The sequence below is a fragment of the Scyliorhinus canicula genome, chromosome 18 (genome assembly GCF_902713615.1).
Source record: "Scyliorhinus canicula chromosome 18, sScyCan1.1, whole genome shotgun sequence".
Lineage (NCBI taxonomy): Eukaryota > Metazoa > Chordata > Chondrichthyes > Carcharhiniformes > Scyliorhinidae > Scyliorhinus > Scyliorhinus canicula.
This window is the reverse complement of record NC_052163.1, coordinates 35443989-35516077: the sequence shown is the minus strand read 5'-3', so window position 1 is coordinate 35516077 and position 72089 is coordinate 35443989. Positions and strand designations below refer to the sequence as shown.

General features: G+C 42.4%; 1 protein-coding gene across 3 annotated transcripts; it reads right to left on the bottom strand.

The window, feature by feature from the left end:
* Positions 1 to 16420: 16420 nt before the first annotated feature.
* On the bottom strand, positions 16421 to 69846 carry si:dkey-237i9.1 (SEC14-like protein 1). Of its 3 annotated transcripts, none has more exons than XM_038778166.1 (16): positions 69739 to 69846; positions 69172 to 69260; positions 39994 to 40143; positions 37638 to 37769; positions 35954 to 36082; positions 32480 to 32723; positions 32007 to 32116; positions 31120 to 31309; positions 28343 to 28431; positions 24189 to 24259; positions 23877 to 24048; positions 23642 to 23776; positions 20650 to 20784; positions 20245 to 20496; positions 19890 to 20068; positions 16421 to 17382 (listed from the first exon to the last, which is right to left on the bottom strand). In XM_038778166.1, the coding sequence occupies exons 2-16, from the start codon at positions 69232 to 69234 to the stop codon at positions 17277 to 17279; spliced, it is 2157 nt and encodes a 718-aa protein (XP_038634094.1). In that variant the 5' UTR covers positions 69235 to 69260; positions 69739 to 69846; the 3' UTR covers positions 16421 to 17276. The 3 variants fall into 3 exon arrangements, with proteins under 3 accessions (XP_038634094.1, XP_038634093.1, XP_038634095.1); XM_038778165.1 differs by lacking the exon at positions 69739 to 69846 and adding an exon at positions 69474 to 69675; XM_038778167.1 differs by lacking the exons at positions 37638 to 37769; positions 69739 to 69846 and adding an exon at positions 69474 to 69679.
* Between the last annotated feature and the right edge of the window lie 2243 nt (positions 69847 to 72089).

The window sequence follows — 72089 nt, the reverse complement described above, 5'->3', positions numbered from 1 at the left end:
GGGGGGTCTGTAGCAGGTGGCATGTGTGGGCACTGCAACTGGACATGAAGGGGTTGTGCTGGTGGGCGCCAGTGGGTTCTGAAGAACACGCGTGAAGATCGGATGTGGGGAGGGTGCGTGGCATCAGCCAGTGATTTGTGGGGGGTGGGTGAGTTAGAAATTTGAAGGGTAGCAGGCAGAACTGATGCCAGGAGAAAGGCAGTAACTTACTCTTGCAGCTCGGTGATGGTCGTTGGTCTTCTTCCGACATTGGATGGCAATCCTTCTGGTCATGTTGCCCGCACTGACAGCCGTTGCCACTGCCTCCCAGGCGGCATTGCCCACCCTGCTGCTGGTCCTCCAACCCCTTCAGGGGAACAGAGTGCGCCCCCTTCTCATCCACAGCATTGAGAAGCCTGGCCGGGCTATGAGAGTCGATGAAGACATTTGGCATGTCTGCATCGACCCTCACAAATCGCGACAGATGTGTGATAGAGAGCATCCTATCCGGCTGCATCACGGCTTGGACGGCAACTGCTCAGCCCAAGATCGCAAGAAACTGCAGGGTGTGGTGAACTCAGCCAAGAGCATCACACAAACTTGCCATTCTCGCATTGATTCTGTCTACACCTCCCGCTGCCTCAGGAAGCAGACAGCATTATCAGAGACTCCTCCCACCCAGGCATTGCCTTCTTCCAGACCCTTCCATCAGGCAGAAGGTACAGAAGATATGCACATCCAGATGTAGGAATAGCTTCTTCCCCACAGCTACAAGACTCCTCAATGACTCCCCCTCGGACTGCTCTGTTCCCTGTAAGAACATTATTCATGACGCCTAATGCTCTTGCTCATGTGTTTGCTTTGTTTGGCCCCCTGATCCACAATGTAAACAATCACTGTTTGTCAATGCACCATTTGTCAATGTGCACTGTTAATTATTCTTTTTGTCTACTGTGCACGTACTGTGTACGTACGTTTCCTCAGCCGCAGAAAAATGCTTTTCACTGTACTTCGGTACCTGTGACAATAAATCAATCAAATCAAATCAGGTTGGCAATGCCAAAGCAAGGAGTAGGTCTACACGATGCCATGCTGTGTGTTGACTGGACATGAGTGGTGAGGGGGTATTTACAAGCAGCTCCCTCTTGTTAGCGACAAGAAGCGGCGGTGTGAGTCAGGTGAATCAGATGGCGAAGGAGCCAGTAGTGTCGACAATTACTTTGGCTGGAAGGATCCAATCGATGAAAATGAATATCATACCAAGGTTTCTGTTTTTGTTTCAGTGTCTTGCAGTTTTCATTTCAAAGTCTTGTTTTACAGGAGTCAATAAGATGATCTTGTTCTTTATTTGTGTGGGTAGGAGCCCATGGATCCATAGGGGGTTTACAAAGGAATAGACAATTGGGGGTCTTGCGATACCCAACCTGTTATATTATTACTGGATGCAGAATGTGGAAAAGGTGCGGGGATGGCATAGAGGGACGGAGTCCATGTGGGGGCGGATGGCGAAGAATGACTGTGAAGGTACCAGCTGGAGGGCATTGGATACGGCTCCCCTCCCATTTTCCCCAATAACTCACAACACCCTTGCATTGTGGCTAACTCAGGTTAGTTTAGGCACATTAAAACCCGCACTGGGAGAGTATTTGCAGCCTCACGTGAACACACAAAAATACAGTAAGAGGCGATGGGAAAGAGGATACATCTATGGATAACAAGAATAAACAAATCACACAAATGCATATTAGTTCATGTGATTCCCGGAGTCCACCTATTCCATGTTCAGAGTGTGTTTTCTTTGTGATGTTCGGTCGAGATGAGTTGCTGGATGGAGACAGCAACACAAAATCCTTGAAATGAATGGTGCTGCAGCATGATGGGTTTTCCTGAGCTTCGACTGCTTGGCAGGTTATAATCAGAGACCTTTAAAATTAAAACAGGTGTTGAGGAGTTAAGCAATGGTGGCCTGCTGCCTGGTTTACTGGGAGATCTGATGGAGTTAGTTTGGCGTTGAAACAGCAAACTGAGCTGTGAGGCTGTAAATGTAATATTAAAATGATCCAAAAGGCTACAAGCATGTGGTCCTGTGATGTAGCCTAATCATGAGTTAAATGCAGACTTGCAAGCAATTTCTGTGTTTTTGGCCAAAATCAATTGTTTCCCTCAGGAGCAAAATGGTGACAGTTAATACTTCTTCAGGCGGAAGGAGTTTCGAAGTCTCTGTTATTGTCCCAGCAGGGGTATTCTGTCTATCATGAGTCATTTAGTTTTGTAATTATACTGTGGCTTTACAATGGGCTGTGAGATTCCACAAGGTTAAGAGTGGAAATTTCTATTTTTCAAATATTTAGAGGAAACTTCTAGGTCAGATGACCAAACTTGTGAATCATGAGACCTGCAGCAGCCATCTTGTGTTTCAGCAGAGGTCCATATTTAATTAGCAAATAAAAAATAAAGTTTTTATCCACAGTTTTGATTTATTTCCACATCATATTGTCATGTGAGAGTACCTTTAAGAAATGGGTGTTTATAAATGGGTGTGTATATAAATATCTGTAGTGAGACTACCTTTAAGAAATAGGTGTTTACTACTGCAGTGATGTCAGAGAGTGGGTGGAGCTGGGCTGTCTGTCAGCTTTTTACTTTCGTTTTTGTGCAGGCTGCAGGGTGTGTTTTAGTTTCATTTTCAGTGTTGGAGCTGAAGCCAGCCCAAGCAAGTGTACTGCTGTTCTCGCTGCCATCAAAAGACTATCTCTTGATCATTTGGTGAATTCAGAATTACAAATATCCTCAGTAGTGAATGTAAACCTAATGTGCTTCTGGTAAAAGGTATTTTAAGTCATATGGATGTTAAAAGGAAAGCTTAAAGGATTACTTAGTATAGTATTCTTTGTACAATAAATGAAACCCAAACATGAAACTCCTGAGCTGGAGTCCCCAGGTATCAGAGTCACCCAACCTGGGACTCAGCTCTGCACTGCTAACAAGGGGGGAGCTGCATTTAAAAGGTCCCTCAGAACTCACTCCCAGTCAAGCCTGGAAGATGGCAATGCAGAGATCTGCTCCTTGGTTCCTGGAGGGAGTCCTATACATGCTACTGGATGCTGTGGAGGGCAGGTGGGTAGGAGACCCCAAAGCAATGTGACTATTCCCGCCTGGGATGCGCTGGTAGTTTCAGTCAGTGCCTGCAGCCTGACAAGGAGGACTGCTATCCAATGCCAAAAGAAAATGAATTACCTCCTTCGAGCAGCAAGGATGAGTTCTCAGACTCCTCCTGACATCAATCCCATCTGTCAACCCTGAAATGTCACCATTAATCCACTTGCTGCCATCTCACAGCTTCCCAATGCCCAACATCCCAGCATCTTCCTCAGAACCTCCCAGCACGCCCCTTTGTCAAATCCCCTTCCGATATAGAACATAGAACTTACAGGGCAGAAGGAGACCATTTGGCCCATTGAGTCTGCATCGACTCACATTAAGCCCTCACTTCCACCCTATCCCCGTAGCCCAATACCCCTACTAACTTTTTTGGACACTAAGGGCAACGTAGCATGGCCAATCCACCTAGCCTGCACGTCTTTGTACTGTGGGAGGAAACCGGAGCACCCGGAGGAAACCCACGCAGACACGGGGAGAACGTGCAGACTCCGCACAGAGTGACCCAGCAGGGAATCAAACCTGGAACCCTGGCGCTGTGAAGCCACAGTGCTATCCACTTGTGCTACCGTGCTGCCCTGTATAGGCGTTGGACCCACATACGTTACTTGCTATAGACCTCTGACACATCAGGCATCTGGCTCACAATGTCCTCTTTTTTTCCTCGCAGGAGAAGATATCCCGTAGTAAAAGGGAGAGGGAGAAAACCAGGGGGGGGGTAGGAGATGTTGTGACTCCTCACCCACTTTGTGGAAAGGGCAAAGGAGAGCGCAGAGGAGGACCAGAAGGGACTGACTGTGAAGTTGGCCTGCACCAGTAAAGTCAGGATCCACTGCACCTTCATCCAATGAGTTGTCAATTACCCTGACCCTTGCCCTTCCCATTTACTGAACCCATTTCCCTTGTCTTGCAGGATCACTATCTGATGAGGTTGGGCCATCTGGTGTCATAGTTTCCACTGACACCCAAGAGAGGACCTCGGAGGAAAGCTTGGAGGAATCCAACAAAGAAGCGTCACATCCATCACCCGCACCATTCATCGGCGCAGAGACACACACCTCGGTAGGTGGTCATAGCAGACAGGCTTCAGGATAACTATCTAGTGAGCACCACAGTGGCTGATGCACATCTGGTGGATGCAGGGGTCAGGCAGTCAGAGGTTTGCTGGATCCCAGGACTCAGCTGGCTCCCAGCCAGGTGCCGTACCTTTGGAAAGGTTTCTCTCTGAGTTGTTGGAGATGCAAAGGCAGAACCAGGAAATCCAAAAGAGGTTGTCAGCGACGTTCCTGCAACTGCATGGTGACTGGAGGTATTGCCAGCATTGCGTGATACCCAAGCCAACAAGGGTCGAGACTGTAGTGGAACACCTGGGGCAGGCCGTCCGAAACATGAGAGGTGGAGTCCAGGGCATGGCTCAGTCTTTGAAAACAATGGCTGAGGGCCTCAAGCGCATGGCGTAGTTACAGAGGGCCATTGCTGAGGGGCTCCAGAGCTTGGTCCAGCCACAGAAGACCGTTGCTGAGGCCTTCAACATATGGTGCAGACAAAAGTGGGCCTTCTGGACTGCCAGCCCCAGGTAACTCAAAGGCTTCTGGAGCTCACTCCAGCTGGCCCTCAATCCCACGGAGTATTCCAGGGCTCTCGAGCACGAGGGAAGAGAAAGCACTGGAGCCCATCCTGGTGCCTTCCACCAAGAATACCCTGGCAGCCTGCAGCCCTCTGAATTCCCCCTTCCTGACACCGATAGATCTCAGGGGGAGTGAGCAGAATAGGGTGACATAGCAACACCATTGACACACAAAATCTACCCTGGTCCCTCCAGGTCCAGGCCCTCCAGAGGATGACCGCCAAGGGCATCCAAGGCTTCAGGCTGCAGAAGGCAGCAGGCTGCCTCCAACCTATCTGCATCCTAGGGTCACACCTAGACATAACAGTAGATCTCCTAAGAGTAAATAGTTTTAGGAGCACAGAGTGGGCATGGGTGAAGTCAGACACCATTTGTAAGAGAGTAGATAATATGCTCTAATGATTCACAATATTAAAAGAATTTTGCATCTCAAACCGCAACGCCTCTGTGTTTGACACCCCACCTAACCTTTTGATCATTAAGGGCAATTTAGCATGGCCAATCCACTTAACCTGCACATCTTTGGACTATGGGAGGAAACCGAAGCACCCGGAAGAAACCCACGCAGACACGGGGAGAACATGGAGACTCCGCACAGATAGTGACCTAAGCCGGGAATCGAAATTGGGACACCGGAACTGTGAAGCAACAGTGCTAACGACTGTGCTACCGTGCCGCTGAAGGTCATCAGACAAGAACCCTTGCACTCTAACGCCTGACTTCAGCCAGCTCCCTGGATGGAGAAAAAGAAGCATGAATTCAGCTAGGCCCCAGGAAGCCCTTGAGAGTTAATGGGGCATGAAATGCAGTGGCAACACACAATTGCAATAGGTTCTATGAAGCAGACAGCAGCTGGTTAAACTGCAGAGGCTCGTAAGAGTTAATGGGGCGTGGCATGCAGTATAAAGAAATAAGTACAAAGGCATAAACAGGTATACTGCAACAGTGAAACCACAGTGCCCATTGAAACTTCAAAGTGAAATGCTTCTCCAAGAGACCACCTGTAGAATGGTTCTGCCGTGAGAGGATTTTGAGACAAGCGGCAGTTGTGCTGTGCATTGTGAAGTGGTGTTGAACATGAAGGAAATTGGGCTTCAGAGACCCACCACAACCCTCATCCCAGGGGAGACAGCATCTAATATAGGAATACTCCAGGTTGATATCACATGCCCTTTTATAACTTAACTCCAGGAAAACCACAGAATATTTCAATTTTGGTTCAGTGTGATATTGCTTTGAGAATTCACATTATTCTAATCCAAATAGCTACGGCCATTTCAGATATTTTGGAGATCTTAATGTGCATTTTGAATATAATGTTGAGAGTAGACACATTACCATTTCAATGGCAGTTTAGAAATAAATGAAATTCAGTCTATCGAGATATAATTAGAAATTTAACGATTCAACAGATTAATTTGACGCTGATGAACTGTGATTTTAGCAATTAAATTAAGGAGGCCCAAACGGATGATGTGCTTTAACTACAATGAGATGTAAATTTATTGTGCCCAGGTAAATGTGACCAAATTGGAAGGTCATAATGATCTGTGTCTGAATGAAAATTTGCCACACGACATTGCTCAGATATATGACACTTCAAGACTTATTATTGTACCACAATCGATTAGGTTGCAAAGATAATTAAATACAACACAAACTAAATTAAATTTTCCACTTTTCCCCATCTGTTTTTAGATCATTCAGTATGTCGACCTTGTCTCACCAATCTATATTATATTTCTTACAACACAGTATAACCCTCTAATACCCACACTGCTTTGAACCAACTCAAGGTTGATCTCCGAGATCTTGGATAGCTACTGTGTGATGGTAAACTAAAAATAGGGTCACAGTCACTCAGATTCATTATTTTTAAAATTAATCTTTTCTGTATTTTGTGGTGATCATAAGCTGGACAAATTGTTCTTTTTTAGTTATTGTAAGGATCCTTTCTGTTTATTCCCCTATTTCCCCTTTCTTTTACACTTAGAATCCTTACAGTTAGAAGGAGGCTATTCGGCCCATTGTGTCTGCACCAACCCTATAAAGAGCACTCTATACATGTACACTCCCTGTCCATCCCGCCTTATCCCAATAAACTAACCTGCACATCCCTGGACACGAAGGGGCAATTTATCATGGTCAATCCACCTAATCCAGACGTCTTTCGACTGTGGGAGAAATCTAAAGCAACCAGAGGAAACCCGCGCAGGCACGGGGAGAATGTGCAAATTCCACGCAATGATCCAAGGCCAGAACTGGGTCACTGTCTGTGCGGAGTCTGCACGTTCTCTCCATGTCTGCGTGGGTTGCCTCCGGGTGCTCCGGTTTCCTCCCACAGTCCAAATATGTGCAGATTAGGTGAATTGGCCGTGCTAAATTGCCCTTAATGTTCAATTGTTGATGATGTGAGGCAGAAATGCTAACCATTGTACCATTTTTGATGCATGGGTGATTCATGGACATGTATCTTTAAGTCAAGAAGCAGAGAGAATGAGGAAATCAGACTTTGCGGGAGAGAACACTCTGCTAGTTTGAACAGGAGCATCAGACGTTTTGGCACAGAGAGAAAGATAAGGTCAGACTCGGTTTGATTGATTGGCTGGTGGCCAAAGAATTGGCCAAACGGCTGTGCTCTGCCCAGTAACAGGTGGTGATTAGAATCTATCCTAGTGGGATGGTTCTCAGAGACCTGAGGAAGCAGTTGAGCCCTAGACACAGGAAGATACGGACCTGCTTTCTCTCCCTCTCCAGAAGGGCTGTAGTCCTGAATCTGCAGAGAACCTGAATAAATCTACAGCGAGTCACAGCCCAGTTTCTATCACTAAGCCAGTCCCACGTGCCCACATTTGGCCCATATACCTCTATATCCACCCTGCCCATGTTACTGTCTAACTGTTATTTTAAAAAACATTTGTACCCATCCCTGCCACTGCCTTTGGCAGCCCGTTCCAGATGCTCACCATCCTCTGTGTGAAAAAAATTCCCTCTGGTCTCTTTTGTATCTCTCCCCTCTCACCTTAAACCTATGCCCTCTAGTTCTAGACTCCTCTACCTTTGGGGAAAGATGTTGACTATTTACCTTATCGATGCTTCTCATTATTTTATAATGTGGTGATGCGGTCGGCATTGGACTGGGGTGAGCACAGTAAGAAGTCTTACAGCACCAGGTTAAAGTCCAACAGGTTTGTTTCAAATCATTAGCTTTCGGAGCACTGCTCCTTCCTTTATTCTATTATTCCTCCTTCCTGTTATTTTATAGACCTCTATAAAATCACCGCTAAGCCTCCAACGCTCCAGGAAAAAAAGTCCCTTCCTAGCCAGCCATTCCTTATAACTCAAACCATCAAGTCCTGATAGCATCCTTGTAAATCTCTTCTGCATCCTTTCTAGTTTATCAATATCCTTCCTATAATAGGGCGCACAGTAAAACCTAAAACTGAAAGTAAAGTTTGAAGAGGAGTATTGTGCTGAAAACCATCTGAAACAAGTACACATTTTCCTTTTACTTATGATTTTCAACCCCTTCCTTCCCCTCTGTGTTTGTTTGTCTTTTGTGTGTAGAGGATGGAGGGCAAATTAAAGTGTGGGATTAGGAATTAGATAATGGGGAGGCAGTAGCATAGTAATCCAGAGACCCAGGGTAATAATTCTCTTGGCACCTGAGCTCAAATCCCACCATGACAGATGGTAAAATTTGAATTCAATTAATATCCGGAATTAAAAGCCTGACCATGAAATCATTGCCGATTGTCACAAAAAACTCACTAATGTTCTTTATGTCATCCTTACCTGGTCTGGCCTACATGTGACTCCAGATCCATAGCTGACCTAAAGGATAGGCAATAAATATTTTTCTAAAAATTATTGGTTAATTCAATTGCGACTCTGGGCTGGAATTGACCGCTCATTAGCCCAAGGTGTTGTAACAGTATTGACAGACCTGCTGTCAATATACTGCCATCTTCTTTCAAATTACTGATCTATGCGAACAAATAAATCTCACTTTAATGACACGCAGAAAATATTAAGTCTTTACATGAGGTTCAGTTTGCCTTGGCCATCGCAAGTGTGGTATTCAGAATTATACATAATGTTCCTTGTGTAACATTACCTAAATGGTTTATTTAAGCGTTGGCATTACTCAGCACAGGAATTGCAATGATTCCCCCACAATCGAATTTCTGTCCTTCTGACTTCCAAGCACAAATGAAAGTAGCGCTTCAGTTATATCTGCTCAGCCACCACTTTGCTGTAGAATGTATCTGTTAACTGAAACACAAGTTAGACCATGGTACTGAAAGTAGCATGTCATCGACACAATGCTATCAAACAGCAGTTACACAGCAATAACCTGCTCACGCTGCTTAGTTGGGTTCTGCCAGGTCCACTCAACTGCAGTCCACATTACAGCTTTGTGCAAACATGGACAAAGGAGCTGAATTTAAGAGGCGAGCTGAAAGTGACAGCCTCTAACATTAAGGCAGCAGCTGAACCAGTGTGGCATTAAAAGAACCGTGTGACAGTTAACACATATAACGAAAGCCGAGGGAATATTAAATAAATTATCAGGGTTTCACATGCTGGCTCAAACATCACGAGCAAAAACAGTGATTGTCATAATATACATCCATGTATATGATGGCGTGCAGACAGGCAGTGATTGACACACAGGATGACCAGTGAGCACACAGAACACAGCAGCCAATCACCAGACACGACACGACCACTATAAAGCCAGAGGGCATCAGTTTTCCTGCTCTCTTGGGATCCAGCCTCTGAGACAGTCAGGGCTCGTGAGCAGCAGCTAGTACAAACACCATGTGGTTGTCAGTTAGTCTCGTCAGGCTAGCCTCAGGTCTCCAGTCAAGTCAGCATAGTGTCAACCCACAGTTAAGCATGTATTATAGTTAGATGCTAAATAAAATCATGTTGCATCTCATCAAGTGTTGGAAGCTTGTCTCTACACTGCATCAAACGCAGTCCACATAGACCCAGCTTACCCTACACATCAATGGTATTCAAATTGTTACATGCAAACTGGCTGTTGCATCTACACAATGGTAATAATATTCTCTGTGCTATATCCTGAAAACCTTAAAGTTGCTATAAAGACAGTGTTGTTAATTGAAGGAACAGTAAAAGAACAGTACTTCCTGAATGTATATTAACATATTCTACTATCTTACCTTAATGCCACTATCGGCATTTTCTTAAGATCTTAATTCCACCACCAACTCCCACTTTGTCTTGTGTCCATGATCTTTGTCTTAGCTCTGACCTAACCCTGACTTTCTATTCTGCTCCACCCACCTTTCCAATTATGTAATCCCACAGTTCTGCCCCTCTTCAGCTCTGAAGAAGTCATACAGACTTGAAACTTTAACTCTGTCTTTCTCTCAGATATTGCCAGACCTGCCAAGCTTATCCATATCCAGCAGCATTTTGTTCTTGTTGCAGCGCTTCCTGAAATTGGACAATGGGAAGGAAAAATAGCCTGGGCACCTGCATTTCAGGCATTCTTTCGCACCACACTGGAGGCATATCAAGATGCCACCCACTTAGCAGACCTCTTTCACTTGCTGTTCTACAAACTCCATGCAACATGGTTGGGAGTATGGTAATTGAGATGTAGACCCATAGCTCATCCTTGTTTGAGTATTTGTCCAGCCAAACCTGTGTGCTGAAACATCCAGGGAATGCCAGCCTGAAGCTGTAAACCCGTGATATTTGTCTCACTTTCTGCGCTTTACCAAGATGAGCTTAAAACAACTCTTTCACAAGTGGAGATCTGAATAAAACCTGGGGTTCACCTCAGCCCACTGTGCTCCTCCTGTACAATAGACAGCCCCCGTTAACATATATGCAGCCACAAATCTGACAACTGACATTTTTTCGTTTTCCAAGATAATTTGGCAGTTCCAACAACAGAATCGGAACTTGCAAATCGAATTTTAGCTTTCTTGGTTGATAATCCCATTTTTCCACGACATATTTAAGGTACATCTGCTATGTGAAGAAATATGCCACCATCTGCTGGTCATTCATGAACATCACAAAGAAATCTAACCTTAATTTGGTCAAATTCAACTTGCAGCACCACATTGATGTTCAAAGATTTCTGACAGAATATTCAACAATCTCACTTCAAATTTATTTTTCACAATCATATTGGCAGCTGGTAACCATATTACGCAGCAGCAGACTGTGTACAGCTGGCTTGTAATGCAAAACAAATCCAGCAGGGCAGGTTCAATTGCCGCACTGGCCTCCCCGAACAGGCACCAGAATGTGGCGATTAGGGGCTTTTCACAGTAACTTCATTGAAGCCTACCTGTGACAATAAGCGATTATTATTATTAATGTACCATAAGATTTTTCCAATGCAATTTCATTTAAAAGTCAAACTTGGGCAATGGTCAATTTTCAACAGAACTATGAAAACGAGCAGTAAATATTGTTACCACATACTCCACTATTTGGCGAGCACTCTTATGAATATTAGAAGACAAACCCCCTGCTGCTTTTGCATTTAAGAACATAAGAACATAAGAACTAGGAGCAGGAATAGGCCATCTGGCCCCTCGAGCCTGCTCCGCCATTCAATTAGATCATGGCTGATCTTTTGTGGACTCAGCTCCACTTTCCGGCCCGAACACCATAACCCTTAATCCCTTTATTCTTCAAAAAACTATCTATCTTTACCTTAAAAACATGTAATGAAGGAGCCTCAACTGCTTCACTGGGCAAGGAATTCCATAGATTCACAACCCTTTGGGTGAAGAAGTTCCTCCTAAACTCAGTTCTAAATCTACTTCCCCTTATTTTGAGGCTATGCCCCCTAGTTCTGCTGTCACCCGCCAGTGGAAACAACCTGCCCGCATCTATCCTATCTATTCCCTTCATAATTTTAAATGTTTCTATAAGATCCCCCCTCTTCCTTCTAAATTCCAACGAGTACAGTCCCAGTCTACTCAACCTCTCCTCATAATCCAACCCCTTCAGCTCTGGGATTAACCTAGTGAATCTCCTCTGCACACCCTCCAGCGCCAGTACGTCCTTTCTCAAGTAAGGAGACCAAAACTGAACACAATACTCCAGGTGTGGCCGCACTAACACCTTATACAATTGCAACATAACCTCCCTAGTCTTAAACTCCATCCCTCTAGCAATGAAGGACAAAATTCCATTTGCCTTCTTAATCACCTGTTGCACTTGTAAACCAACCTTCTGTGACTCATGCACTAGCACACCCAAGTCTCTCTGAACAGCGGCATGCTTTAATATTTTATCGTTTAAATAATAATCCCGTTTGCTGTTATTTCTACCAAAATGGATAACCTCACATTTGTCAACATTGTATTCCATCTGCCAGACCCGAGCCCATTCACTTAACCTATCCAAATCCCTCTGCAGACTTCCAGTATCCTCTGCACTTTTCGCTTTACCACTCATCTTAGTGTCATCTGCAAACTTGGACACATTGCCCTTGGTCCCCAACTCCAAATCATCAATATAAATTGTGAACAATTGTGGGCCCAACACGGATCCCTGAGGGACACCACTAGCTACTGATTGCCAACCAGAGAAACACCCATTTATCCCAACTCTTTGCTTTCTATTAATTAACCAATCCTCTATCCATGCTACTACTTTACCCTTAATGCCATGCATCTTTATCTTATGCAGCAACCTTTTGTGTGGCACCTTGTCAAAGGCTTTCTGGAAATCCAGATATACCACATCCATCGGCTCCCCGTTATCTACTGCACTGGTAATGTCCTCAAAAAATTCCACTAAATTAGTTAGGCACGACCTGCCTTTTACGAACCCATGCTGCGTCTGCCCAATGGGACAATTTCTATCCAGATGCCTCGCAATTTCTTCCTTGATGATAGATTCCAGCATCTTCCCTATTACCGAAGTTAAACTCACTGGCCTATAATTTCCTGCTTTCTGCCTACCTCCTTTTTTAAACAGTGGCGTCACGTTTGCTAATTTCCAATCCACCGGGACCACCCCAGAGTCTAGTGAATTTCGGTAAATTATCACTAGTGCATCTGCAATTTCCCTAGCCATCTCTTTTAGCACTCTGGGATGCATTCCATCAGGGCCAGGAGACTTGTCTACCTTTAGCCCCATTAGCTTGCCCATCACTCCCTCCTTAGTGATAACAATCCTCTCAAGGTCCTCACCTGTCATAGCCTCATTTCTATCAGTCGCTGGCATGTTATTTGTGTCTTCCACTGTGAAGACCGACCCAAAAAACCTGTTCAGTTCCTCAGCCATTTCCTCATTTCCCATTATTAAAACTCCCTTCTCATCCTCTAAAGGACCAATATTTACTTTAGCCACTCTTTTTTGTCTTATATATTTGTAAAAACTTTTACTGTCTGTTTTTATATTCTGAGCAAGTTTACTCTCATACTCTATCTTACTCTTCTTTATAGCTTTTTTAGTAGCTTTCTGTTGCCCCCTAAAGATTTCCCAGTCCTCTAATCTCCCAGCAATCTTTGCCACTTTATATGCTTTTTCCTTCAATTTGATACTCTCCCTTATTTCCTTAGATATCCACGGTCGATTTTCCCTCTTTCTTCCGTCCTTCCTTTTTGTTGGTATAAACCTTTGCTGAGCACTGTGAAAAATCGCTTGGAAGGTTCTCCACTGTTCCTCAACTGTTCCACGATAAAGTCTTAGCTCCCAGTCTACCTTAGCTAGTTCTTCTCTCATCCCCTTGTAATCCCCTTTGTTTAAACACAAAACACTAGTATTTGATTTTACCTTCTCACCCTCCATCTGTATTTTAAATTCCACCATATTGTGATCGCTCCTTCCGAGAGGATCCCTAACTATGAGATCATGAATCAATCCTGTCTCATTACACAGGACAAGATCTAGGACCGCTTGTTCCCTCGTAGGTTCCATTACATACTGTTCTAGGAAACTATCGCGGATACATTCTATAAACTCCTCCTCACGGTTGCCTTGACCGACCTGGTTAAACCAATCGACATGTAGATTAAAATCCCCCATGATAACTGCTGTACCATTTCTACATGCATCAGTTATTTCTTTGTTTATTGCCTGCCCCACCATCTCGTTACTACTTGGTGGCCGATAGACTACTCCTATCAGTGACTTTTTTGCCTTACTATTCCTGATTTCCACCCAAATGGATTCAACCTTATCCTCCATAGCACCGATGTCATCCCTTACTATTGCCCGGATGTCATCCTTAAATAACAGAGCAACACCACCTCCCTTACCATCCACTCTGTCCTTCCGAATAGTTTGATACCCTCGGATATTTAACTCCCAGTCGTGACCATCCTTTAACCATGTTTCGGTAATGGCCACTAAATCATCGTCATTTACGATGATTTGCGCCACCAACTCATTTACTTTATTCCGAATACTACGAGCATTCAGGTAAAGTACACTTATGTTGGTTTTTTTACCTCTGTTTTGAATCTTAACATCTCCAGTTTTATTCCTTTTGTTATTACTGGGCCTATTCACTGTGCTCCCCTCAGTCACTGTACCTTGTACTGTCGCCCTTATGGATTTCTGACTATTTGATGGCATCCTCCAATAACCTGAGCTCTCCTTGGGTCCATTCACGTGTGCACCTTGGCTGCTGCTCCAGGCCTGACCCACAATCTAGTTCCATGGTTAGTCTTTCTGTTCAACTTCTTTCCTGTTTACCTTTCCTAGACTCTCTTCTGTTGTCATATTTACTTTCACTTCTCCGCTCTCCTCCAAATTCCCCACCCTAACCTTTCAGTACTCTTTGGTCTCTTTCTTGCTGCCATCCCAAGCTTACACATCATTCTATGGCCTCTTCCCTCTTAATCTCTGTACCATCAGCCCTACAACTCTCTGGGATATCTGCATTCTTCTAATTCTGGCCTCTTGTGCACTGATAGATTATTGATAGTTTTAGGTGCTAATTGAATGCATAGCTAGTCAAATTATTAAAAATGTCTTGACTGAGAATATTCATTGTTTTAGATAATGTATAAACTACCCTTGTTTCATGGCTGTAGAAAGTCAAAACAATGTTTCATGAAAAGTTGCACAAAAGCCCATTGCAATACTTAAAATGTATCAACAGCAAGGTTAATACGAGCACCTGGGGCGGGATTTTCAGTTTCTGAGACTAAGTGTTAATGTCAACGCAGAATCTGTGGACTTTTACGATAGGAAAACGGGCGCCGCACCTGGACTGATTCCGCTACCATTGAGAGGCGAGCACCAGTGCCGCGTGGAACGCAATTGATTCTAATGAAAAACAGTGCATGATTCGCCGGGTCCACGATCGACACGCCGCACATTCACATTACATTCCCCACACTCTCATCCCAGCCAACATGATGGCACTGGTTGCGTTGGAGCATGCCCATACAGTTGAAGGATTGGCTGGGGCCAGAGGGCAGCCAGGTGGGTGCACTGGGAGACACCGATATGACCCATGGCACCAGGTTCAAAGTAGGCGGTTAGCAGACAGTGCAGCTGCATGGCTGCCTTGCCTGCGGCGGCAATGGTATTCCCTGCCCATCCCACAGTACACCCCCCCCCCCCCCCCCCATCATCAAACTACGGCGGCGTTGGCACCTTCTGTAAGCCGTCTCCCTCAGCAGCCTCCAAGCTGGTTTCACGATTTTTAAAAGCATAAGTGAATCACGCCGTCGGGAATCTGGCCCATCAGAGGTAGAGGCCCTCCCAAGAATAGCGGGGCGGGCCCACTAATATGCAAACTGTATCTACAGGACGTGCATTCAAGAACACGCTGCCACTGTTGTCAAGGTGCTGAAACATTGCAATTTGGTGTGAAATCGGCAGTACTGCGGTTTCAGCTTCGGAACTAATCTTTCCTCCAATCGTCTCTCCCGATTTTGAGAATCCCACCCGAGCCTTGTAGGAACAGCATAGGTGGCTGGTGCACGTAGACATTTAATTAATTTGATGGGAGATTAGTGAATTTTAAGAAACGACCAGTACTTGGATTTGAATAAATCAGAAAGCCTCAGCTGAGAATTAGAACTAATGACAGTAAGGGGTTAGGCCATAGATATGGATTCCCTTAAAAGAAAGACCTTGTGACAAGGTTTCATTCTTGAATTCCTGAGTTCTTGAATCATCTGTTTGTGTTTAAAGTGATTTTGTTTTGCTTTTATGTTTAACACTTTTCACTATGTTCTGACCAGTTTATGTATTATTTAATCTAAGTTTTTTTGCAAGTGTATTTAAGTGAATATTTAGTAAAATAAGTGTTTAACATTTATTAGTAATAACCTCCATCAACCGGACTGAGCACCTTATTTTTGGCAGAAAAATAAGAGATCCTACATGCACTTAATTTTAATTGTTTCACCATGTCAGTTCGTAAGCCCCAAGCTGTGAAGTGCCCATCCTATCTCTCACCCTGGTTTATCTCCTTGAAGCCATTCCCTAAAATCCCCTTACCTCTGACCAAATATCCCCTGTCAGTAGCTTGGTGTCATAAGCATGCTTCATAATGCTCCCAAACACCTTGGGATATTTCATTAAATTAGAGGGCTTTTATAAATACAGGTTGTTAATGAAAATCTGAGTTTGTACAAAATTCCAAACCAATACAAATCGCAACAGGAAATAAGACAAACAGTAGAATTTCAGTCTAGAAGTTTATTATTTAAAAAGAGGCTGTTCAAAGGATATTTGAATTATTTATTTACCAACCCAGTGGTAACATGTATTGCTCCATAAACAAAGATTGATATGCAATGGATAAGTACAGGTAGACACAATAGGAATATTAACACAATGATTTTGTTTCATGAGAACATTATTGGCTTCAGGACATTAAACACTGTAACTAAATTGTGGAAAGTCTTCTGTCTCATACAGTTGAACAGCAACAAACAAATATGAAATGTTATAACTACATTCAAGTAGGTTGTGACCAATGGTTTCAAATCTAAAGTGTGCGACCTCATGCTTCCAAGCAATTATTTATCTGGTTCAAGTGCAAAAGACACACTTTCTATGTCTAGTATGTGCTTGTATTAACTTTCTTTTCATTTAAGTGTCAAATTCAGAATATTTGTTTCTTTGACCATGTGCTTTTTTTTCAATGCATTGTAACAACAATCTCAAGAATTCAGGAAAGAGTTGGTGAGATTTCCAGAACAGGTAGGATTCAAAGTACAGTACTATCTTTAAAACGTATTACAGTCTGTTAGAAAATGCAGTCCTGTAAACATTTACACCTTCATGACATTTGACTAAAATATGAATTAGTACATTATTTTAAAAATCTTGATCGCAAACTATGGGTGCAGGGTGCACTCAGATACATAGTGAAGGAGAAATCGAAAGACACAAAGAAACTGAACTGATTGTACTGGTTGCATCAGTAAAGTCAAATATGCATTTTTTGTTGCTGCGCCATCATTCCAACCAGCTGCCACCAAAAATTGTCCTGTTTTGCACTTGTTTTTTTAAAAACTGCAGGCATTCTGAACCACTACCTGGAGATCATAGAACTGGAGTGTGACTGGCTGGATGATGTTGTAATGGCACTGAGCTGTGAAAAGCCACTGTGACTAGATTCGAGACTAGTCATGGAACCCCTGAAATAAAAACAGCATGTGTTCTTAGGGTTTCAATGCATAACAAGTATTCATTTACATTACATTTCAAGATTAATTTGAAAGCTGTTTATTGGAAATCTTTTCATCAGTATCCAAACTATTTTCACTTTTGCAATAATTTGGCGCCATCTAACCAAATTGTGACAGAGTTATATGACAGGCGCATTTAGCCGGGTGTTTCCCAGTGTTCGCAACACCAAGAAACATGTTATTTTTCGGTACTTTGTTGCAATCCGCGGCCTCAGCGGGGAATTCCCCACTGAGGCCGTACTTGTCTTGTTTCCTGCACTGAGGAACTCTGCTTGCCGGAACTCCTCAGTGCAGGAAGAGTTGCATCCCGATCTCTCGACCCCCCCCCAGACCTGAACCCCAAGCTTGACTCACCTACAAGGAGATCCCCACACCCCAACTCATATGGGCAGGGCACCCAGGACTGATCCCCAAGTGTAGGAAAAATGCCAGCCTGGCACCTTGGCAGGCAGCACCACAGTGCCACCCTGCCTAGAGGACAATTACCTGGGATCCCTGATTCCCTGGGGACCACCCCCAAGTGCTGTTCCATCTGGTCTCAGTTTGTGGAGACCAGCGCTGAATGTCGCTCACCTGAGATCTTGGAGGAAAAGGGGTGAGATCCCAGTGCCTCAGTAGATCAGGAGAGATGCATATTAGAATGAGACAAGCTGTCTCACTCTGATCTGCAGATTTGCCAAATACTGATACACAATGAGGCAGGAGTCAGTTTGCGATAGCTCGTGAGATCGCGTTAGGTCTTGCGAGACATTGCGAGCCAGGGCGATCCCAACGAGGGATCTCCCGGCATCTGCTGGCTGCGCCGCACCATTGTTTGGCCACAACGTGACCGGTAGATCGCCCCCATAGAATTTTATCCAAGGATCACATACTGCCCTATTTCACTATCCTTCACCCTTACTCAAAGTAGAGCTTCTTACAACTTGTTTTTAAACAAAAAAACTTCCCGACTTTGTTCTTTTGGTGGCAATCTTCAGTTTATACTTTCTAATTACTGACTCAACAGTGCAAGTAATTGTTCCTCCCATTAATTTTTGACAATTTGCAATTTTGAACTACTGCATCAGGTCTGACCTCCTAACGAAGGGAGTCAGAAACCCTCTTAATTATCGGTCCATCTTTGTCTAAAAACTGCTGATTAAAAAAAGCAGAATTAAAATGGCACCTGGTTGGTGTAATTATCTTGGTTTTTAACCTCATCTCTCATCTTTTTCTGAATGCAAAATTAATAACCATATTCCTTAGAGTAGCTCAAACCTTTTAGTAACAGAAACTTGTTTGTAAAATATTCCCATCATTTGGACTGGTTTCATAGGAACGCAACATATAAACATTGTAATAAAAAATAAATCATGGTCTAAATTAAGGTTATTTCAGAACTGATCAAAACACCTGGCAAATTTTATCCATGTTTTAGCAAATGCCTCAGCAATTGTATCATTGCTGTTCCGATTGAACACAAAAACATCAAGACAAGTGGAGTCAGTTTTTTGCTTGAGTCTTGCCGGGGAGCACTGCCCAGTGGGAGGGGGCCTCAGATATTCAGGTGTGCACGATGCATGATTTCCCAACCAGTTAATGGGCAATCACTTCAAAAATGCGATGGCAGATGATAATCATATTAAACAAGATATGTTTAAGAAACCACTTATTTTTTGGAATAGCAGGCCACACAAAGAATTTAAGATTACAGGAGGCTTGCCAAAACCTCGACTTAATACCATTACTTCCGGAAATTATGACAATTATTCCCAATACAACTTACAAAATTGAACTCCCCTTTGTTAAATAAACCAAGAACAAAATTTGAATTGTGACCACGGAAATTTATAGCCTTGTTAAGCACAGTAAACTGAATTACCACCTGATTTAAACGTAATACATTCCAACAGGGGCTGGTTTAGCACAGGGCTAAATCGCTGGCTTTGAAAGTAGACCAAGGCAGACCAGCAGCACGGTTCAATTCCCGTACCAGCCTCCCCGAACAGGCGCCGGAATGTGGCTTTTCACAGTAACTTCATTTGAAGCCTACTTGTGACAATAAGTGATTTTCATTTTTCATTTCATTTTCAACTGCTTAAGTTAATGACCAAGTGTCTCTCTGAACTGACTCAATGGAATTGCAAGGCATGGATTCCTGCTGCATTTCCACACGGTTAAATTTCAAACCTTATTGAGACAAAGGTGCGGTGGGGGTTGGTTAGGAGATGCTGAGCAGAAGTGTATTTGTGCACCTCCTGCCAGTTTTAAATAAATCTGGAAAGAAATCACTTCTTCAAATGCATGTCAGGGACTAGCAAATGGTGTGGAAAATGCAGTTGCAGATTCATCAATGTTGAACTGAAGAATGAATAGATTCAACCATATTCAGTGAAATCTAACTGCATCTTGTACTCATCTGAGCACTGGTGAGATATGATACTGAATTCTCAATACAGTAGCTTTATATGCTGTACCTGAAATCGTCTGATCCTATGACTTCAGTGTAATACATAATTTTACACTTATGGGAAGAAACCTGTAATGTTGCCAGCACATCATCTACGCGAGGCAGGTTAGTTGTAGCACAGGAAGGCATATTGTGAAATTTCCACTGCAGGATATAAAAACCAGGCCATCTTGTGACATGTGAACCCTGTGAGCAACACAGAAGATAAAAACAAAATTGATTTAAAATCTGTGCAAACACCATTTATTACAACAAGGATGAACATTTCGAATGTTTATCTGATTACTTTGACCAGGCACTACAATTAAAAATTAGACCATGTAACACTAGCTGTGTTGGTTTGGGATCAATTTGAAACTGACCTGCACACTTTCTCCTTCTTTGCAGATGAGTGGTGGCTCCACCATACTATAGTCCTTTCCTAGCTGCCATGATTTATCTATAAGCTGCACATTATTTCCTCCAGGGCATGTGATCCCATGGGCTCCAAGGGTGTCCTTTTTGGGAAGCTGAGGTGCTCGCTTTGAATGGTAGATGTTGAAGGCAATATCACCCTTCACCACATCAAAATCCCAGGTTATCACAGAAGATGCTTCTACCATTTCAATTAGTATCTGAATGCACATAAAAGCAAAATATAATACAATGAGTATACTAACGAAATGCTCTTAGCCATCAGGACACATAACTTGAAGGCAAATAGCATGTTTACAAACATGGTAACAAATTGAAGTTTTAAGAACAGCCAGAGGCAACACAAATTTTACCTCATGAGGTGACCCTTTGAAAACACTTGCTGACTGATAAATAGTTTCAGTCAATAACCTGATGTCGTCATTGTCGAGTTCTTCTGCTGTTCTATACATCGATTTGGGGATTAGACCTCCCTCCGGAACCTCACACTAAAAAGGTGAAAACAAAAATATCAAATTAGACTATTAAATGATGCATGATTCTCAAAAGATACTTCATAATAAACGGCCAGCAAGTAGATAACTGGGCTCATTAAGTTTCAAAGTAACTGCTCGACACAAGTGCTTCCCATTTAAAAATATAAATGCCACCGTAACACACTTTGACAGAACAGTAGATTATGGGTATGACAATTATTACCCACATGTCGAGTTCCCAATCTTAGCTGCATGGTTGACAAAGCTACCTTCCCTCCATGTAGAACTTTTTTAACTGGGTGTGACATGGGATTACACAACGTTGGAAATTCAAGAGGAAAAGGGAGGGCAAACATAAGATGCCTCCGATACAAATGACAGTATCAAACTAGTGTTAACATTGGATTGTCATATAATACAGTACTATAGAATACTCCATGCAAAGGACCATGGGAATTATGGCCAGCCCAGGACTCAGACAGATACATAGCCTATGCGTATCTAAACACAGGTAACCAGACCTGATTGAAACCCCCGCTCATTTTCATTTTAATGGCCCATTTCCCAGGACAATAGAACTCAAATCAAGCAACTGGTACAGCCACAGAATGATCGGCGCCAATCCCCTTATTCAGAGGGCACAACTGCAAAAGGTCAATGATCGCTAAGGACCCATCCAGCCACCAAGGAACTCACCCCTTTATTGGCTGAAATGGAAGACAGTGATCAGAGCCCTGTCGAACTATTGGGTCCAAGGTTAAGGACTGCCCCAAAGAGCGCAAAATCCCAGAGGGATAAAAGAGAGCACAGCCATGTGTTCTGTCTCTTTTGGATCCAGCCTGTGCCAGCCCAGGAACAGCCAGCTAAGTTCAAGACCAACGATCGCTACCTGATGGATGAGCCCAGCAGAGACAGAGCCACTTTCTTCGAACCAGCCAAGTGAAATCCACATAAAGGCCTTATCCATTTGCACAGTGCCGGTTGCCCCAAAGTTAAGTATAGGTTATTGTAGCTGATAGATGTAGTTTAACTCGTAGTATATACTGTGTTTGCATGTTGAGATAACTCTCGTGTATGTAAATAAACCATCTTTTGAACGAACTAACTGGTTGTGTGGTGATTTGATCGATATAAGGGAAGGCGTGTGGTTCACTAAGATAAATAGAAATACCCACAGTATTGGCGACGCTGTTGGGACCGAAACAGAGCAACAATAAGGTTTTGATAGATGATAAAGCTTGTTACATATTTGGCCCAATTGATTTGTACAAGCTATTTTTTTTTTACAAGAAATACTGGACACAGAAAATAATATCTGAAAAATATATTTTATTTGGCCATGCATCTGTCAGTTATAATCGAACATACAAAAATGGAAACCTAATTTCACTCCCCCTTTGGGCCTGTCTTGTATACACCACTTGTATAGAAGCAAAAAACTGCAGAAGCTGGAAATCTGAAAGAAAAACTGAAAATGCTGGAAGACTCATGTCTGGTAGGATCCGTAGGGAGAAACAGAGCTCTGAAGCAGTGTCATACAGACTAGAAACATTAACTCAGTTTCTCTCTCCACAGATGCTGCCAGACCTGCTAGAATTTCCAGCATTTTCTCTTTTTATTATTGTATAAACCCCTACCCCAAACATCTCTCCATGCTTTGGGTCAAAACATCTCAGGAGAAAACATTAGACAGGCTGGGAGAGTAGCCCCTCAAAGAAATAATTCTTGGCTGGATAGCTGGTTCGCGATGCAGAGCGAGGCCAGCAGCAGGAGTTCAATTCCTGTATCGGCTGAGGTTATTCATCCTTCTCAACCTGACCCCTCTCCCGAGGTGTGGAGGTCCTACGGTTAAATCACCACCAGTCAGCTCTCCCCCTCAATGGGGTAAGCAGCTTGTGGCTATCTGGGACTATGGCGGCTTTACCTCATCTTTACTGCCTTGTAATTACCAATAGTAATCATAGAATTATCATAGAATTTACAGTGCAGGAGGCCATTCGGCCCATCAAGTCTGCACCGGCTCCTGGCAAGAGCACCCTACCCAAGGTCAACACGTCCACCCTATTCCCATAACCCAGTAACCCCACCCAACACTAAGGGCAATTTTGGACACTAAGGGCAATTTATCATGGCCAATCCACCTAACCTGCACATCTTTGGACTGTGGGAGGAAACCAGAGCACCCGGAGGAAACCCACGCACACACGGGGAGAATGTGCAGACTCCGCACAGACAGTGACCCAAGCCGGAATCGAACCTGGGACCCTGGAGCTGTGAAGAAATTGTGCTATCCACAATGCTACCGTGCTGCCCTTATTACTAATATTAGTAATAAGCATTTTAATTGGGTTACTTGATATTATACATCCGCCTGCAAGAGCAGTGAGGGGTAAGAACTGCTCAATCCTCTGCAGACCATACATTAATGATTTAACATGCATTCACTGATGTAGCTACTATTTATAAAGAGTGAAGCAAGAACTTCAAACAAAGAAAGCTGCATTTTCCTTTTGAAACACAATATATAAACAGAATGTGACTGGCTACAGGACAAAATTACGCTGCAGCTTATAACTGTATGATAAGTTACTTATTCTACCAATTTAAAACACACTTGTGTAATCAAGTCCTTTAAGTGCCAATGCAAAATGCTAGAATGTCTGAAATACCCATTACATAACTCTGGATCTTATCAAAACAAAACACCCTAAATCAGATTTCCTTCTTCAATGTGGCATTACTTAGTTCAACTAACAAGATTTACTTTTCCTTCTGCTGAAGCAGCAAGGATCAGATAGTTCATGTCACATTTAATTGTTGACATGAGAAAATGACTCAAAAAAGCAACGAATGTATGAAAGAATCTTACCACACATTCTCCTCCAAGAAAATCAGGGATTACTTCTTTGTCTATGTAATCAACCAGACCACCAGGTCCCTGGTAATCGTTGCCTGCATAGATGAGGAATTTTTTTCTTGTATTGTCATCAATGAAAGGACTGACCTGGAACCAAACAAGGACATTAAATTACAATTTAGAATGCAAGGTGAATTGAAAGCAAAACTATTTACAATTTATTTCTCAGGCACAGTGCGCAACTTACCAACGTCCAAAGTACTGGAAACACTCTAGGCGCTCGAAGGATCAATAGCCGACCCAGTGTTTCTGGATAGTTAGCTTCAACGACCTCAATGATTCTCAACAGCGCCTTAACTCCGGGTCGCCAAAGGTGTCTCATATTCAAGCCTTCTAAATCCACCAAGCAAGTCCATGAACTATTTAATAAAAGTAAACAATCAAGAAAAACAGAAAATGTAAGGCTTTATCAGGGTGCTGTAATCTTAACATGAAATGGTTCTTTGCACAATGATATCATCAAGTGTCCTGTACTAATTAAAATGGAACTTGTGATTACCTGATCGGTCTTCCAAACACATTAGTGTTCTCTTCACATCGTCTTAATCCTTCTTCATTAATAGACAGAACCTGATTTAGATTAAAAATATTGTGTAAACGTATTTACCCTAGTTTCAAAAACTTCTACATATTTTATGAATTGATATTTTAATTGTTACATGTCCTTGTGTCAGAGACTCTTATAACAAAACAATTTATTTTTGTCCTCATTCAACACCTTGAACCAAATTAGATCACAGCAGATGACAATTTCACCCACCCATCTTGGTCTTGTAATTCTTAGTACCCTTGCCTGATAAAAAATCTATTCAGTTTTACATTGACCTAACCTCACAAACTTTTGTTCTGTGTGTGTGTGTGTGTGTGTGTGTGGGGCGGGGGGGAGAGACGAGAAAGCTACAAATTCCCTCTACCTTTAAGAAAGTGCCTATTGGCATCACTCTAGAATGGTTTGGTGGCAAACTTTAAGGTTACATCCCCTTGTTCTATGCTCCCCACCATTGTACGGTTTCATGCTGTCCTACTAATTTCCATGCTCATCTTAAGCGCCTCAATTAGATCATCCCTGAATTTTGCATATCTAAGAGAATCTAAACTTAGCACGTGCAATCTATTCTCATAATTTAATTATTTTAGCTCAATATCATTTTTGTGAATCTGCACTGCACCCCCTCTGTGGCTATCATATCATTCCCGAGGTGCCCTGAACTAAATACAGTATTCCAGATGGAATCTAACCAGAGCTCTGTAGAGCTGTAACATAACTTCCACTCTTTTGGCAGGAGTGGATTTTAACACTGATTGTAATATCAATATACAGTCATGCTCCTCAGCTATCATTACAATAGCTTGATATCCTGAGTCTCTTCTGAACTTTGATTTATTCACATCTCTCAACACTGGGGAAGAGGGTGTCCAGTGGGATTAGTCACTACGAATTCGACTTGTTGGATAGATTTGTCCTTTGGATTTAAAAACCATTTAATGATTAATTGCCTCTACTGGCACAGTAACTGAAACTGACAATAGCGACATTGATAGAGACAGAGGTCTACCCCGCAGTTCTAATCAATTGCAAAACAAAACTGTTTTCGTTCTTCGCATTTTGACTAGGCATGAGGGACAGGGACTATTGTTCAAAAACTTCTTCACAGTCTCGCTACTCTCTTTCAAAACTCAACCTGTGGTTTGAAGAACAGCTTTGATCCACTGCTTGAACATTCAGATTTATCTGCATTGACTCCTAAACGACTTATCCACAGAAGTCAATGGTGGTCTTGGCTCCAACCAGTTATTTTAATAGATGTAGAAAATATTTTATACTTCCATTCACCTGTCTCAGCATCTGGGTCCTTAATTCATTATTGGCTTCTCAACATCAATTTTATATACCATTAACTTTGAATATAGTTTTTCTCCCAATGTCTGTATTCCTCACTACTCGTGTGCATTTCAAAGTTTACTTATTTTGTTATAATTTGTAACTTTGCCGTTTGTGTAGATTATTATCTCGTGTCCATCTGTGCACATTTTAGCTGCCACTTCAAACCCGAGCCCTTAATTTTCCTCCTCCACTTCCCCCTCCAACAGCATTTATCCTTTCTTCTCTCTGCCAAAGGTAATCCACCTTGACAAATGTCAATTCTTCAATACTCAGCACCTCTGCTGCTCCACTGTTGCTATTTCAGGTTTGATTCCCTCTTATTCCGGGCACCTGCTCCTCCTTCTTAACTAGCAGAAATCCCAAATGCCTTATACTGTTCTCTCCCACCCTTGCTGGCCTTCACTTCTATCGCAGGTTAATATCGCCAAACTCCTTCCTGTCCCTCTCATCACACCCAGTATGATGAATGTAGGAAATGTTTATATAGATTGTATTATATATATATATTTTATATATATATATATATATATATGTTGCAGTAATATTTTTAAGAATCCTGGTTTTACATACAGGCAAGCAGTGTGTCTGCAAAAGATGCAATTATGATGTGGTAAAAGTGAGATAATCATTCATTCCAACCATTTACTTGTTTACAAAATGGTTAATGGAACTTTGTTATGATTGCTAGAGATTCCTTGGGTAGTGGATAATTTGGGACAGTGTGTTTAGACTTCGGTAAGTAGGTCATAGGAGCAGAGTGGGATAAAGGGGATGTAATTAATGGGAGGAGCTCGGTCTGTTTGCAGTTTTGGCACTTGATATAGATATGAGTTTTTAAGTTGAACATCAGTTTTGCCAAATGTTGTCAGGTTGAGCAGGAGTCTGACAAGGACAGAAGGGTCTTCAAGCTGTTCCTGGATGAATCACTCTCTGCTTCTCTGAAAGGAAATCTCTACACAAAAGTATCCCTGTGGTTGCAATCTTTATTTACAAGTAGTTTTTGACCTCTAATGAGCTTTGCTTAAATTAGAGATAGCGAAGGTACAAACAAGTTAGGAGTTGAAGTGCTTCCTTTTACTTTAAGAAATACCTGTGGGACATCACTAGTCATAGTCTGTCACTTTGAATGCATACCAATTATTCCAACTCTAAGTAACTGTCCTCCTAACCAATTCCCTATCCAGACCAATAGATTGCTTCATTTCATAAATTCTCGTTATTAATCTATGATGTGAAGCCTTAATAAATTGTTTCCCAAGTCCATAATAAGAAACTTTACAGCAGTTCCTTTATCTACTAAATTTGTTGAACATGGCTTGCTGTTTACTCCATGCTCGCTCTCTCTGGTCAGCTGATTTGTCCAAATGCTCAGTCACTCGGTCTCCAACTGATTCTAGTAACTTCCCTACAACTGATGTTAAAATTGTCTAGCACAACTCTCTTCCCTCTCTTAAATAAAAGGATTCACAGATGTTTATCCCATATAGATTACTATAAGTGCAAGTTTGTTATTTTAGAACGACAACTGCTTTAAACACAGACGAAAGATCCCTCTGCGTGCAGAAAATGCCACCTTAGACATTCCATCATAACAGCAGCTGTGGCTAGAATAGCTGCATGAAGTTGTTAAAATAAAACTACCCCAATGGAATAGAGCAGGGACATGCATTTGATCCCTGCCAGTTATGTAATAAGATCTCAGGAGGAAACAGAAGCTCTCAGCAATGTGCTGACAGAGCGAGAGCTGATTTTGAAGGATGCATTACTCCTCTCCGGCAGTCTGACTGCAATGATCAGTGGACAATTTTCTGCACTGACTTTACTTATGACATTCGTTTGGTTTCTGATAATTGTGTTGATTGAACTTTGCAAATCTATCAGATCATTAACCGCAACCATTCTATGGCATCACTCCCTTGGGAGAAAATTGAAAATAACAGGAAAAAATAAAACCATTAAACAACTTCTGGCCCAGTGTTTCATTTGTCAGCTCTGATGGTGCCTTCTCATCAATTAGTTTACAATTTCCTGAGATTATGTATACCTAAAACGGTTGGTACCAGACAAAAGCCTCACTAAATTAATGTTATTCAAAAACACATTACATAAACCTCTGAAGTAATCTTTGTTTTTTTTTTAATGCAGACTGGTATCTGAAACAAGTCTAACCAGCCTATAAAAGAGACACATTGGATTATTTCAAAGCGTACAGATCTGGAACCACCAGAATTTCCTTTGTTTCACCGAAGGATAGACATTTTACAGTTTTTGGTGATATGATTCTGGAATTTATGATACCAAACAGCAATCACTCAAGTTAAGCAAGTTATTCTTAATTATCCATCATGAAACTGATGAGTTAATTAATATTTCATGCGCTATTTACTGTTCCTATTTGGATAATAGAATTTAAGACTGAATCGAGTTATCATTAACCAACAACTTGAACCGTTGGCATCAAAGTTTGATTCCAATCCAGATTAAAGGAATAAAATCATCCCATCTGATAGGAGTTCGATCAGTTTCAATCCAATTCATAATGGCCACAAGCCTCTAATGTGAAACCAGCAACAGAATTCTACATAGTGGATAGCCACTGCAAAAGAAATCACTTGAAATATACATGCTATGTTAATTATTAACTGGAAGTACCTCTGACAACATTTTATGTTAACTGCGTAGAATTCCACTATTTCAGCAGAGATAATATTAGAAAGGTTCATCAAGTTAATTTAATTTTAAAAATACGATTATTAAAATATCCTTACATGCCGTAGCAGTGCTTCCTCTCCAAGAGCTCTGACAAGACCTTTGGTATCCATTTGCCCAAGTCGTAAGATATATAGGGGTCTTCCATCTGTATGAAAAAAGCAGCATTAAATGACATTGTCTAATATACTAAAAGTTCCAAGACTGTAACATGCAAAACACTGAACTACGAAGTAGTCCTCTTGAAGAGGTCTATGCATTCCAGTCCACAGAGTATCCAATTCAGATACTCAGAAATCACATTATAATTAAGTTTTCAAATTCCTCCACGGCTTCAACACCTCCCCCACCCCGATTTCTGTAATCTGTTATGACCCAATAAATCTCAAGATCTCTCTGCTCCACTAATATTCTTGAACATTCCCAATTTTAATTGCTGCACGGTTGGTGACTATGCCTTCAGCTGCTCAGGCACTGAGCTATGGACTTCTCCCTATGGCTCCCTACCTCTCTACTGTTCTTTCAAACGTATCAGTTTGACCAAGTGTTTGGCCATCTACCCTATATCACTTTTCGTGGCTCAGGATCAAATTTTTTTATCACTTTCCCGTGACATGTGATGGGATGTTTTATTATATTAATGGTACAATACGTATACAAGTTGCAGTTGTTAAAGGTAATAGCAAATATGTCCATCAAATTGTTGCTCCATAAAACTAGCTGCTACACAGCAGTTTAGCTAGTCAGGCATTGTACATTTACAATTCTCAGGTGGGTGAATATGCAGTGGAGCCGCTCTGGTGTCATGGTTTTGTCCTGTTCAGCCTATGGCTGCAAGCATTGGTACGACCGGGGAGTTTCCTTCCACAGGTTTCCCCTGAAAACGGTCGGTGCTCAGTAAGAGGCTGGCTGCAGTGAGGAGACAATTTCACACCCACCAAAAACAGCAATCTTTGCTCAGAACATTTCACATTGGATTGTTTTAGAAAGAATTGTAACAACAAGTGCAGCGCGGCAGCATAGTGGTTAGCACTGCTGCTTCACTGCGCCAGAGTCCCAGGTTCGATTCCCGGCTTGGGTCATTGTCTGTGCGGAGTCTGTACGTTCTCCATGTGTCTGCGTGGGCATCCTACGGATGCTCCGGTTTCCTCCCACAAGTCCTGTAAGATGTGCGGTTAGGTGAATTGGACATTCTGAATTTTCCCTCTGTGTACCCGAACAGGTGCAGGAATGTGGGGACTCGGGGCTTTTCACAGTAACTTCACTGCAGTGCTAATGTAAGCATACTTGTGACGATAAAGATTATTATTACACAATATTAAATATAGGTGACTGGAAACATCTGCATAGCCATACTAAATGTACAAACTGAGCATTGTCACTCTGAAGTTTATTTTTGCATAAAAAACATCAATTTGCTCCTGCTTTTGTAGTTCAAATTGTATCTCATTTGAATCTCCAGCTCAAAAGCTCTCCAGAAATGGTATCAATCCTATTGTACAACTGGCCCACAAAGGTACAATTAATGAAAAATAAATTCAGATAGTCTTCTACAATTTGACGCATATTTCAGTTCATGAATTGACCGAACAAGGAATGACTAATCCAGAAGCACAAGCAGGCAAATTTGAACTGAGAATTTGACACTTGAGTATAGAATTTCTCAATCAGAACCCAAGCACTTTTACTGTTACAACAGTCAATACAAATATTCACGCTATATATGTAACATCTATACAAGCCTGTTATGATTACTGTTATCAGTAATTTTACGTTCATATGTACTTATTTGCATAATTACCACCTAGCTATAATACATTGATATGACATTATTAAAACATGCAGAAAGAATTATTTAAAAAGATAGCGGAGAAAGAGGGAATAGATTATTTTATTGTGAAATACTCGCTGGAATACTTTTCCAATTTTTCCAGCCAATGCTGAGACCAAGCTTTGCCAAGTCAGTTAAAACAGTGTAGATGCAGCACAGCTTCCACACCCCTCTCCCTCCCCCCCCCCCCCCCCACCCCACCCAATTTTATAACATCCAGTACGATGAACATACACTTCCACCACCAGTGGCCCCTGCTCATCCACCACAACTTCTGCGCAAAATCCACAAAAACCCAATTAACTAATGTAGACAGTTACGTATTGTTCCACAACTTTCAAGGTTCTTCTGCCAAAGTTAAAGCAGGAAATCCTTGTGGAAGTCATTACCTAAACTGAACCCCAGAAAAATGATGCTTCTTGCACAAACATATTGCTATGAATTCCTAGAAACACAACTTTAGTATCAAATTGTGCATGTTTTTTGACTGGTAACCAATGAACTAACGAAACAAATTTCACTTTGGCTCTTCAGAGAAAATTTCAACGATGACTCTAGGCTAAAATTAGCCACTCAACGTTCTTTCCCGGTGTCTGCTTCGGTTTCCTCCCTCAAAAGTCGAAAGATGTGGTGTTAGGTGAATTGGACATTCTGAATTCTCCCTCTGTGTACCCGAACAGGCGCCGGAGTGAGGCGACTAGGGGCTTTTCACAGTAACTTCATTGAAGCCTACCCGTGACAATAAGCAATTTTCATTTCATTTTCATTTCATTTTTTCAATTTCACTGCAGTGTTAATTTAAGCATACTTGTGACAATAAAGATTATTATATTATAAAAGTAATACTTCAACCACATTTGCCCGCAAATGCATATCTGATTATGAAATAGAATGCTATCTGTGTCATTAAGGCTACTGGATATTAGAATTTAGTCCTGTTTAAGAAAATAACATTTAGATAATTGTTGTCAACAGTGTTCTGTACACAAGGCCAGATCTAGCTACCTTTGTCATGGTGATGCCAGCCTCCTGTGTAATAATCATGCAGGACTTGAGGTGGTGTCCATGTTTCCAGCAGGTAGTCTACTTTGTGCTGTTTGCGCCATGTCAAAGACTGGCATAGAAGCTCTCTTGCTTTATCCATATTGAAGTCACGTGATCTTAAGAACCGCAGGATATGCTCATCTTTAGGGATCTATAAAAATTATAATTAAAGCAAAAGATGATAGTATTGGCGGAATTGAAACATACTAAAATCCCACTTCTTGCAACTGTTTGACGAATTGTGGTTGCTGTTCCTTTGATCAAGGCACCAATGCTTCTTAACCAATTACCTTAAATTTGTGCCCTCATTCTCTCGGCCCTTCCAATGAGAAGAGACTTTCCATGTACTCTGTCCAGAGCCCTCGTGATTTTGAATAACTATCAAATCTACCCTCAACCTTCTCTTTCTCAAGGAAAACAGTCCCAACTTTTCGAAGCCATCTATGTAACTGAAGTTCCTCATCCGTGGAACCATTCACTTGAATGTTTTTTTTGCACTCTATTATATCTTCAGTGTGCCAGCTATGACTTGTTGGCAGCATATTCACCACTGAGCCAGAGGTGGTAGGTTCAAGTACCACAATGGGCTTGAGCAAAAAGGTCAAAGCTGATACTCCAGAGGGTGTGCTGAACAGTCATAGGTGCCACCTTTTCAGATGAGACATTGAACCAAGGCTTTGTCTGCCCTCTAAGGAGGAAGAAAAAGATTGAATGGTACTATTTTGAAAGAGAGTCGGGGAGTAATCCCTGGTGCCCTACCTAATACTTATCAAGCAATCAACAAGATGAGGTGAAGCAATTTGTGCCCTTGCTATTGCAGCTAATCTTTGTAGCTATTATATCCTTACCTTGCCTTTATGTGCATCCTGAAGCCGCGATCGAAGTCTAATGAGACAGCTCTCCTGCAGTGGTGTCAAGTCACCCAAATAACGCTCAATGTAATCAGCATCTAGTTTATCTAAAACACAATAAGAGTACATAATTTGAAGCACTTTATTCTCTTTCACCTGAAGCTCCAGTACTGTTAACTAAATATTAATATGTATTCGAGATAAATGAAAATGTTATTTTTTAATATGTTGCACCAGCCTTTTTATATTCAGCAAGTTTACATTAATATCTATTTCAAGGACACTACAAAAGAATAGTATGTACATTTCTCAATCTGGCCCTTAAAAATTCAAAGACAAATATATTGGTGTTTCTTATTCAAGAGCCTGATGTGAATAATGTACTTTCAGATTGTGCAACATTTCTATAAACATGGAGAATGGAAGATGCAGTTCTGCAGTTAAGAAAATGAAAGACCTAAGCCATTTACCATCTGGTGTTCCGGAGAGAGAATCAGGTGAATTATTGGAACTAGCAGTCAAGTCCTTGTTGACATGTTCTTCCTTTGCAACAGCATCACCTCGGCCAGGAATAGTGACTGCTGGAGAGGAAGTCAGCTTCGGGACAGGGATTGCCTTTTCTATGTTAGGGCTGGTCATCGGTGTCCATCGTGGTACGTAGATAATTCCCTCTTCCTCCAACTGTTTTAGGTAATATTCAATTATTTCTTTCCCCTGTTAGAAATAAAAATGTAACTCAGCAGTCGAAATACTGAAAAATAATGTACAAAATCCCAGCAATTAAACACTTAAGCATTGTGGAATTTTAGTCAGTTAGAAGGGAACTTAGTTTTGTAGTAATAATCAAAGACATACACAGATCATTAAATCATTCTTCGGTGCCTGTATTTTCTCTGCAATTTCATTTATATCATGAAGACGTCCTTTATGTCAGACAATGGTTTTAATTCACCAGCTGAAAATTTTAAAACAGACTTTCTGAAGTCAGATATTAAAGATGACTTACTCTCAGCCAAAGAGGACTATTCCAACTTGTATTACTACACATTCCAAACTCTTGTTATGGAGGTGGTAAGTCTGACAAACCCAAAGACAATGGGCGGGATTCTCTGTCCTGAGATGCCTGGAATGCATTCTCCGATGGGACGGAGAATTGGACGTTGGGGGAAATCAGGATCGGCGCAACGCGATGCTCTGATCTCCTGTTAGCCTGTATGAACGAGGTCTTAATGCCAATTTGCATCTATTTAGCGGGCCTGGCACCCAATGCTCCGGTCTCCAGTGATTCTCCAGTGATTCTCCAGTCCTTGCAGCTGGGGATCATGAGGGCATGGATCACTTGTGGTTTTTTTTAACCAGCATGGCCCCAACATTGTGAACTTTGTGGTGGGCCAAGGGGCAACAGGATCACCATGCCAGGACCACGCTGGCAGAGACCATGCGAAGGTCACCCACCGCTCATAAACCCCCCCCCCCCCCCCAACAACAATGCACTGCCTGCCCACGTCTCCTCTAGTAGACATTAGCAATGTTCGTAAAAATAGACGTCAAAGAGGGGTAAGTGTATTCCAAGCACAAAATGCTTTCCAATCACTCAAGCATGTGATTTCACTGCACTTACCTCTCTTTGATGTGGTCAATGTTTACAAATATTGGGGTTACACTGCTTAGGCAATGCAGAGTGAAAGGATATGACTGGATCAAAGCTGCAGATGGTTTTTACAAGCTGTCAATTACACACAACTTGAAAGCTATGAGTAACTTGCAGAGTGGCTTGCAAATAATGGATCTGTGGGAACCAGAGGCAGATACAGCTATTGTCGTTCAAGGAATTGACACATGGAGCTGCAAGGTAAGTATTACAGCTATAATGCTTTCCACTGCTCCTGTCTAAACTGCTCTCTAGCTTTCAGACAGGGGTCCCTTTTCTGGGAGGGGGGGGGGGGGGCTGTGTATGGCAAGAGGGGCAGTCAGACCACCCCCGTACTTAGGGGTGGGGGGAACCCAGGCAATCTGGGGGTGCAGGCAGGGGGGATGGCTGGCCACAGGACCGCGCTATTGGGCTGACCACTCAAGATTAAAGTCTGAGAACACACACCAACAGATTCAAAAACAGCTTCTTCCTCACTGTTACCAGATGGCTGAATGACCCTCTCAGGGACTGAACTGATCTCTCCATGCATCTTCTCTACTGAGTACCACTACACTCCATATGCTTCACCTGATGTCTATGTATTTACATTGTTTCTTTATCGTATGTCCTATGTTTTTCATGTATAGAACCATCTGCATGGACTATATGCAGAACAATACTTTTCACTGTTCCTCGGTACACGTGACAATAAATCTAAATCTAATTGAACCCGGGTCCCTGGTACTGTGAGGCAACATTGCTAACCACTGTGCCACCCTTTGAACCCCATTTTCTGCCTGTGACTATCAGGGATGCTACTGCAGCAAATCTGGATACGATACATTGAAGGCAATGGCGGAGTGGTATTGTCACTGAACAAGATCAGAGGCACTAGGTAAGATCAGAGGACCAGAGTTCAAATTTCACCACAGCAAATGGTCAAATTTGAATTCAGTTAATAAAATCTGGAATTATAAGTCTAAATGATGGCCATAAAACCACTACGGTTGATTGTCGTAAAAACCCATCTGGTTCACTCATGAAGGACATCTGCCATCCTTATTTGGTCTGGTCTACATGTGACGGCAGACCCACAGCAATTTGATTGATTCTTAAATGCCCTCTGAAATGGAGGTCATTAAATGCTGGCCCAGTCAGCAACACCCACATCCCGTAAATTAATTTAAAAACTCAATCGCCTAATTTAAATCATTAATATAGATTGTAGCTGGCAGAGGCCCGAATACTGATCGTTGAAGTGCCCTGTCCACCTGAAAATACCCTGCACTTCCTGTCCAATCCTCACCTGGTCTGGCCTACACATTTCTAACTTTGTGCCATAATCTCTCTTGAAAATCTAAATATAAACGTCTTCGCAAATTTATCAAACATGATCTCAGATGGCAGCAGCATCCATTTTATTTTTCTCTTTTTATAAATTTAAGAGTACCCAATTATATTTTCTTTTCAATTCAGGAGCAATTTAGCATGGTCAATCCACCAAACCTGCACATCTTTGGGTTGTGGGAGTGAAACGCATGCAGACACGGGGAGAATGTGCAAACTCCACACGGCCAGTGACCCAGGTCCGTGATTCGAACCCGGGTCCTCAGCACCGTAGTCCCAGTGCTAACCACTATGCCACATGCGCCAGGCTGTAGCATCCATAATGGTGAAACACTATTTGCTTCACTGATTCTGAGATAGATTGTCAATAGATGGATTTGTGGTCAGAAATAAAATTTGTCCACAGGGACAAGTCGCCCCCTTGCTAATAGTTCTGGAAAATTACTGAGCAGAAGCAAAGAGCCTTCTGATTAGAGGGACGAGAAGAGTCTCAGTAGCAAGCTGCTCTTTTCACCTTCTGGTGGCAATTCAAGAAACATAGGTAAATCAAATAGCTGCAGGTGGGCTGGTTACTGTGAAGAGAGACATTTGCAAGTACGTATTTAAAACGTGGTTACAATAGAACAGATTTAGACATCTAACTCCAAAAAATAAACAACAAGATTAAAATAGAAACAGAATAAGGACCAATGTGGGCAATTACAAATCTTCCACTGTACTTGCCCGAAAGCTGATTTTTAAATTAGCAGCATTTGCATCATTTGTAGACCAACGGTCAGATTTTACTAAACCTTGCTGAAAATTATAAATATTCCTGCTTTTTCAGGTATTTTCTTCTTGATCAGATGGCTCTTACATTATGAACATAGGTATAGTACTTCCAATCAATAAAATCATAACCACCATTAGAAACACAAGAGATAGCCTGCCTACAGTGAAAACCAAAATGTACTTTTATTCATACCTTTTTGATGCTGCTGGCATATTGTTTCATTGCTATTTTTTCAACCGTGCTTTCAAATCCAAAAAAAGATTTGATATCAAGACTTGCTGACTGCTCAAAGCAGGTCCAATCTTCATTTTCTTGGTGAACCTTGAAGCACAATAAGAAAAGGTGCAGTTCTGGTTTTTAAGTTTTAAATAATGATTGCAACATTATTTGACTTTTTTTCAAACTAACCATTCATAAAACACAATCCTGTATTTTCAAAGTTTAATATTTCCAAGTATAACTGAAATGGTGTACAATAGTAGAGTTCTTTGGTCATTAAAAAGACAAAGACTGGCTTTGGAGTACAGTTTCCCAAACCTTCAAAATGCATTGTTCTTTTGATCATTTCACTTCTTAGAATTTGAGGTTTATCTTTAGGAAGAACAATATCAATGATAGGAAGGAGGCTGTTTTGTCCATTAAGTCCACGCCAGTCCTCTGTAAAGCAATCCAGTTAGCATTACTCTCTCCTGTTCTATCCCTATAGCCCTGCAAGTGTATTTCCCTCACGAGCCCATCCAATTTCCTTTCAACATCATTGATCATCTCTGCTTAAAACACCCTAGTAGACAGCGGACCCAGGTCATTGCCACTTGCTGTGTACAAAGGTTCTTCCTCAAATTCCCAATACATCTCTCATCAATAGTCCTTATACATTCAGCAAATTAAGCTAAAATAGCAGGTTAAATGGCAAGTCGACTGAAAAGCAGCAAATAGAAAATACTAAGTTTTGACATTTTGCTAAATTCAATCTGTATGGAAACTGTGTACTTTAGTCAAATGGTATGTATTAACACGGAGACAAACAATTCTTCAGAGCTGATTTATTGCTGCAATATCAATATTGTTTCAACTTCACGGTTTGAATTGAACAGTTAAAACTGGAAGGAATTAAAGTTTCATTCCCTGGGGCTATCAGCAGCCAAGGGATTAAATATAGTGCTAGCGTTTCACTATTTAACGATAACTGCAGGACTATACACAGAGAAACATACAAAATAGCATTTATAAAGGAGATTAACATTTAATACTACAAGATAGGGATCATTAAAAAAGCCGAATTTGTTTACCTGCTGTGCGACAAGTCATTATTGGGGTACCAGTGAAAAAGACAAAACTTCAGAAGAAAGGTTGTGTTCCTGAAGCATATTTCAAATCTGTAAATTTTTCATTTCTTGACCCTTTTAACCTGCTGACTTCCTTGCCCCCATTACAATTTGCACTGAGGTTGGCAATATTTGCTAGCACTCTTGAATTTCCTCTAACACTCTTCAGAATGGATAATGAATGAGCAGCCACTGAACTGGTGCAGAAGCATTTGTTTGCGACTTATCCATTATGCATTCTGTACCCTAAGTGAAAGAGCCCTTACTGCAATTCATATAAAGCATGTATGTATTTGCCATAGAGGACAACTATAATTTGAATTTAAACATCAATAACTGGACGAACCTAAAGGATAATAGAAGTGGTGAGACAAAATACACATTCATCAGATCACTTGTGTGTGGTTTTACAGGACCTTAAGCCATGAAAACTAAGCTCTTCTTCTATTGCTCTGAATTTCCTTTGGCTTCAAGAGGTAAAGGTACTAGGATTCGAGAGTTTATTTTTGTTAAATTAATTAGATTTGAATTTTTTGTAATTGATAACATACTGTGTAACAGCAGAATTCATTGATGACAACTCTGTTAGCAAAGGTTTCATTGTGGGCTTCGATCTTCAATGTTCTCTCCCGCTTGTTCAGGGAGTTCTTCTGAATGAAGTAAATGTAATCAACACCTGCAATCTGGATAACATTATGGCAGATGAATCTATTACTGTCAGAAAATGCATCATGATGATGGCAATCAATATATAACAAGTCACACAGCACATTAATAAAACTAACTTGGATAACTGTACTTACAATGGAAGTTGTGCATATTGTTTGTTTGGTCCTCCAAGTATTTCAAACAAAAACAACATGAACAACACTCAAAATAACCTTCAGGGTCAAGAGAATACACAGAAAACACCACTGGAAAGCAGTATGGATCAACCTGTAAATGCAATCAATTAAGTGAAAACATTAAAAAAACCAATGCCACCTGCTCTTTTGTAGTACAATTTTAATGCATTGGTTCCGTTAGCGGCACAGTGGTTAGCACTGCTATCGCACAGTGGCAGGGACCTGGGTTCGATTCTGGTATTGGGTGACTGTGTGGAGTTGACACATTTGCCTCATGTCTGCATGGGTTTTCTTTGGGTGCTCCGGCTTCCTCCCTCAGTCCAAATATGTGCAGGTTAGGTGGATGTGCCATGGTAAATTGCCCCTTAAGTGTCCAGAATGTGCAGGTTAGATTACGGGGATAGGGCTGGGGATTGGCCTTAGTAGAGTGCTCTTTCGAAGGGGCAGTGCACACTGATGGGCTGAATGGCCTCCTCCTGCACTGTAGGGATTCTAGTGATCATGTAAACTCAATGTTATAAAAAATCCAATGTCTAAAGAAAATATATCACTTTTAATTTTAGGTAAAACCAAATGCGTAATATGGAATTTATTAATTATTGGGATATAAACAACACTCAGCTTACCTAATAGCAAGTTTGGTTAAGAATTCTTACTAGAGCTATTGCTGCTCAGTAGATCCATAGAAACACAGAAACACCGAGACTGGAAGGCCATTTGGCTCGTCGAGCTGCTCTGCCATTCATTATGGCCATGGCTGATCATCCAATCCACTTCCCCATATCCTTTGATCCCGTTTGCTCAATCTAACTCTTCCTGAAAACAAAGTCCTCAACTATTTCATGTGCTACATAGAAGCTACAACATAACAGGCCGTTTTACCCAAACAGATTGCTTAGACATTCACTCCCCATACCACTTTAACCCAGCCTATTCTTCCAGCTCGCCAGCCCGCTATCCAAACCATCAGTCACCAATTCAAAATGAATTCTGTGTCCTCACGCCTCTCTGGACAAAGATGTTTCTCTAACCCACAGTTTTAAATTTCTTGCATTTAATCTTGTATTTATAGTCCCTTGTCTAGACCCCTCGGAAACAATGTGGCTTTTCTTCTCTTCCACTCCCCCTGCCACCAACTGATCCTTTCATAATTTTAACTAATTCTCTCATCCTATTAGTTTTCTAATGAGAAAGGGTGAAAGTATTGTGTAGAAAGCCTTCAACATCTTTTACATACTCAACTGGACATCATCTCGGTCTTGAGAATGTTTCCAGGGCACACAATCCCAGGGTGGCCGTCCTACAAGATTATTACAGCCATCAATGGCCATGACACATAAACCCCTAAGATGTGAGAATATGAGGAAGTTTGTCATAGTCCTTCCTTTCAGTCGAACTGGCTGAATCTTCCCTGCACAAGGAAGAGAGGGCTGTATTACAAATCAAGGCCATACAAGTTAATTGGGCAATGGCTCAAGCATTCCAGTTACCGGAAGCTTTGGACAACTAGCTGTTGATGCGCAATCCTGCCTTAAAAAAACCCACTGGATTTTGGATTGCTCAAAATTGTAATACTGTTATCTGCCAGCAGGTGGTGATATTTGTAAATAATTTGTGCCATCCTTACGTCAGTCTTTATTTTTGCCCGAGAACGGGGGTTTAAAAGGACAATGTTTTTGCTCAATTGTATTAGACGTTGAGTGAGGCAAAATTAGCAGCAAGGTACTATATATTGAATAAAAAACCATGAATACAACATCCACACCACAGCATTAGTTTGAATAGTAATGCAGAGGAGATAAAAACAAAGTAAACAAAAACACGTTAAAAGTTCCAAAAATCTTCCGTCAGGAAAACAGACACTTCAGTTGCAGATCAAATGTTAGTCCATTTAAGTTGCAATTTTATGCCTCTCTGCAGCAGATTGCTTTGCACAATAATTGTTATTTCCAGAAAGAATAGCTTTTCAACATTACTGAATTGAACTAACTCTCCTTATAAATGACCAGCTACATGCACGTTTACATTCATGAACAGATTCCAGTAACTACTTCCACATTACCTTTTTCAGTAGTCTTGGGGCATCAACATCCAGTTTGCACCGCCTTTCCAAAACATGAATTGTCTCATCCTCACTCTTGTATTCACTGGTAATGTCACTTCCAACAAACATCGGGATTAATGGAGATGTTGGGAATCGCCTTTCATAAGCCTACAGAACAAGACAGTTATACAAATTATGTTTATACTGATTACAGGCATTTGAATTTTTATATAACATGTGGAAGTTCCCTGCAAGCTGCAGCAAGTACTTCTGCAAACTAGCTGCACTTTTGCCACGGAATGGAACTTTTCATCAGATGTCAGTTCTTCAGTGACAGAGCTAAAATAATGTTTCTGAAAGGCCAAGGGGCTTTAAAACACTGATAAAACATGCAAAATGTAGTTGTTTTGAAATATCAAGCTGGAAATGATGATTTGCTAATTTACCTAATCTCTTATGGGCCATGGCTCGTCATCTTAGCATCTTATGGAAAAGTGTACAGTGTTACAATCCTGGACCTGACACCAACAGTGGCTAGAATACTGGACAGAAATCTCAATATTTTATTTTAGTTTTGTAAGACTGTGAAGACATGATACTTTTTCTCCAGGAGTGATTTCATGAAAAAAATAGGGATATGATATATTAATCATATAGGGGCTGGTTTAGCTATAGGGGCTGGTTTATCTCACTAGGCTAAATCGCTGGCTTTTAAAGCAGACCAAGCAGGCCAGCAGCACGGTTCGATTCCCGTACCAGCCTCCCCTGACAGGTGCCGAAATGTGGCGACTAGGGGCTTTTCACAGTAACTTCATTGAAGCTTACTCGTGACAATAAGCGATTTTCATTTTTTTTCATTTTTCATTAAATAAACTTCATTACCAACGGTATTAAAATATCTTTACTATCACGCCAGAAAATAGCTTACCCTAAAACAACGCAGATCAATAGTGAAAACTGTAACCCTTAACTGCTATCTTTATTCCCACTCAAACAACAACAAAAACATATAGCTCAGTTAGCACCCAGGAATACCTGGACAGAGATGTTCTCAGACTATTTTAAAGAAAAGACGTGAATCTTGCCAGAACCATGCAGAAGCTCTTCAGAAGTTGGTTCTCAGCTTACCTTCCAGCCAGACATAAGAACATAAGAACTAGGTGCAGGAGTAGGCCATCGGGCCCTGCGGGCCTGCTCCGCCATTCAATTAGATCATGGCTGTCCTTTTGCGGACTCAGCTCCACTTTCTGACCTGAACGCCACAACCATTAATCCCTTTATTCTTCAAAAAACTATCTTTATCTTAAAACATTTAATGAAGGAGCCTCAACTGCTTCACTGGGCAAGGAATTCCATAGATTAACAACCTTTTGGGTGAAGAAGTTCCTCTTCAACTCAGTCCTAAATCTACTTCCACTTATTTTGAGGCTAGGCCCCCTAGTTCTGCTTTTACCCGCCTAGTGGAAACAACCTGCCCGCATCTATCCTATCTATTCCCTTCATAATTTTATATGTTTCTATAAATCCCACCTCATCCTTCTAAATTCCAACGAGTACAGTCCCAGTCGACTCAACCTCTCCTCGTAATCAAACCCCTTTAGCTCTGGGTTTAACCTAGTGAATCTCCTCTGCACACCCTCCAGCGCCAGTATGTCCTTTTTCAGGTAAGGAGACCAAAACGGAACACAATACTCCAGGTGTGGCCTCACTCACACCTTACACAATTGCAGCATAATCTCCCTAGTCTTAAACTCCATCCCTCGAGCAATGAAGGACAAAATTCCATTTGCCTTCTTAATCACCTGTTGCACCTGTAAACCAACTTTTTGCGACTCATGCACCAGCACACCCAGGTCTCTCTACACAGCAGCATGTTTTAATATTTTATCATTTAAATAATAATGCCTTTTGCTGTTATTCCTACCAAAATGGATAACCTCACATTTGTCAACATTGTATTCCATCTTCCAGACCCTAGCCCATTCACTTAACCTATCCAAACCCTCTGTAGACTTCCGGTATCCTCTGCACTTTTTGCTTTACCACTCATCTTAGTGTCGTCTGCAAACTTGGACACATTGCACTTGGGCCCCAACTCCAAATCATCAATATAAATTGTGAACAATTGTGGGCCCAACACTGATCCCTGAGGAACACCACTAGCTACTGATTGCCAACCAGAGAAACGCCCATTAATCCCCACTCTTTGCTTTATATTAATTAACCAATCCTCTATCCATGCTACTCCTTTACCCTTAATGCCATGCATCTTTATCTTATGCAGCAACCTTTTGTGTGGCACCTTGTCACAGGCTTTCTGGAAATCCAGATATACCAAATCCATTGGCTCCCTTCCTAAATTAGTTAGGCACGACCTGCTCTTTATGAACCCATGCTGCGTCTGGCCAATGGGACAATTTCCATCCAGATGCCTCGCTATTTATTCCTTGATGATAGATTCCAGCATCTTCCCTACTACCGAAGTTAAGCTCTCTGGCTTATAATTATCCGCTTTCTGCCTATCGACTTTTTAAAACATTGGTGTCACTTTTGCCAATTTCCAAACCGCCTGGACCACCCCAGAGTCTGGTGAATTTTGGTAAATTATCAATAGTACATTTGCAATTTCCCTAGCCATCTCTTTTAGCAGTTTGGGATGCATTTCATCAGGGCCAGGAGACTTGTCTACCTTTTGCCCCATTAGCTTGCCATCACTACCTCCTTAGTGATAGCAATCATCTCAAGGTCCTCACCTGTCATAGCCTCATTTCTATCAGTCATTGGCATGTTATTTGTATCTTCCACTGTGAAGACCGACCCAAAAAACCTGTTCTGTTCCTCAGCCATTTCCTCATCTCCCATTATTAAATCTCCCTTCTCATCCTCTAAAGGACCAATATTTACCTTAACCACTCTTTATTGTTTTATATATTTGTAGAAACTTTTACTATCTGTTTTTATATTTTGAACAAGTTTACTCTCATAATCGATCTTACTCTTCTTTATAGCTTTCTGTTGCCCCCTAAAGATTTCCCAGTCCTCTAGTCTCCCACTAATCTTTGCCACTTTGTATGCTTTTTCCTTCAATTTGATACTCTCCCTTATTTCTTTAGATATCCATGGTCGAGTTTCCCTCTTTCTACCGTCCTTCCTTTTTATTAGTATAAACCTTTGCTGTGCACTGTGAAAAATCGCTTGGAAGGTTCTCCACTGTTCCTCAACTGTTTCACCATAAAGTCTTTGCTCCCAGTCTACATTAGCTAGCTCTTCTCTCATCATACCATTGTAATCTCCTTTGTTTAAGCACAAAACACCATTTGATTTTACCTTCTCACCCTCCAACTGTATTTTAAATTCCACCATATTGTGATCGCTCCTTCCGAGAGGATCCCTAACTATGAGATCATTAATCAATCCTGTCTCATTACACAGGACCAGATCTAGGACCGCTTGTTGCATCGTAGGTTCCATTACATACTGTTCTAGGAAACTATCGTGGATACATTCTATAAACTCCTCCTCAAGGCTGCCTTGACTGACCTGGTTAAACCAATCGACATGTAAATTAAAATCCCCCATGATAACTGCTGTACCATTTCTACATGCATCAGTTATTTCTTTGTTTATTGCTTGCCCCGCCATAATGTTACTATTTGGTGGCCTATAGACTACTCCCATCAGTGACTTTTTCGCCTTACTATTCCTGATTTCCACCCAAATGGATTCAACCTTATCCTCCATAGCACCGATGTCATCCCTTACTGTTGCCTGGATGTCATCCTTAAATAACAGAGCTATACCACCTCCCTTACCATCCACTCTGTCCTTGTGAATAGTTTGATACCCTCGGATATTTAACTCCCAGTCTTGACCATCCTATAACTATGTTTCACTAATGGCCACTAAATCATAGTCATTCACGATGATTTGCGCCATCAACTCATTTACCTTATTCCGAATACTACGAGCATTCAGGTAAAGTACACTTATGTTGGCTTTTTTCCCTCTATTTTGAATCTTAACACCTCGATCAGTAACCTCTTGTAAGTTATATTTCCTCTTAACTTTTCTCCTAATTTTCCTTGTCATTGAACCCATATCTTCATGTAACAACCTGCCGCATCGATTACCATTTACATTTTTACTTCCCGTTTTATTCCTTTTAGTATTACTGGGCCTATTCACTGAGCTCCCCTCAGTCACTGTACCTTGTACTGCTGCCCTTTTTGATTTTTGACTATGGCTTCTCTGCCTTACACTTTCCCCCTTACTGCCTTTTGTTTCTGTCCCTCTTTTACTACCATCCGACATCCTGCATTGGTTCACACCCCCTGCCACATTAGTTTAAACCGTCCCCAACAGCTCTAGCAAACACCCCCCCTAGGACATTGGTTCCAGTCCTGCCCAGGTACAGACCGTCCGGTTTGTACTGGTCCCACCTACCCCAGAACCAGTTCCAATGCCCCAGGAATTTGAATCCCTCCCTCTTGCACCATCTCTCGAGCCAGGCATGCATCCTAACTATCCTGACATTCCTACTCTGACTAGCTCGTGGCACTGGTAGAATCCTCAGATTACTACCTTTGAGGTCCTACTTTTTAGTTTAACTCCTAACTCCTTGAATTCAGCTTGTAGCACATTGTCCCGTTTTGTACCTATATCGTTGATGCCTATGTGCACCACGACAGCTGGCTATTCACCCTCCGCCCCCAGAATGTTCTGCAGTCGCTCCGAGACATCCTTGACCCTTGCACCAGGGAGGCAACATACCATCCTGGAGTCTCGATTGCGTCCGCAGAACTGCCTGTCTATTCCCCTTACTGTCGAGTCCCCTATCACTATAGCTCTGCCATTCCTCTACCTGCCCTGCTGCGCAGCAGAGCCAGCCAGGGTGCCATGAACCTGGCTGCTGCTGCCTTCCCCTGGTGAGCCATCTCCCTCAACAGTATCCAAAGCGGTATATCTGTTTTGCAGGGAGATGACCGCAGGGGTCACCTGCACTGCCTTCCTACTCTTGCTCTGTCTTTTGGTCACCCATTTTCTATCTCCCTCAGTAACTTTCACCTGCGGTGTGACCAACTCGCTAAACGTGCTATCCACTACATCCTCAGCATCGCGGATGCTCCAAAATGAGTCCATCCGCAGCTCCAGAGCCGTCAAACGGTCTAACAGGAGCTGCAACTGGACACACATCTTGCATGTGAAGGAGCCAGGGACAGTGGATGTGTCCCTGAGCTCCCACATCGCACATGAGGAGCATGACACAATGGCCTGGGTTCCCCTGCCATGTCTTAAACCTTTCGTCAACTTAAACAACTACAATTCCAAAAAAACGAAGAAAAAAACAAATATGCCAATGAAAAGAAAAAGAAAAAAGAAAAACTACTTACTAGTCACTTACCAGGGTTAAAAAGCACCTCCTCCCCACCCAGCTTCGAATTCCCAACTCGCTTCAAATTCCCAAACTCACTCTTAGCTGTGTCTCACTCTTGGCTGTGTCTGCTCTGGCTCACTGGGAGAACTCACTAGGAGTGAGTTACAAGTTGCTCCTTTTTAAATTGGCCTGAGTTGACTCCCCCTCCCCCACCTGCTTTTCAATCAAAGTAGATTAAGGTGACTGACACTTAACTGCCAACCAGTTATGTGAGTGGGTGGGGAAGCCCTTGGACAACTCTGAACTGCTTGGAAAGGCTGCTGATCTGTCAGTAGACTTATCTTTTCCAAAAAAATATTTATTAATTTTTTACAACAAATTTTACACAAAATCTACAAAAACACAGAATAACAATTAACCACTAAGAGCCCCACCCCCTTCTAACATCTAACAGTGTCCAGTTCTTCAAAGTACAATATAAACAGCCACCATCTGCGGTAAAACTCTTCCACTGACCCTCTCAGGGTAAACTAAACCTTAAGAGATGTAAAAACACCATCAAGTCACCCAGCCACGCCAGGGCACCTGGCGTTATAACTGGACTCTAGTGCATGAGGATCTGCCTCCTTATCACCAGTGAGGCAAAGGCCAGGATGTCTGCCCTGCCCCTGTTCAGAGTTCTGGCACAATCAAAACCCCAAAGAGTGCCACCAATGGGCAAGGCTCCAACCCAACGTTCAGGATTGCCGAAATAGTCACAAAAAAAAGGACCTGCAGAAGTCCACCAGCTTTGAGCACGACCAGAACACATGCGCATGATTTGCACCCCCCACCCACCCCAGAAACCGATCATATCCATCATCCATCCCTTCTAAAACTCGACTCATTCTAGCCTTCATAAGGTGTGCTCGGAACACCACTTTCAGCTCGATGAGACTCAGCCTCCCACAGGACAAAGTCGAGTTCACCCTCCTCAGCGCCTCACTCCAAACCTCCTCCTCCAAGAGCGGATTCAGCTCCTCCGTCCACTTTGCCTTCACATCCTCAACACAGCCCATCTCCTCCCCCATCATCTACCCGACGTGCTGGCCACCTCCGAATTAGAGTAAGATAAGACTCTCTTGAACAGGCTGAAAGTACATTTTGACCCAGTAGCGCACCTGGAGATGCCTGAACCCATCAGCATCTGTGAGCCCATATTTTTCTTTAGTTCCCCAAAGCTGGCGAACTGGCCTTCTAAAAAAATAAGTCTCCCATTTTCCCTAAATCCATTCCTTAAATTTCACATCTGACCCAGCAGGTTTGAATAACTGATTTGCACAGATAGGGGTCAACCTAGAGGCAACCCTCAAGTTAAAGTGATGGCAGAGTTGCCTCCAAATTTTCAATGTAGCTACTACTACAGAATTAGACAATTATTTCTTTGGTACCATTGGTAACAGAGCTGATACCAGTGCGGCTAGTCTTGCTCCCCTCACAGACTCTGCTTCAACCTGAACCCAAAACTCACCCGAATCGCCGAACCACTCTAGCACCTTTTCAACATGAGCTTCCCAATAATAGTATTGAAAGTTTGGCAAGACTAAGCCCCCACACAAACACCTAATTGCCTCTCCCTCTGGAGCAACATCCTCCTGATCCTTGGGCTCTTACCCGCCCAATAAACCCGATCACCAGATGGTCAATCTATCGGAAAAAAAAAACCTTGGGTAAGAATATCGAAGGCACTGGAATAAGAATAAAATTCTTGGCAAGATGTTCATTTTAACCAATTAACTCAGCCGCCAGGGATAATGGGAGACCGTCCCACCTTTATAAGTCCGCTTTGACCTTTGCCACCCGATTTGTGTAATTAAACCTCTGGAGTTTCCCCCAGTCCCTTGCTATCTGGACACCCAAATACCAAAAATGCCCCCCGGTTGGTCATCAACCCAACCACCAAGTATTCATTCCTTCCTATGTAACTTGTAACCTATCTTGTAACAACTATCTTGCAATCAGAAAAGGTTCAAAACACTGCAAGATTCCCACAATGTTATCTATTGACGCCTCCGGATCCTTAATAGTAAGTCATCGGCATACAGTGAGATCCTGTGTTCCACCCCACCTCTAAATATTCCTCCCCATGTATTAGAGGACCTCAGGGCCATGGCTAGTGGTTCTATCTATTGCTAGTGCAAACAGCAACGGTGACAACAGACATCTCTGTCTGATACCTCAGTAAAGACAAAAGGGGTCGGAGGTCATTTTGTCAGAGCAAACACTGACAAATGGGGCCTTTTAAAAAAATTTAGAGTACCCAGTTCTTTATTTTCTAATGAAGGGGCAATTTAGCGTGGCCAATTTACCCATCTTTGGGTTGTGGGGGTAAGACCCACACAAACACAGGGAGAATGTGCAAACTCCTCATGAGCAGTGACCCGGGGCTGGGATCAAACCCAGGTCCTCAGCGCTGAGAGACAAATGGGGCCGTATTTAACAGCCACACAAAGCTGGCCCACATCCAAATTTTTCTAAAACTGCAAACAGATAATCTCACTCTATCCAGTCAAATGCCTTCTCCGTATCAAGCGAAACTATGATCTCCAGGACAAGGCCCTTCCCGGAGAAGGCACCACATTCAGTCATCTTACGTTTGCGGTCAACCTCTGCTCCTTAACGAACTCAGTTTGGTCTTTCCCCAGTCTTAATGCCAGCACCTTAGCTAACAGTTTCGCATCCAGATGTAATAGGGAGATTGGATGATACGACTCACATTCTAAGGGGTCCTTGTCTTTTTTCCAAGAGCAGAGAAATCAATGCCTGCCTCAGTGTCCGTGACAAAACGCCTTTCTCCAAGGAGTCCCTCAACATCCCTAACAAAAGAGGGAGATGGATGCTCGTGTCACTGTCCTGTGACTGACCCTCCGTGACCCTCAGGGGAACAGGATAACCCTCCTGCCTCCACTGTGTCTAAGAGCCTGACCAGATCGGCATCCCTGAATCTTGGGGCCTGTCTCCTGGGCGCCATTGTTGCGAGCTGGCTGAGGTTTGCTGAGCAAGTGTTGCTCGACCTTGTTAGGAGGGTAGGGGGCTGGCAAACAAGGTGCCGGCGAATCGTCTCATAAGCCTTCCTTTGCGGCGAAAAGCCCATTGAATAGCATTACTGGGCCAAGCGCCGGGAAGCTCACAGCAGTTACCGCTTGCTACCACAGTTAGAAATCTTTCCGGAGAATCATGCCGTACATCTAAATATTGCCCATACTCATGTAACGGAGGATTACTTGGGTATGGAACCAAACTACTAAAAGTGCTAAACTGAATTCCAGCGTGAATGACCGTGTACAGATGGGAGAAACAAATTGGATAAAACCATGGTCGTCAAATTAGTTTCCATTACAGCCACAAAAGATGGCAGATACTTCACAGGCAAATATCATGTGAAGACTTGATTCTGTGACAGTTGGCATCATGGTTTGTGACTGAGGAAACTAATTCTTGTTCTGCAGGCACTTGAACAGTTGGGGCGCAGTGTCTCCAGCTTTGGAAGGACTCTGGCATTGGCAAACTCCTTCCGTTGTCTGTGCCTTATATTACACATACACCAAAATGAAATGTCGATTCACTCAACTTCATTGTAATATGCCATTATTTTTTTTTTTTAATTGCTCAAAAATCCACAGCTGCATACATCTCTATCTTCCCTGGTGACTCTGTTCATGTACGAACGCAGGCACTAGATTGCTCACATAGTAGAGGGCATTCACATTCAAGCACATTCCAGTGATTATGAAGGATATTCTTCACTTATCAGCATCTGTCTATACAAAAACAAGTTATGTCTACACCTTGTAGTAAAGTAAAAAATAAAGTCGCCATTGTCCCAGATGACCATGGGCTGCTTTCCCCTTTGAGGGGGAGAACTGACTGGTGGTAATTTAACCGGAGGATCACCACACCTCAGGCGAGGGGCAAGGTTGAGAAGGCGGGGTCTTTATGAATAACCTCGGCCAGTACGGGAAATGAACCCGCACTGTTGGACTTGCTCTGCATCATGTTTCAGTTGTCCAGCCAACTGGTACAAAGCTGTTACGGGTAAAATACATACTTCAGAATATTCTACAATAATCAGCTGATTTAACAGAATCATTGGTAAATCCAGTCACAGTACTCTTGTCCGATTTACATTAATGCAGGTTGTTAGTTAGCGAATGATCTAGAAGCCGTAATTTAATTGAAACACTGAACTCTCACCTGCGTCCCTGTTCTAGTAATTGAAAATTTCCTGAACAGACCAATCATTATTACCTCAGAAAACACTAATAATGCTGAACACCACCTTGAACAACACTTTCAATCAGCTTATTCTAGTCACACTGACAAGACATCCATCAACACTGCATTACTATGAAGTGGTCCATCAACACTACATAATGCAAAGTACTCCTAAATCAATAATTTAAAGTATTTTTACTCAACTGTCCCCAAAAATGAGCTACAGTAAAAGCAGCTTTGCATTAAAATTTACTGATACTGCAATAGTTTTATGTTTTAACTGCGCACAAACAGGAATCCTACACAAAATTTTCAATTGACTGTGATTCAAATCAAGATACAAGGTTAACTCTGCTAATTACACAACAATAAGCCATTGTACACGTTCATATTACCTATTGTTTTAAAAAAAATCATTTTTAGGGATGAGAGTGTCACTAACTAGGTCAGCATTTATAGCCCATCTCTAACTGCCCTTGAAATAATTTCAGGAGAGCAGTTAAGAATCAACCACTTTGCTCAAGTCACATGCAGGCCAGACCTCGTAAGGACAGTGTATTTTCTTCCTAAAGGACGAGTGACCCAGATGGATTATTGTGACAATCAACAATGGTTTCATCATTTGACTTTTAATTCTGGATTTTTATTGAATTCAAATTTCAACATCTGGCATGATAGAAGTCAAACCGCAGAGCATTACTCTAGATCTCTGGATTATTGTCCAGTGACAATATCACTAGGCCACTGCCTCCCTCGAGTACACCCACAATGCTGTTAGGGAGGGAGTTCCAGCAAAAGTGAAGGAATCGCGATATGTTTCCAAGTCAGGATGATGGGTGACTTAGAAGGCAAAATCGTCAGAGAATGGCATTCGCTGCTCTTGTCCTTCTAGATGGTAGTAATCATGGGTTTGGAAAGTATTGCTTAAGAGGCTTGGTGAGTACTTGCCCACCAAGGACAGAGAGACTATCCCACCTCTGCACATCGGTTGTAACCCTTCCCACCAAGCTCGTATAGTTGTTAAATGTACGAAGCCCAGGCCCAATCCCGAGCCACCCGACCCCCAGATATCTGCCCTGAGAAGCCGTTAAGCAGAACGGCAACACCCCCAGATTGATTCCCCTCTCTGGGGGGCAACCAGGAAACACATACTTTTTTCCAGGTTCAATATGCACCCTGATAAAGACCCAAAGCGTCTCAGCCAATGTCATGATATTGTACAGTGGGAGATCACCAGCATATAGGCAAGCCCTATGCGTCAGCAACCCACCAATTACCCACCTCCACCTATCTGGACCCCTCAGGACAATGCCAAAAGTTCTATCGCCAACACAAACGAGGGGGGGTACATAGGGCACCTGTCTCGTTTGTGCTCTGTCTCATTTCCCTTTAGGGGCCTCACGGTAGCATGGTGGTTAGCATCAATGCTTCACAGCTCCAGGGTCCCAGGTTCGATTCCCGGCTGGCTCACTGTCTGTGTGGAGTCTGCACGTCCTCCCCGTGTGTGCGTGGGTTTCCTCCAGGTGCTCCGGTTTCCTCCCACAGTCCAAAGATGTGCGGGTTAGGTGGATTGGCCATGCTAAATTGCCCGTAGTGTAAGGTTAATGGGGGGATTGTTGGGTTACGGGTATACGGGTTACGTGGGTTTAAGTAGGGCGATCATTGCTTGGCACAACATCGAGGGCCGAAGGGCCTGTTCTGTGCTGTTCTATGTTCTATAACTGAAAATACCCCGAGCTCATGCTATTTGAAGACACTGACCTTCGGTGCTTTATACAATAATCATACCCTAGACACAAATTTAGGCCTAATCCCAAAGCAGTGCCGCAAACAAATCCCCCCATTCTACCCTATCAAATGCCTTCTTGGCATCCAGTGCAACAATTACCTTCTGCTCCTCCCCTTCGATGGGGACAACACATTTAACAACCGCCGCACATTAGACGACAATTGCCGACCCTGAACAAAACTCGTCTGATCCTCCCCGATAACTTGAATGAGACACTGCTCCAGTCTCAGTGCTACATCGGCCAATATCTTAGCATCCACATTTAATAGGGAAATCAGGCGGTATGACCTGCACTCCACCAGGTCCTTATCCTTTTTAAAAGAAGTGAAATGGACGCTTGCATCAACGTCTCGGGCAGGGAACCCTATGTTACCGAATCCTCAAACATCTCCACCAATAACTCTGCCAACTGCCCTGCAAACATTTTATAACATTCCACTGGCAATCTGTCAGGCCTTACCAGTCTGCATTCGCCCAATAGCTGTCAGGACATCCTCCGCATCCATGGGCTCTTCTAACCCTTCCCGCTCTTCCTTTTCCGCCTTGGGCCCTCCCAGCCTTCTGAAAACTCCACCATAACTGACCCCTCCCCAGGTGGCTCCAACCTGTAAAAGGTTCTTATAGAACACTTCAACCGCCCCATTGACTTTTATCTGGCGCAGACAGCAACCCACCACCCGTGTTTCGAACCTGTATAATCTCTCGGGAGGCAACCTGCCACCTCAACTGACAAGGCAAGAGACGACTGGCCTTCTCCCCATATTCGTATAATATCCTCTTGAGCGCTGTAACTGGCACACTGCCTTATCTGTGGACAGCAAACTTCATCTACAGCTTCTTCCTGCTAGTCAGGAGCTCTGCGATGGGATCACTTGAGTATCTGCCATCTACCTTCAAGGCCTCATCTACCAACCTTTAACTTTCCTCCCTTGCCTCCTTCTCGATCTGTGCCTTATGAGAGATTAGCTCCTCTCACCACTGCCGTCAGGGCCTCCCACAGAACCGATGGCGAAACCTCCTCATTCTTATTAAACCCTAGATACTCATCAATCGCCCTTGATATCCTTATCCAAAACCTCAGCTCCGCCAACAGCCCCACATCCAGTCTCCACGCCAGTTACTGAACCGGCCCCGTCTCCAATACCACATCTAGTGGATGCGGAACATGATCCTAAATAACTATCGTGGAATATTCCGCTTTCCTCACCCCTGGCAGCAGACACCTTCCCATCATGAATGAATCAATCCGTGAATATACTTTATGCACTGGAGTAAAGGAGAATTCACGATCTGCGTGCAAAAACCGCCACTTAACTGCTCCTCCCATCTCCTTCATGAACAGGGTCATTATCTTTGCTCCCCTCAAAGAGGCCAATGACCTTGTCGTCCGTCCCCCCCCCTCCAATATCAACTGCCAGGTGTCCCCCACCCCCCTCAAGTCAGCCATTTCCACCACGAGGGATTATCCCCTCCATCTTCCAGGCTCCCAAAGCCAGGGCCCACCCGAGATTGTCACAAAACCCACCCGCAGAATGAGACAAAGAAAAAGCCCCTGGTCACCATCAGTAATCTACACCCCCCCATCAATGTCCCAGAAATCCCCAACTACTTCCCCTCAAACTATAATCTCTGCTCACCATCCCCTTACCCCTACCATTCAACACCTTCTAGGCTCATCGAAACCTGCCTATATAGGTCCAGCAGGCCACGGCCCCACCCCCACTCACGAGCTAAACTCTATCTGCTAGCGAAGTAGCCCACCCCACCCCCCTCCCCCGGCTAGGCGCATGTCAAGTGAGTCAAAGAAAAGAACTGAAACTCCCCAGTCCCCTCCCTCTGCAAAGGAATAACCCAAATCCTTGAACATCCCCATCCTCCATTTTGGGCCACGTATTACTAGGATTCCTAGATTAATCGGAATTCCCACCTCCTCGGCCCCTCTACTCCCCAAAACATCGGCTCAAAAAAAGAATCTCTGGAATTGTGCATGACACTCAGCCTCCTGGGTACACCACATCAAAGGCACACCGCATTTATACAGTGCTGACTTTGTACTGTTGAAGGCCGCACACTTCTTTGCCAACTCTGCCATCTTAATAAGGAAAGGCCCACAGAGCCACTGAAAGTGGTGATGTTCAGGAACGGATCCACAACTATAAGCGAGGACTTAAAATATTTCTAGCTTGGTCTGTTTCTGTTTTATTTCAGATTTCCAGCATCGGCAGTATTATCCAAATACTGCTGCCCTCCCACCGCATGTTTCTATTTTATTTGGCCCATTTCAGGACCCTCTCCTTCATTCGATAGCTGTGAAAGCACACTATCACTGCTCCTGTGGTTCATTGTTGCTTCACAGCGCCAGGATCCCAGGTTCGATTCCCAGCTTGGGTCATTGTGCGGAATCGGCACACATTCTTCCCGTGTCTACGTGGGTTTCCTCTGGGTGCTCCGGTTTCCTCCCACAAGGTCCGAAAGATGTGCTGTTAGATGAATTGGACATTCTGAATTCTCCCTCAGTGTACCCGAAGAGGCGCCGGAATGTGGCGACTCGGGGCTTTTCATAGTAACTTCATTGCAGTGTTAATGTAAGCCTGCTTGTGACAATAAAGATTATTATAGAACTGATCAACTCTCAAAAGAGTCAGACTACAAACACATATCCACATCTCACTACTGTCAGCCTGTGTCAAATCATTTCTAATGCTTGGGACCTGTAACAAATCCATATCTAGTGGTATGAGAAAACCAAATAAAAGCAAATACTGCCGATGCTGGAAATCTGAAATAAAACAGAAACAGACCAGGCTAGAAATATTTTAAGTCCTCGCTTATAGTTGTGGATCCGTTCCTGAACATCACCACTTTCAGTGGCTCTGTGGGCCTTTCCTTATTAAGATGGAAAACAGAGATAGCCTCAAAGTTGAAATTACTTTCCATTGTTAAATTCCTACATTGATAAATGAACTAACTTTTGAAATCAGTTTAAAAGTAAAAATGTAGCTTTCTACACCAAACACGCTTACCGAACCTCTTGTTCCCATGGTCCTGCTGTCCACTGCAGGTCCTCCTCTCTCCTCAGTTGTCTTGAGCCGGGGCCTTCCCTCCACATTTTTTTATAAAATGGTCTCCTGTGCACTGCTTCCCTCTCCTGAATTCTCACTCCGAGTGAAGACTTAGAAGCGCAGTGAGGGGGGGGGGGGGGGGGGGGGGGTTCAGCTTCGACAGTCATTTGTTTTTTAAAACATGGATTGTAGCAGCCCCAGCTCAGTGCTCTTGCTCCATTAGGACTTGCACTTCCTCAACTTGAGAGCTCCAGTTTCAATTGGATCTAGATCTTGAATGGGAATGCAGGACCAGGAGAGGGAGGTGGTGAGAGGATGAGTCAATTTCAACGAGATTGAAGGCGCCAACAGGCTTTGAACAAGTAGAGCCAGAGAAAGGGGAAGGGGGAAAAAAACAAAAGGGGAGTTGTGTGACAGGGTGAAAGACAGGAGCAATTAAATGGCAAAAAGGGATCTGATTAAGGCAAAAGGAAATGGTAATATGTTAAGGAACAAAAGATGGGTCTAAGGAAGGTGCAAATGGCAACAGAATCAACACCAACAGCTGAAAATGTGGGGTTATTGGTTATGATCTGAAATTGTTAAATCTAATGTTGGGGTTGTCAACAAGTCAAGTGCTTAGTCAAACAATTATGTGTTGCGCCTAGAGTTTCCATTGAGCTTCTTTAGAGCAATACAAGTGGCTGGAGAAATGGAGGTGTGAATGAGGAGCATTAGAATTACACGTGACCAGGAGCACAGCCCTCTTTGTGGACTGAACGATGCTCAACTAAAATGAAAGTAGTATATCTCTGTCAGACCTGGAAGGTGTGTTTGTGGCACTGGGTATTAAGAATGGAGGTAAAAATTATGTTACATCTCCGCAGTAAGGAAAGGGGAGCAGGTTATTGAGTATTGGACCACAGGAGGGATGCTGAAAGAGTGGATGGCAGCTTGCATAAGTGTTGGAAACTGCAGAGAAAATGTTATAGCTAATGAGGTGGAGTGAGGCAAGGGGAGCCCAGGGAAAAGGATGGGCATGAAATTGGAAGTGGAAAATGGGACAGATGCAATGAGACCCGTTGTTCATGGTAGAGGAGAATCCTTGGTTGATGTAAAAAAGACAATGGTATGGAAGTATAGAATTCACCCATGTTGCGACTATGTTAATCTAGATGAATGTTCCCAGTGCTCATGGTATTTTGTAATTATAGTGAATTTCTAGAAATGGTCTTCAGAAATGCATCTAATCATTTTTGTACCAATCACAATACTTACAACATTCATCTCGTTTTTGGAAAAACTGTGCACAGTAACAATTTAAGTAAGCTCAAGTATCCTGCTGTTACTTAATTACTATTTCTGCCAAAGTATGAGGAAGAACATGTTCCGAACATAACTTCATAACTAGGGTAGAGATCAGTCTGATTAGTTGAACTAATTTACTGTAAAAGTAATACAATGTTGCTTTCATAAACACATTCTGCACTTCACAGGAACCTAAAGAAAAATAAATGTTGAACCAAAGGCAGGGAGGTCAAGTTGGGTGCCATAAGCATGAACAGGTGAGTTTAAACATTGATCTTACAAGAAAGAATGAGGTGGAAGGTCTATTCCCATATGTGTAGAGTCTGGAAGTCTGAGAGTATGGCTGCCAACATGGAGTCAAAGGTTAGGAACATGCACAAGAGGCTGAAGTCAAATACTTCATTGTGTCTACAACAACCACAACAGGTTGCAGAAATAGGAATGGGGAAGCTGAGGTGTTGAACTAAACACAAGGATGAGAATTTTAATCTAAGCTATTGGGGGAAGGTGGGCAAGCCAACTTTGGGGAGAAACGTGATAGAATTTCAGATAAACTGAAATTTATGTTGGGTGGAAGACAGCAGTTCAGCCAAGGGAGTATTAAAGTCTAATCTGTGGACTTTGTCTTGTATGGTGTATTACATAACCAATTACGGTTTTTCAAAGGAAGTGAAAACTGTTGAAGCTACAAGGTTTAAAAAGTAATACAACTGTAAAGTTCAAAACCAAACAGCTGCAACATGTTCCCTTATAGTACATTCAGCCAGCTCTTTCTAAAATGATGATTACTATGTAGTGCAGCTTCAGGGTTTTATTAAAGGGTTTTTATTCACCCCCAACAGCTGCGAGTCCAGTTTTTTTCATTTTAAGGGAAATTCAACACAACCCAAAGCAAATGCGATACTGGTTCCACTCCCAACTAGAAAAGACCAAGCATTTAACGAAGACTCGATTACAAAAACTGCATTTTAATTACCCAACACTGGTAATTTAGTTCTTGTTTGAGGTCAGGTACTATGTGAACTCACCATCCATTTAACTGAGATTAGTAATTTACAAGAAAACATGGCATCAAGATATGAAAATCATGGAATTCTTCACAGTATTTAGTAGATTTCGAAATGTCTCATTAAAATCACTCGACAAATGAAATTTGTGCATTATGACTAAACAAAATCTACCGATTATTGAAAAATTCAACTTTCCTGAATGAACTCTTGCCCAAATCCTAAAAATCAGCAGGAAAAGGTAAACAAAATATTTTTACAAACAGTAGCAACACATGCAGAATAATTGCAGAATTTGAACTTAAATCACTGCAACTTATTGTGCACAAGTATTGAATACTTTCTGAACACCCTGTCCTAAATGCATTGTTGGCAACTTTAAGAAGTATCTGTGAGCTAGCCAGAGAATAGAAAGTTGAATGTTGGACAATTAATCACCTCAATTTTGATGCAGATTTGGTGGCTGAACCTTACTTTGCAATCAATACTCATTCAACTCTTACGGCAAGAGTTAATTCAGAATCCAAATGCTCCACACAAGAGTGAACCACAAACCTAATTAAGATGGTGAGACAACTAAACACCAATACATGAGCAAGGAAACAGTTGCCCAAGTCTTACTATGCCAAACATACAGAACAATGTGCAGGCCACAGTGATGGCTGTTGAAAAAAAAACAAGCAAAATTATACTATGCAAAAGTATGGTCAACAAAATAGTTCAGACTTGCATTAAAACAGTGAATACACTTCAAAAATATTTAATTAACTGTAAAGCGTTTTCGGACCTCATGTTGTGAAATGCGTCACAATACATAGAACATGCAGCACAGAAACAGGCCACTTGGTTGTACTAGTCTACGTCAGTGTTTTGTGTTCCACCCATGTCTCCTAACACCAAAACCTCCTATCCCATTCTCCCTCATGTTCTTTGTACATCTATATTGCCTCCCCAATTACAAATGAAAGTTTTCTTCCTGTGTCGTCCTGGGGGAAGGGGTTTCTGACTTGCCAATATTATCCCCAATAAATAGCATGAAGAAAAATTATCAATTCAAAATGGATAAACTCACATCTGAAAATGCTGAGATCAAAGTTTTGACATACTCACAGGAGCTGAAATTTATTCCACATTAAAGGTATAAGATTTCGAACTGATACTGCTGTTAAAATAGCACAGTACAAAACAACATCACTCATTTACTAATTTCAAGGAGGTGGGAGGGGGCTGCAAAGAAAGAAGTGGGCTAACCAAAAACGTGTTGCATTTCCCAGCACCAACATCCTTCATTTTGATAGGCATATATAAAAGGATTAATTGTAAGAGAAGCTTAGTGAACTACAACAAACTCCAAGCTCTACAAGGACTCAATTCCTGCATGCAATTGAGTTGCTAATTGCAGCGGTGTCACTGTGGGAAAACACAGAATAAAGGCTAAACAGATCTCCACCCGGGGGAAGAGCAGAGGAAATATTAGGCTCTGATGAATATCTCCAAGCACCTGTGTATCTCTGCATCATTGGCAGCTCAGGGCCAGATCATATATGGCCATTAACCAGGGAATAAAATAATTTTTCAAAATGCATTATTTGTCTCAAAAAGTAGACTAAACATTTATACACGAATGTAAAAATGGAATGTGTTAACTATGAATCTACCAGTGCTAGGCTGCTGTTCCTAACTAGTACAATACATTTTTGTAATACAAAGAGTACATTATTGCATCCATGCATGACAGCACTACCATATCAGTTTGTACAGCAAGCTACAAAACACTGCATATAAAAATACATTGGAAATGAAATATTTTTCCAATATAAAAACTAGCATTAAAGATGCACAGACTGTATTTTTCACCCACTGATAGCAGAATACAACATTTGCAATAAACATGATAAAAGTTATTCAGTTTTAGAAACTAGAGGAATGAACAGATTCTAGATTTAGTTTGTATGATCATGCTAAGTGTGTTCGACTTCAAGGGCAAAATACTGGGCATGCTGGAAACTTGGTTCAGGTGAGAAGAAAAATCCTTGGAGATGATTTTTAGCCAATTAAGTACAAATATTTTCCAGTCATTTCCAAAGTGGATATAGGAGAAGTAAGGCTTGAAAATATAGAATGGAGAAAAGGAGAAATCAGAATTGGCATGGAATGTACATCACAGAAACACACCTTTCAACCCAAATGATCTATGCCAGTGATTCCACATACATTTTTTTGCCAATCTGCTCTATTCAAGCCCATCACCATATCCCTCTATTTCTTTCCCCCACAAATGCTTATCTAACTTGTTTGGTGATCTACACTGGTAGTCTCACCAACTCCTTGTATCAGAAGATAACATTTTAATTAATAAAGATGACAAAAGGACAGAAAGAAAGGAGTGTGGCAGAAAGGGCACAAATCTTTACCTAACTTTTATATTTTGTTTTTTTGGAGTTCATTCCAATAATTAGTTTTAAAGGATCCAAGGTATTTCAATGCTCCAGTTAGATTTTTACCATTAAAGAGTTAACAGCATCTGCATGCAAATTGAAAATGTACAAAACCAATTTGACCTGGAAGACGAGTATTTTCCTGAAACTACAAGGACTTGAGGATTAAAATGCAATATACAGAAAAACACTTATAAATTTTACAGATTTAACAAGTTGAAATTGTAGCGCATCGCAAGTGAAAGGTTAAAAACCACAAATCTAGCAGTGAAGAATTACATTTTCTTCTTTTTGAAAATAGAATATAGAGTTTAAACAAAAACAAAGCAGCGTTGGACAATAGTATATCAACTCTACAATGCTGATATTCTTGCTAAACCCCCCAAAAAACTCATCCAAGTTTCAAATCTCTTTCTGTTCCACAGTCTCAGCGGCAGCCTTTACATCGCATAAGATGATTGTTTGCACACTTGATGGTAAACTCTGTCTTGAGCATCGTCTGGTGTTATTCATGAGCCCCTATGGCAAAGCAGTCTTTGCCCACTTTTTGCAGAGGAAGACGGTGGGCTGAGAAAGTACACAATTATCTGTTCTCCATTTTCTCTGGGTCCTCTTCTTGGCCAGGTGAACTATTCACTTTACTTGCCTCTTCTTGGTGTGATGAATTCCACCTACTTGTTGGGCAAACAATCTAAGCACAGACTAAACAGAGGGGGCATGGCGGGTTAGCACCTTACTAGTTGCAGACTTCTGGACTTCAATTGGGCAGTAGCTGATCAGTGTGACACAATGGTCCTTCCCATCACTGAAGGCCATTGCACCTGCTCTCTACAACAGTCGCATTTGGCTCATCACGTGTAACTGCTGACACCTGTTCTGCATTAACACATTGCAGCAAAATTATAATATCCGCTCCAGGCCCCAATTTGTGGAGATCCTGGGTTACATAGAACATACAGCGCAGAAGGAGACCATTCGGCCCATCGAGGCTGCACCAACCCACTTAAGCCCTCACTTCCACCCTATCCCTGGAAACCAATAACCCCTCCTAACCTTTTTGGCCACTGAGGGCAATTTATCACGGCCAATCCACCTAACCTGCACTTCTTTGGACTGCCCTAGTTGAGTCCAAAGGAATGCAAAGCATGACCACAAGCTGGTGGGAATGCTCACTAGTCTGGCTGCCTAATCTGCTCAGAGTTCCTCTGAAGCTTTAGCCTGGAACTACAAAGGACCCAGTTTCCATGTATCACCACAAGGAAGCACAGCTGAGGACTTGCCAGTAGACAGGCAGTGCACTAACAGGCAGAGACTTGCAATTGTTGGTTCTCTTTTTCACATTGCTGACACCAGCATGGGTTGAAAATGAGAAGCAAATTCATATGCAAAAGCAGAAGGGAAGTGTATTCTGTTCACCCACACACTAAACACATCACATCAACCTGTTGGACACATCCACCAATTCTACTACAGCTGATGCAGGATAGGATCTGAAATGCAGTAACCCAAAGATAAAAGGAAAAACTTTGTCCTTTCAAACGTAGTAAGTCCTATAAAGTCACTCTTTGAAAAGTGTCTTCTGAAATACATCCCTATACACAAGGTTTTATACAGTAAAGCATCATAATTTTTTTAAGTATCTTCAATAAATAAAATTTAATGAAAATCATAAAGCCAGGATTATAATGAATGACAGAGCAGGTTCGAAGGGTAGAATGGCCTATTCCTGCTCCTATTTTCTATGTTCAACAACTAATCTCTCACTTGGATCCCAAAGTAATTGTATGGATTCCAAATTTACTCTACCCACTTATAATTGGACCACCGTTTAAGCTATGTCATGTAATATAACTGAAACAAAAATAAACTACTTTAAATTCAACTTTGATGGGGACACAAATAGGTATTTAGAATCAGCTGCATATTATACACATCCTGTTTAATTTTCCTTACAAAGTGTATAATGGGACCAGATTCACTATATGGCCCATTTCACCTCTTGGACAACCTCTAGGTTGACTGTTAAGAACATAATTTTATAAAAAAATATTTTCTATGTATGTCAGTGGCATAGCGTGGTAGATCATTAACAACCATACCAGACTTTACTGTTATTAATTCAACCTTTGGATAAAAATCTGGAATTCCCTCCCTAACTGTGTTGTTGGTGTGCCTACACCACGGACTGTAGCGGTTCAAAACAGCGGCTCACCACCGCTTTCTCAAAGGTAATTTAGGATAGGCAGTAAATGTTGGCCTAGCCAGCAACGTCTTCGGCCTGTGAAAGAATAAACTCAATAGTTTAGTGCTGTTCAATAGATTGAAATAAAAACAGTAGCACCAACTGCTGCAGAGTACTCAGATTTTTCCGTCTGGATCAGTCTCACAAATTGCAGCTGTGTTGCTGACCTCATTTCCTTGGTATCATAATGTGGTTCTACAGCTGATGTGACGAGGCTAACTGCTAGCATGGATGATGTAAGACAGGGGTGGGCAAACTTTTCCATGCAAGGGCCACATTCAGAAATTCACAATTCACAAAGGGCCGCATAGTATATTAAGTAAAATAATTACTTCACCCGGTTATGATTCTGGGCGCCTCATATAGAACATAGAACAGTACAGCACAGAACAGGCCCTTCGGCCCTCGACGTTGTGCCGAGCAATGATCACCCTACTCAAGTCAACGTATCCACCCTATACCAGTAAGTAACCCAACAGCCCCCCCCCCATTAACCTTTAAAAAAATTAAAAAAAAAAAAAAAATTTTTAAAGAAAAATTTTTATTTTTTTTTTATAATGACTTGGTGGGCCGCAGAAATACCTTTGGCGGGCCGCATGCGGCCCGCGGGCCGTAGTTTGCCCACCCCTGATGTAAGATGACTGAAGTGTGTGTGACTTTATAAATTTAGAACTTGTGTGTCAAAAAACAGCAAGTGCAACTCATATGGTTGTGTGAAAGGAATAAATTAATTAGCCTTTTTTTGTAACTTGTTCATACTTCAGAAAGTTTTACTAATTTTTGCTCTTCAATGAAGGAAGGAAACAATCGGATGTATTAAAAGAGGGACAACCCAACCAGGATTCGAGATGGCAAATTCTCCTCATATCCTTGTGGTGCTTTTCTCAGTAACTCCTACTCGACCATGATTTCTTCAATATTCCTCCAAAAGCCAGACTTAAGCAAGGGGGCAGTGGCCATACTGTCTAGTTGAGACTGCAAATGGTTAATTCTTTGGAATGCCTCAAAATTCATCTTTCTAAAGTTCCCATATTGAAAACTACAAACTTAATAAATAATTGCATCAAACTCCACAAGATTTCACAAGAAGTCTGGTTAAAAGAATATTCCACCAAGTCCCTTAACTTTACAGTGTTGCAGTAGCAAAGTAATTAAGTCAGCTCTGCTTCTCTTAGCAGTCTCTTGTCTTCAAGGTTGTTTTATTTGAAGTGCTTTTGTAACAAAGGATTGATTTATAAACTGTAAGTCAGCCAACACAATTACTAGAACAGTTAAGCCGCTGAATTGCCTTTCTTGTTACAGTATTCAGAAACTTGCAAAACCTGCTGACTGTGATAAAACAAGCATGTATGGTGCAGTCAGCAATCCCACCACGCACTAGAACTGTTGTAAACAGCTGTCACACAATATGTAACTGTTTGTCAGCTGACAGTGTAGTCATGTGCATGCTGATAAAATAGACGGACAATAACACTAGAAAAATATTCATCTCAGAAAAAATGTGAATGGGGTGTCAAAGCTAATTAGATTTTGTTTAACTTATTTCCAACATATCAGCAGAGTGAAACAAGTTAACTTATTAATAAAGCAGCTCAGACTCAAAATAAGCCAAATCAGTGCTACTATAAAATCAATGTAGCAAACATTTGGCTCAGCAGATGTTCAAAAAATTCCAAAGAGGCTTTTTAAATGAGAAATTTGTAACCATATTAGAATGTTTTTAAAATATATCTCAGAAAAACCACATCTGAAAAGATGGAATTAAGTTACTCTGATACTTAATCAGACATGTTTAGAAATTAATATCTGTTGATCTCTTCTGTTGGGTAATGAACAACCCCTTATTGAGGTCTTAATTATTTGGAAGATCTCAATATTATTTTAATGGCATTCTTCCCCTCCTTCACCAGTCATAACAATTTACAGCATTTCCTTTCTTTTTTTTTAAAGAGTAGAATCTTTTCTGAGGTACAATTCCAAAGGCACTAACTTGTCCCAATGAATTTCAACAGAAACTCACAATGAGCAACTTCATCTCAGAAGGCATCACATTTGAGCATGATCTGTTTTCACATCCACTCTTTCAACAGGCTTTACAAATTTGTGGTCAAAAGAAGCTGATAATAGACTTACGTGAAGAAGAGGAGGCAAAACACGGGGCTGGGGAGTGAGAGGAGCAGGTGGCAGACAATTCATTGGTTCAATTCCCATTCTATGACGTGCCAGTTGATCTGCGAACACTTCCAAAACATGCACGCATAGATGAGATCACTATTGGCAATGACACCAAGTGATAATTGTGATGATCGAATAGCCTGCTGATGCCTTTTAGGCTTATACTAGAAAGGACAGTATTCAATGTGCTGCACCTTAGCAGAATGTGATCCCTTCAGGTAAAAGGAGAAAACAGCATGGGAAAAAGCAGCACCATATGACGAGTTACAGTCAGCTGGTTAGTTTCAACATGGGTCAAGACAGCTACAAATGGGATATTACCCGAATGTATACAAATACAGAATGCACCATAAACACTAATTTTGAATACAACAGCTATTTGCTTCACATGTAAATGCCAAGCCCAACCACACTACTAGCAATTAAGAAAATCCCCAGCCAGTACTATACCATTTTGTCTTTCAAACACACCATCCAGCATTGCATATTCCACCCCATTTAACAAAAACAAAATTACCACCATTTTGGATCAATACTACTCTTCATCACAGATGTCAACTTAGTTTAAATTAACCAACACTACACAATTGCATTTTTGCATTATAGTAGTGTCTCTAATCCAGCAACCTTGGGATGGAGTCAATGCCAGATTTCAGATCTTGTCATTTAATAGGAATAAAAATGCATGCATGGCAGCTTATAAAAAGATCAATATTTTAGATTTCAGACACTGAACCCTTAGAGTGAATTGTTTTTGCTAATCTCTTATTTCATATGGTTCCTGCAACAATTACTGTAAATTCAAATAACTTGAGACACGAGCCAGTCACCACACATGATCAAGACGTCTGCCCATGCTGATGGATTTTCTGAAGATGTGCTGGAATAATCACTGAACCATCCCATTCTTTTTTGCATATTCCATTGCATGCCAGCATATCTCCCATTGTCCTGAAGGGCAATGATATGCAAGATTCACTCATAGTCCACATTTTTAAAAAAATGAAACAATCTTCATAGTGAAAATATAATGCATTCTAATTATGATCTAAAATATTCAAAACTTAAGAACTTGACCTTTAAAGCCATAAAATGCTCAGGCTACATTCAAAATTAGTTAAACATATATTTACAAGGACATAAACTAGGGGCCTCACGGTAGCATGGTGGTTAGCATCAATGCTTCACAGCTCCAGGGTCCCAGGTTCGATTCCCGGCTGGGTCACTGTCTGTGTGGAGTCTGCACGTCCTCCCTGTGTGTGCGTGGGTTTCCTCCGGGTGCTCCGGTTTCCTCCCACAGTCCAAAGATGTGCGGGTTAGGTGGATTGGCCATGCTAAATTGCCCGTAGTGTAAGGTTAATGGGGGGATTGTTGGGTTACGGGTATACGGGTTACGTGGTTAAGTAGGGTGATCATTGCTCGGCACAACATCGAGGGCCGAAGGGCCTGTTCTGTGCTGTACTGTTCTATAATGGCCCGGGTGTGCATTACCCCTCCTTTTTGGAACACATTTCTAGGGAAGGAGAATTTCACTGTTATGGGGATTTCCCCCAGCACCCTTCCAGCTCAGGGTCAGTTTTACACTTGGAAGAGGTTCAATTTCCTCTGTCAGGGAGTTTAGCAGAAAAAATGTGAGTTCTGCAGGGACCGAAAGCAGACAAGCTCTGTACTGCCTGCAAAATAGACAGTTTTCTGTTCAAGAAAGTGTTTTACTCTCCTCTTTGAGTCTGAAAAAGGCACAGGTCCAAGAAGATAATTCAAACGTTGCCAAAAGAAAACCATTTTACAGACAGCATTGAAGTTGCTAGGAATAATTTCTCTTCGCTTTCCGCCAACCACAGAATGCTGGACATTCGACCCTCGTATCGAATATTCAAGCAGTGATTGGTGTGAAGCACGGCAGTTATCTCATTTGCATGACCAGCCAACAAAAAAAACTTGCATTTATGTAACATCTTTTACTAGCTCAGGACATCCCACATTGCTTTGAACTAATTTTGAAGTGTCGTCACTGCTTAATGTAGGAAACACCTAGGGAGGTAAATGCCACACAAACTGGACAACCACCAGGAAATGAGAATAAGGTGCAGAGTGGGGACACAGCAGAGGACATAAGTCATGTGCCCCACGATAGGGCAGAAAGCCTAGCTGTGTATCCGGTTTCTACATATTAATATGTAGTTAGTCTATAACAAAATGATGCAGTCAGCTGTCTATGAAACTCTTAGCACTTGCAAAGTCAGAAGAATAAATGTACATAGTATTTTTTTTAAAGATAAATATCCATTCAGACTAATCACAGACAGAAAGATACAAGTTAAAGTACATTCAGTAACCAAGTTAAAAGCAGCCAGTTCCATGAGCAGCAAATGACGTTAATGGGCACTATAGTATATTACACTTACACTTTTTGTTTTGCATGAACAAATATATATCACATTAACAATAATTTCTGCCTGTAAGATCCACTCTTACATAAACTTGGCCAATATCCACTAAGTGTTCTAAACACATTTTCAAAAACTTGGTGCCACCAAACTACACAAAATAAGAACTCATGGCATAGGGCAACCTATTTACATGGATAGAAGATTGGTTAGCTGACTGGAAACACAAGAGTAGGCATAAATTTTTTTTTGGATTGGCAAGATGTGATGAGTGGAGCACCACAGGGACCAGTGCTGGGGCATCAATGGGCGGCATAGTAGCACAATGGTTAGCACTGCTGCTTTGCAGCGCCAGGGACCCAGGATGGATTCCCGGCTTGGGTCACTGTCAGTGCGGAGTCTGCACATTCGCCTCGTGTCTGCATGGGTTTCCTCCGAGTGCTGCGGTCTCCTCCCACAAGTTCCAAATTATGTGCTTTTTAGGTGAATTGGACATTGAATTCTCCCGCTGTGTACCTGAACAGGCACCGTAGTGAGGCGACAAGGGGATTTTCACAGTAAATTCATTGCAGTGTTAATGCAAGCCTACTTGTGACACTAATAAAGATTATTCTTTACAATTTATTTCAATGACTTGGATGAAAAGACCAAATATGCTGACGATACAAAGATAGGTAAGAAAGTAAGTTCTGAAGAGGAGCCCGTAAATGAACACATAGTGGACAAGAATTTGCCATATGGAGTATAATGTGGGGAAAAAGGTGAACTTGTCCATTTTGGCAGGAAGAATAGGAAAGCAGCATGTTACCCGAATAGCGAGAGACTGCAGTAGAGGGATCTGGGTGTCTTGGTACATGAATCATAAAAAGTTAGTTTGCAGGTATACAGTAAGTGATTAAGGCAGCAAATGAAATGTTGTTGTTTATTGCAAGGGGAATAGGATACAAAAGTAGGAATGTTTTGCGACAATAATACAGCACGTTGGAGAACTGTGTACAGTTTTGGTCTCCTCATTTCAGGAAGGATAGAAGTTAGCAGTTGAGAGAAATTTCCTTGATTGATACCTGATATAGGAGGTGTTATGTTATGTGGGAAGTTTGGACAGGCTGGACCTGTATCCGCTGGCGTTCAGAAGAACGAGAGGTGAATTATTGTAACATACAAGATCCTAAGGAGTCTTGACAGGGTGGATGCTGAAAGGATGTTTACATTTATGGGAGCGATGAGAACTAGGTCACACAGTTTAAAAATAAGGGATCTCCAATTTAAGGCAGCAATAAGAATCTACTTTCTCAAAGAGGTCATTTGAACGCTCTTCCTCAGGGAATGGAGATAGGGTCATTGAATAATTTTACGCTAGAGGTAGATATATTTTCGACTAACAAGGGAGTCAAAGGCTCTCTGGGGTAGGCAGAATGTGGAGTTCAGGTCACAATCAGTTCGGTCATGAACTTATTGAGTGGCAGAGATAGTTTGAGGGACCGAATGGTCTACTCCGAATTCATGCGTTCTTACTTATGTAAAGGAAAAATTAATTTTAAAGAACACATCTACATATGGTTACATTCTGAGGCAAAGCATGGCCATTATTCTTAAGTGTTAAATTATGTTTTTCCCCCAATACTCTCCAGAAGGTATCAAGGCACTGACTTCAAAAAACCTGAGCCAAAAGAAACTGCTGATTAACACTACAGCAAAAACAAAGGTGAAATAGATATCTAGATAAAATCCATCTAAAATCTTCAACGACAAAGTATGTGCTCCTTAGGGACTTAAAGACAGCTGCACTGCGAAGATAATGGTTATTCAGTGCAGAACTAGAATCTTGTGACTTCAGACTGCCAAAATTAGAACACAGTAAAACTAACACTCTCTTGTTGCCATGTGACACAATTACAAGAAAAAAAAATATTCTTACTTCTAGTGCCAAAAGCATCAATATTCCTATGGATCACACTCACCCAACTTAAATTCTAGATGCAAAAAGATTGAAATATATTCACGCTCAGCTATCATCATATGCATGATCCCAATAAAACAGCTGAATGTTTAACCTCAGTCAATGTATCAGATGCGTAGGTGAACATCATTTGCGATCAATGGCCTTGCTGTTATCTTGTTTTAATCAACACAGGTCAATTCTGAATATGGAAACTGGGCTCAGTTCTCTTCTCAGTATTCAAATTTGAATTATTCAAACATTTTGAAGGCAAAATCCTCTTACTTCAACAAAGCGGTTTACTCCATTTCCTAATCTTCTCCTTAAAGAGAGTTGGCACTTGTTCCTGAACACCATCTGTGAAATTCCTTGAGATGCTTTCCACCTTAAAGGTGCTATGTAATAAGGTGTCAGCTCAGCTTGTTACTAACTGCTACTAAATTTTCACACTTGGAAATTGGAACCTATTTTGTTGCAAATGTAATCATTTTAATTGGAGTACTTTTTGTGCAATAAATCCTAACCTGCTTATATCAATCGGCATCCTTGAACCTTTTATTTAAAAAAGCCATTATTGACAGCTTGTTTAGTTTGTCATCTTGCATTGTTTGAAAAACATAATAGCCTGAAGGTTTTGTTTTGCAAGTTTCGCTGAATCACATAATAGCCTGAAGAATTTGTTTTGCAAGTTAAGCTGAATCAGAATCTAAAATTAGAGGAACACAGCCAGTGTTTATCTGTGACTAAGAACTTTTAAAAGAATATTCAAATTTAATTGAATGAATGCTGCTATATTTTCAAACATGTAATCTATGATATGCCAAGTACAATATAATCTCACTTTCGTCACAAAACAAGGTGGTATATTTTCACAATCAAACTACTTTAAAATGCTTATAAAGTCACAACACTATGGCCCCAGAAGAATCTGCACCTTAATATCATTTTCTAAGATATTTATTAAAATTTGGATAAAGATCCATACAAACAGGTCTTTATGGATAAGCCTGCAGTGCACCACAATTGCAAATTCATGCAAGCAGCTAAATACTCAAGTAACGTTGCATGCATTTATGCCACACTTTGGCATACATATAAAATCTGCCGCAAAGAAGCTCAGATCATCTCTGACCCGACACAAATAAGCGAGTCTGACCCTCAAAAACAGGCGTAGGAATAATTCGAGTTTTGTTTTCAGTTTGCCAAAGATGTGCAAAACAACAAAAAAGAGGCTCTACTTACTGTCATAACAAGTTCGAAGGGATGTTTGTAAACCCTGACGGGTGACTGGTATTTCTGCACCATGACTGAACTTGCATCAAAAAAGGCACCTAAACAAAACAGGAAAGGCGGGGGCAGGTGGTGGGGAAGGGAGAAGAAACAGAGAGATCTCTGGTGAGCCGAGTGGAAGGACTCGTTTCCGGCGCCGCTGATCATAACAAAAACACAAAAGCTGAGCCGACAACACACACACGGATCCACTTTGTTAACGCCGAGCAGGACAGGGAGGCTGAGGGGAGAGGGAAAGAGATTGATCCTTTTACCTCAGTCCGCAAGAAACTTGTCAGGAACTCGAGGACCTTCGCCGGCGCCGGGCTGAAGGAGGCCGCCTCCCCGCACCGCTCTGACTCGGGCCTCTGCTTCCCTCTCCCACCCACCCCCGGCTTCTCGGTCAACACCAGCCCCCCCACAATACCGCCTCAAACTAGCCGGACACCGGGGGGAGGGGGCAATAACGGCGAGGCCTCGGCTCCCTCCCGCCCACCACCCGCCGTCCGGCCTGGAAACTTCCAGCCGCTCTGACCGTACCCGGGCGGAGCGAACTGTCAAAAGTTGTGTTTTGTTCCGTGCCCCCCTCCGCCGGCCTCTTCCTCTCTCTTTCTCGCTCGCTGACTGACTGACGGCTCCGCCCCCGGCCCGGCCAGCCGAGCTCACTGCGCCTGCGCCGCCCGCCCGCCCGGTGTGTGACGTCGGAGAGCTGAGGCGCTGCGTCAGAGCCAGGAAAGAGAAGCGCAGAAATGACACCAGTGTTACTCACTGCCCTGGACAACAAATTATACTCCCCATCCATGCCCAGGACAACAAATGTCACTCACTGCCCTGGACAACAAATAATAATCACTGTCCATGCCCAGGACAACAAATATTACTCATTGCCCAGGACAAGTATTACTCACAGTCCATGCCCTGGACAACAAATGTTAGTCACTGCCCTGGACAACAAATATTACTCACAGTCCGTGCCAAGGACAACAAATATTATTCAATGGTCACCTTCCCACCCTCTCTCCCCCCAGTATGGGGCTGACCAGACAACCCACACCACGCCCCCCTCCCCACCAACCAGGGCTTCCTGATAGGGGTCTTTATTCTGGGGGGGGGGGGGCTACCTGACAGGGGACTCTCTTCTGAGGGGTCTCGGGGGGGGGGGGGGGGGGTCTGTTTGTTTAGGGGGGCTCAATGGCGGTCTCTTCATTTCGGGGGCCTGTGGGGTCAGAGTAAGGTCATGGTGGGGCGAGCAGGTTTTGCATTGTGGGTCGAGGGGGGCGGGAGCGGGCTACATCTCTAGCTTCCTATAACAAACTGCTATGAATTCAGTTAAAACAATCAAGCCCTTAAAAAACCCTACCTTAAAGATGCCTCAGGTTGCTAAGCAACCATATTAAACTTCTCTCAGCTTGTTTGCTTTTTACACTGTAACCCTCTCTAAGCACAATAGAAAAACAGTTTGAACTGACCAAAACCCCCATGCAGGCAAACACCTTTGCCGAACATGAGTCGAGGTGGAGTTTTACTCTTCTTACACAGAACCTGCAATTGTATAGAGCATTGGTGAGGCCACACCTGGAGTATTGTGTGCAGTTTTTGTGTCCCTATCTGAGGGAGGATGTTCTTGCTATGGAGGGAGTGTAGCAAAGGTTTACCAGGCTGATTCCTTGGATAGCGAGACTGTCATATGAAGAGAGACTAAATGGGTTAGAACAAAGACCAAAGAAAAGTACAGCACAGGAACAGGCCCACCAGCCCTCCAAGCCTGTGCCGACCATGCTGCCCGTCTAAACTAAAACCTTATGGGCGCAATTCTCCGCACTTACGACGGTGCGGAGAATAGCGGGGGTCGTAAATTTTTACGGCCACGCTAGTCCGACGCCCTCCCGCTATTCTCCCCCACCACGCCTGACTCCCGACACGAATCGCTGCCGCCGTTTTTTTACGGCGAGCAGCAATTCACAGCTGGCCGATGGGCCGAATTCCAAGCCCTTTACGGCCGTTTTTACGAACGGCAAACACACCTGGTCTGGCCGTTCGTAAAAACGGCCGTAAAGTCCCGATCTTGGCAACCATGGCACCGATTGGCACGGCAGTACCACGGCCGTGCCAAGGGTGCCATGGGCCCGCGATCGGTGGGCACCGATCGCGGGCAGCGGGTCCGATTCCCGCGCACTCTTTGTCCTTCCACCGCCCCGCTGTATCACTTCGCGGGGCGGCTGAGGGGCGTCCCGGCCCGCGCATGCGCGGGTTTCGCGCAAATGCACGATGACGTCATCTGCGCATGCGGGGGTTGGAGTCTTCCAATCCGCGCATGCGCGGCTGACGTCATGCGACGCGTCAGCCGTTGCAAACTCTAGCAAGCGGGCTTAACGAAATTCGTTAAGCCCGCGATGCCGGAGTTCACGGCCGCGGCATACTAGCCCCGACCGGGGACCAGAATCGGTTCCTGGTCGGGGAGGGGGAGGCTGGCGTCAAACCCACCCGGTTTTGACGCCAGCCTTACGATTTCTCCCTGTCTGGGAGAATCGCGCCCTCTATACTTTCAGGCTCCATATCCCTCTATTCCCATCCTATTCATGTATTTATCAAGATGCCCCTTAAATGTCACTATCGTCCATGCTCCACCACCTCCTCCAGCATTGAGTTCCAGGCACCCACTACCCTCTGTGTCAAAAACGTGCCTCATACATCTCCTCTAAACCTTGCCCCTCGCACCTTAAACCTATGCCCCCCAGTAATTGAACCCTCTACCCCGGAAAAAAGCCTCTGACTATCCATTCTGTCTGTGCCCCTCATAATTTTGGAGACTTCCATTAGGTCGCCCCTCAACCACTCTAGTGAGAACAAACCGAGTTTATTCAACCGCTCCTCATAGCTAATGCCCTCCA

What these genes read in the sequence shown, in the direction of transcription:
- si:dkey-237i9.1 (XM_038778166.1), bottom strand. Translation starts at nt 69,234, where the DNA reads ATGGTGCAGAAATACCAGTCACCCGTCAGGGTTTACAAACATCCCTTC. An exon ending in TCAAAGGGTCACCTCATGAG is followed by an intron (nt 20,497 to 20,649) that starts GTAAAATTTGTG and finishes ATGTGCATTCAG; the next exon opens with ATACTAATTGAAATGGTAGA. An exon ending in AAGAAGGAGAAAGTGTGCAG is followed by an intron (nt 20,069 to 20,244) that starts GTCAGTTTCAAA and finishes TGTTGCTCACAG; the next exon opens with GGTTCACATGTCACAAGATG.